Below are 72,089 nucleotides of genomic sequence, written 5' to 3'. Positions count from 1 at the left end.
GTTGTAGCACTGGAAATCAAGCATAGCTTTGAAATTCCATGAACTGTTTTAGAAGATGGGTTTGAGGCCCATGGTTGTAAAACATTGGGGTTGAACATTTATCATATATGAAATGTATTTTCATATTCCATTTAATCTTGGTTTAGTATTAAATGATGAGTCCCTTCAATTTGACAAAATATTCAAGATAGACTGTCAGGACCAGTCCTGTGACTAAGAAATGTCTATCAAGTGAACTTGAATGTCAAAAGTTGAAAATGGTCCCTAGTCGGAGTTTTCTATAAAATTGGACGCATAGAAAACGTTAGACGATTAGAATGCAAGATGACTAGTAGTTCTGTTTCTTGAACTATGTGGACATGGCAATGTCATAATCATTTGCATAGATACTTACTTTGGGAAGACTAGTATCGGACAAGACCTATGAAACTTTACTGTAAGAGATGAAAATCTGTCATAAGTAAATTTCATTAAAATTATTAGACACTAAATCCTCAATACCTGAGTGATTTGAGATTACTTGTTTGAGAACTGGTTCCTTTGACGTTGACCAACCGTCGCACCGTAAAAGGAGGCTATAAAGGCAACGCTCAGGTAATCACCTATCAAACGAAGTCTAATCTCAAGATCGCAAGATTGGGATTGTCCTCCCATAAATCGGGATGAGATGCTTAAAAGTTGTACAAGGCCACTCGGAGAGCTAGAAACTGTGAAATGCATGGCCGTGCTCGGATGAATCATAGGCTATGATTATCTGTTTATTTGATCAGTTGAACTCTGAAACCGAGGAACACCTCTGGACATAATAAGGATGACAACTCTTACCTTATGTTCAAGAGCAAGCATCAAGCGACAAAGGAATTAGGAAATGCACACTTGTCCCTAAGGACAAGTGGGAGACTGAAGGAAATAATGCCCTTGGTCCAAGTATGCATTCTATGTTAAGTCTAATAAATGCGGTTCAGTATTAATTAACAAGTTAATAATTCAGTGAGATCAAGTGAGCTGAATGCCTAGCTAGAGGCCGCTTCAGTTCAAGTGGAATTAATGATATTAATCCACAGCTTACTCTTGACTGAACCCGTAGGGTCACACAAATAGTACGTAAACGGATCAAGTATTTAATGGCATTAGATACTCCATCTATGGATATTCGGAATCGACGGATCTTGGTTTCAGTGGGAGCTGAGATCGTCACAGGCAAGAAATGAATACTCCGGAAACGATGATATTGCCGGAAACGGAAATATGGATCGTATCGGAAATATAAATATTATCCAAGTCGTAGATGTTGCCGGAAACGGAAACATGGTACGTATCGGAAAATATTATCGGAAATAGAAATATTGCCAGAATCGGAAATATTACCGGAAACGGAAATATTGTCAGAATCGGAAATATTATCGGAATCGGAAAATAATTCCGGAAACGGAAATATTAAATATTTGTTCGAAACGGAAATTAATTCCGGACACTACTAGAATTTGCAGTTTTAACGACAAACTATTAACGACGAAATGAAAATTTTGTCGTTAATAGTCTATTTTCACTACATTATTACGACAAGCCCAATTGTTGGTAGTAATTGATTAAAACTAAGGATACTTGATCTAGTAAAACCGTCGTTACTGTGAACAAGTAAATAATTAATAAGGAAAAAAAAACAAAGTCGTCGTTAATTGCATTTAGTCACAGCGCAACAGCGGGATTATTTTTGTAAAGCCCGGACAAATTAAGTTTTCACAACTTTCTCAGAACCAATATCGTGATTCATCCGCTTAAACCCTAGATATTCTTCCTCAATTTCTTTAATATTCCATCTCCTTCCTAAACTCTAATCGATCACAAATCTCACGATTCACACAAGAACAAAAGGCGAGACAGAAGAGGAACGAAATCAGAGGATTGAAGCTTCTATTGTTGGAGTTTGCTACGAAATCTACGACATTGAAGGTTTAATCATCCGAACTGGTATGTTTTTTACATTAGTTTTGGGCGTTTTTTATGGCTTGTTGATGTTTCGAACTGGTATGCTCCGAATTCGTATGTTCCTATGTTGATTGATTTTTGTATAATTTTGTGTTTATTAATACCAAAATAATCAGATATTGGGTATAGTTTATGGTTTTGTTTGGATTATTTAATTTTAATTAATTTATTTTGTTCTCATAATCTTGTTTGCGGGAGAAATTTGGGTTTCTTGCGGCAGAATTAAGTATGGGTTTTGTTATTATAAGTTCTGAAAGTTTGGTTTGTGTATTTGATTTGTGGGTTTCGGAGCATAAACAGGCAGTAACTTTGAGTCCACATATTTTTTTCTTAGATAGAAAACATGAATACTGAGTGTTGCTGTTCTTTGTGGTTTTTTGTTTTTGTTTCAGCTATCTAATTGAGCTATTGGCAAAGGAAGGATATCTTGTTGTGTTGGTTCCTTATAATGTGACATTCAATCATGAAGATGCAGCTAGGCAAGTTTATGAGAGATTTAATGCCTGCTTGGATATCCTTCTCACCTGTGGACTTTCTGATGCAAAAATGTATTGTATTCCTATTTGGCAATAATCTCAATATCTTATGTCATTTGTTCAATAAGGTATTAAGGTTTCTAAAATTTACTAGATATCAGCTGACTTTGACTAAGTTTTTCCTATACAAACTACTGATTGTATCAACTAGTAAAATCAACAATTAATGATAAACTAAGCCTAGGAATACAATACATTTTTTAGTGTTGTCAATACATTTTTTGCTGATTTTCTTTTCTCTGCTAGTAGCAACAGACAGTTCTGTTCTGATGATGTTCTGTTGTTCAGATGTTGTTCTGTTCTGTTGCACTGGCCGGAGTGTTGTTCTACTACTAAAAATGGGCCTTTTAACGACCATAGTATAACGACGAAGCGCAAGTAATTGTCGTTAAATTGGAAAATGAAACCCAAATCGCCGCGCGTCTTTCTAATTAATTTTAAAGACAAAAGTAGAGCGGCTATTCCCATATCATGCTCGTCGTTAATGCTCAAATGAAGAAAACGATTTTATAAATTTAACCCTATACTCCTGTATTATATATTTATAAGGCGGATTGAACCTCTTCCGTTGGTGTCTTTAACCTCTCGAATTTGAGTTTGGATGAAGGTTTACAAAAGAAATACAAACATCACAAGGTGAAAAAAATAATCTGAATAAGGTAATTTTTTTCTCTATTTTTTTTTTAAAAAAAAAAAAATTAGGGAGAGATTTGCAATTTCTAGGGTTCTAATTGATAATTTTAATTAATTACGAAAAGCGATTTTGGTTTTCTTTAATTTAGTTCTACATCAACAGGGTTTTCCTTGATCGGTTTTTAATGAAGTTGGAGTAATTGCAATCGAAACCCTTAGAATTGGCTGATTTTGGCGATTTCTTCCTGCTTCTGAAATTTATCTTTCTCTTGTATTATTCAAGCTTCCCAAAGCTTCCCAAAATTTATCTTTATCTTTCTCTTTCTCTTGGCAAACGTTTCCTGCCTTTCCTGTCCTATTATTCTTCTGCTTTGATTTATCTGTTTGCATAACTCAAGTTTCTGTATGATTGAATGCTTTTGTTTCCCTTTTTCGTATACTTTTTCACAAAAGGTTGTTGGTGAGATCAGAAGAGGTGTTTTTGAAGAAACTGGTTTGACATGTAGTGCTGGTGTGGCTCCTAATCGATTACTGGCTAAGGTGCTTATATATTTTCATTTACTTCGTATTGCATTTAAATCTGGTGAATATAAGGTCCATGTTAGGATATATGTGTAATATCTTTTCTATAATATACGTCATAATTTCAAGAATCTGACGACATCTTTATGTTTTTTTCCCATCATTTGACCTGGCTATCCATTGATGGTGTCTTAGCTGCAAGATTATCCCATATTCCCATGAGAGTGAGACTGAATAACTGATAAAATCTCATCGATGATAACTCTTGGCATACATATGAAATTAATTCAACTTTGGCGTGATAAGCATTTCTTCAAGGCCATAGTATTAGGCAATTGATAGTGTAATAGATTTTTCAGAAGATTAGAAGCAGAGAAGGGCTTTGAATAGAAAACAACTTTATCAAATCGTGGACAGACAATAAAACTTGTATGGGTAGGGTTTGCAGTAGGATAAATCCTTGTTTGGGACTAGGATAAATCTCTTGTCTGATAAAAATGCAACTAATGCAATGCTCTAGTGGGGCATAGGTCTATGAGAGAAATCAAATTTGTCATTGTGTGAACAATGCTTATTTTTCCTCTTGACATTCTTATCCATGATACTCCTTCCATCCTTATTTGATAGCCATTGATGTGTTTAAAGATACAGGAATTTATTGCCCATCAGGAAATAACCTGATTCTAGTAGATAGCACACTTACAAACTTTAAATTCTTGGTATTATATTGATTGTATGAATTAGGTTTGGTCAGATATAAACAAGCCAAATGGACAATTTATTTTGCCAAATGATCGATTGGCTGTGATGACATTCATATCCTCCCTCCCGATAAGAAAGGTACCTATGTTATGAGTCTTGTCTTTGTTCTTTGCTTTTGTATAGAAGGCTAAGAAGGGGTTCCTCAAGTTTGGTAGTAATTGAGAAATGTAAAACCAATTAAATAGTCTGGTGTATGCTAACTTGTGTTCATCAATTAATTTCTTTATGATTTATGAACAGATTGGAGGCATTGGCAAGGTTACCGAGCATATCCTAAGGAATACTTTTGAAATAAATACATGCAAGGATTTGCTTGAGAAAGGCAGTTTTCTCTGTGCCTTGTTTTCTCCTTCATCTGCAGATCACTGATTACCTTGTGGTTTTTCTTATCTTTGAATCTTTAAAGTCGTATCATTAATTCTCTTATGAATGATTTAGCTGTGTGGTAGCCAAGATTTTCCAGAGGTCTCTTCTGCATTCTTCTTGTGCCATTGTATAATACAAGAGTGTGCTTCTTGAGCTTACTAGTGTCCAGGCTCGAAGGAGAGGGAAGCGAGCTATAGAGGTCAGTAAATTTTACATTATATGAAGTTTTCTTTAGCACTTACTGAGAATCAAAGTTGCTAATTGTGTGAGTTGTTAATTTACTAATTTTTATACTGTATATAATCAGTTGGAAAAAAGGTGGAAGATGTCCTGGCTGATCAAGATAAGAATGGACAGAATACTCTGCTGAACTTTGTGGAGGTATCATTTCTCCTTGATATTCTAACTGTTCATTTTCGAATTTCTGATTAACTTTGTTCTAAAACGTGCTTTGTGGATCATGTAGGAACCCATATATCTAATTTAAGAGAAGCCAAGGCATTTGCTCTTTTATCTTAGCAGGGGATTGCCAAAGGAATTCGTAGAGTGACTGTTGTTACGTCTGAGGTTGCGTTGAATGCAATTAATTTGGCATGCTCCCTCGAGCAACAATTGATTGATGCATCAAACATAGATGCAAGCGTGCTGGAGAATGTTAGTTTGGGATATTGTTCTTTTTTTTCTTCAACACTAGCAATTTTAGAGATTACAGCTTGTAGATGACTGACTTATTAGTTTGGTTGTTTTGACTCACATTGAATTTGTTTATTATAAATTTTTTGTGATTGATTACGTTTAATTAATATAAATTTAGTGTATTATTCTATATACTTTTTATGGTTTTGAATGAATTGTAGTTTATATATATTTTTCATATTTACGACAAACTATATTTATTTTATAGTCACATTAACGTTGAAATATTTTGTCGTTGGACGATAATTAAAATTATTGTGTCCATTTGATTCTCTTTTTACGTCAAGTTTGTTGGTCGCGATTTTGCTGTTTGTTCAACGTCATTGAACACATAATAACGACGAACAACCTTTTTGTCGTTAATAAATAACGACGAACAATAAATTCGTCGTGTAAAATTCACGACGAACGTTGACGTTACTACTAATAACGTCGGAAGCTATTACGACAAAACTCACGACGAACTTTGTTCCTCGTTAAAGGTTTTAACGACGACTTTTGAGACTTATAACGACGAAAAAGTTTGTCGTTATAAACCCTTTTTCTAGTAGTGGGAATCGAAAATATTAAATATTGTTCGTATCGGAAATATATTCCGGAATCCGGAATTTAATCGGAAGCGTATCGTACGAATAAGCATCGGACGAGGCCTGCCGGACGAGGGCCCAGCACGAAGCCAGGCCATCGCCCAGCAAGCCAAGCGCGCCACACGAACAGCCAAGGCCACGCCAGGCCCAGCGCAAGGCCAGGCCCAGCAGGCCGTGACAGCGCGCGCAGCTACGAGCAGTGGGCTGCGAGCATTGCTGCAGCTCGCGTGGGCTTGTAGCTCGCGTGGGCCGTGCGGCCGTGTGGGCTGTGCGCGGGCATGGCCTGCACGCTTGCGGGTCATGCTCGCGTAAGTGTTTGTGTTCGCATACGAAACCTAAAACGTGCAGAGTTCGGTTAATGATTAAATTCCTAATTCTATTTGATAAATTAATTAAATAAGAGTTTTAATATAATTCTAATTTAATTAATTCGTATCCTAATAGGATTCCAATTCTCTTTCCATACCCCTATAAAAAAGTGGCCTGGGTTCACAATTTATAACGAGTTTTCAAGTATTCAAAGTGAGTTTTTGAGAGAAAAATTCAGCCACACATCTTGCTCAAAAGTGCCGAAAATTCTAGTACCTTAAGGGCGATTCTAGTTGGTCAATCTTAAGGCGGATCCGGACGTACTGTGGACTATCTACGGAGGGACGACACTTGGAGTCCTAAAGACTTGTTCTTGTTCGGTTCGGGCGCAGCTAGGGAAGGCACGCAACAAAGAGTATGCATCTAAATTATGCTATATGATTATGTGTAAATAATATGTATTCCTGGGTTAATGGTTGTTTCCGCATGATTTATGTAATATCATATGTATCATAACCTAACATAAATCAATAAGCACCCATATGTAAATGTCATCCCTTGCTAAGAATCTACGGCCTCAATACTCTCTCTCACCAATAAAAAGAATATATTATAGTATTTGCAAAATGGAAACGGTCACATTCTGAAAATCATTCCCCCATAGTCGCACAACCCCCAAAGTGAACCTAAGGTGTCAATACCATTAGCAAAAAATTAATGGCCTCAAGGCTTATGATCACATTGGGTCACGACTATCATAGTCCTCTCGAGCCACTCGCTCCTTGAAATACTCCTAAGTACGGACTAAAAGATTTTCCATAAATGCAACATGACGAACCATGAAAATACCCAAATCGGCATACCATAAGGCTACCATCGGGGTAAAGCAATACACACTAAGAGGGAAGCCGCACTAATGATTCTAGTCTTGCAAAAACGAAAATTCGATCTCCCCAACTAACTACCTTGCCAACATTAAGCAAAATGGCGCATGACAAGTGAACACCCAAGGGTTAAAATCTAAAGTGTCAACCAACGAAAGTTATGGTCCAATTACCCTAAGTCTGAAAGTTGCTTGGTCAAGTATTATAGGTTTACGCCACGTCATTATTTTGAGTCTAGGCTACCTCCTTGTATTCATACACGGGTTATAATCAGAAAGATTAATGAAAGTTCGAGTCTAAATCACAACTTCCAATTAAATCCCAGAAACTGGAGTCTGAAAAGAAACAAAAAAAATCATTTTCGATGTGATTCTTTCGTTAAATTTCAATAAAGTAAAAACAACACTTTGAATCTACGCTATTTGCACATTTTAAGAAACGACTAAATACGCTTGCAAAGTAAGACAATTTAAAGGTCCACCCTAGGCCTGCTAAAATTAAAGGTCCACCCTAGGCCCGCTAAAATTAAAGGTCCACTATAGGCCTACCAAACGAGGCTCACTCAGTCTCGCCTCGTGACTCAAAGACCACAACCATCTACCTCTTAGCCCAAATAAAAAAAAAAATTGAAGGATTTATGTTGGGGAGAAATCCCAAGAAAAAGAAAAAAATAGAAAGAGAAAAGGGAGAGCGAAAAGAGCGAGCCATGAAATACTTAGCCCGTACCTCCCAAAGTGCGAAATTTACCCAAGTAAACGAAGGGAAAGAATTGAGTCAACCAATCCAAATTATAAAATTCTACGATGTCTACCCTTTCCAATCCTTATGTTCTTAGACGCCTTCGCTTTGGGGCCCCTGTTCAGCTCATTTAACCCATACATGTTCTCATTGCCATAACCCAAGAAACCATTACCTCGACTCTTGTTCTTGAACTTGTTATCAATTGCAAACCACGTACGGTCATTGACACGTGCGTCATGCCCATTATTTCCAAAACCTGCTCTTACACCACCATTAGCATAATGACCATATAACTTGTGTGGATACATCCTGTTGATATACCCTTGAGCCGTCCCCATGCTACTCATTGGCCTTGGTTGATGTAAACTCATGATACTAGCTTGAGGCTGCAAATTGTGAGTCCTAGCAAATATAATCCTCATGCTTGACCAATATCTATACAAATTATCCTATCTCATTCAACCCATCTTTCAAACCGTCTTGAGTCACGAATAAAAAAGAAGACAAATGAAAAGTACAAAAAATGTAAATAATAAAAAAGAAACTTTGCAAAGCGCCTCTAAAGTTAGTCTAAAAAGAAAAAGAAGCATTTAGCGCACCAAAAAAAAAAGATCCGCCCAGAAATCATTTTTAGCGCCCAGAGCTGGGCGCCGGAATCTTTAGCGCCCCAGCCTGGGCGCTAAATCTCTCTGCTTGCTAAAATTTGTCCAGAAGTGCTCGTCATTTTATCCGCACATACACGGAAAAATAACGAACACTTGAAGGGGTACAGCACGTATTCAGATATACGTACCACCAAAAAATACATGTACTCAAAAAAAAAATATAAAACAAATTTTTGGCTTACGGCAAGGCAGCGGATTAAAATAATAATAAACTTCACTTATTATACCGTTTCAAATAATATGTTTCCACCTCAGAACGTACTTGTTTAAAATCGGCATTCTAAGAAACCATTTTCTAGGCTAAGAACTACGCAAGACCTGATTCCAAATTAAATCTATTTAAGGCGGATACGTAGGCAATCCATGATTCGGTCCAACCCATTTGCAAAAATATTAAAGCCTATAGAATAACAAGAATAAGAAATAGAGTCCTTTATTGACATTTAATTACTTGCAACCCAAGTCGAAAGAAAAAATTTAAGTCAAAGAAAGAATCCAAGTCATCAAGATGGCCAAAATGAGCGCACATCGAAAAAATAATAAGGGCACGTACCCTTGCCAGAAGGAGCACTCACACTCCTGGGCACTTAGCCAAGACTCAAAAGATCGCTTTGCCTCAATTGAATGGGGGCTAGCGCAAGCGTCTATGACCTCTAAAGTACTCGACTTGACCCTCCCTAAAGCGAACTAACTCACTTAAAGACTTTCTTTCACCACTAGACATAGTCGTTCGCTTAAAGACCTTCTTTCACCATTAGACACAGTCATAATCGCCAACAAGTAGTAAAGGTAGTAAGCTTGCAATAAAGAGGATTGTTCTACGGCATCGCCCCATCGTTCCTTCGAACTCAGGGCACCCGTTCATGGTAATTCAAATGTTTGCGAATCCCCTTTGAAAAAAAAAACAGACATCGTCAATAGGACTTGGCACTTAACCAAGGCTCACCCTACTCAGACATATGACACAGGCATCTAAAATCGAAATCAGAAAGCATCATTATTGAGAAGACATAACAGCAACTGGGGGCTAAAAATTGAAATGAAAGAGCTAGGGAAAGAACTAAATATACCTTGACCTTTTGTACGGACATACACCAAGTAAATCTAAGTCAATTTGAAAACGGTTTATATTCCCGCCATTCTGGAAAAGATGGCCCTAAAAGCCCAAAGCATGTGCCACACGGGCACAAGTAATATCTTAACGCCTGCACCCTGGCTTCCAGCAAATCCTTAGACAGCATTCCAAAAATCGTAACAGTATTTTGATTCACTCATCCTGTACGAACCCTTCTATAAGTCAACCTACTTAGGACACCTCGGATTGTACACAGTAGGACTCGGATTTCAAATAATTTTCAAAGACTTCTTCGAACATAATAAAGAGTCGTTGGTTTAATCTAAGTATGCGTTTATCTCGACGTTGCAAGTGAGTTAAAAAGATTTCTAAATATGATTATGGGTAAAGAAAGGCACCTAGCTTTTGGTCAAGGCACACTTCAACATGTGACTACCTTGACCATGGCAATGTCGCACAATACGACATTTACAAGAGAAGTAGCAAATCACTACTCGAACGTACCTCGCACTAAACGAGTCTGGTTCAAACTATTCATGATCCATGTCACCATGAATGCATAAAAACGTATGCAAAGCATTATAGCACCAAGCCAATCCCGTAGCTACAATTGGGGGCTTGAGAAAAACACTCTAAAAATGCTCGAAATGATGATTTTATCGCAAATTCTCGACGCTAATGCTATACACACGTCATAGGGGCACAATCCTAAACTTTAATCGTGTAAAACGAGCCTTAGAATGGCTACAACCCCTCTCAAATTCTAAGCACTACTCAGAATATATAAAGTCACCCCACTAACAAGGGTAACTGAAAATCGCGAGTCGCCAAAACTCCAATCAAACTACTGCACATAACGCTCGCCCTACAAGCACCCGTTACACAGTCTACGCCGTTCCAAAGAAAAAGCGAAATCGAGGATAACAACTGTCAAAATATACCCAGAAATCATTTTCAACGCCCCGAGCTGGGCGCCGACATCTTTAACGCCCCAGCCTGGGCGCTGAATCTTTTTGCTAGCCAAGTTTTGCCCAGATATAAAAAAAGGAACATTTATGAATCCTCGCATCGAACAAAGTAGTAAGCCGTGCACACCCACGCAGAAGATGCTACACTTGTTCGAGCACCTGAACGAGGCATGATGAAGTACTCCAATGCAAAAAAATATCCCAACACCTGGAGAAATGTTCTAAGACACGTTGTTAGGCCACACAAGCCTACGTCGCACCATAAGTTCAACCATCCCACGGTACAAGTCTAAAAAAAGAGAGTAAGGCATATTGCACTGATGCGGGTACGACCAAAGAGCACGTGTAAAAGAGGCAAAGACTACTTATCGCCCAAATTCAAAATGCAAGCCACACGACTCCTACATTAAGGATTAAAGGTAGCAAAACATTACCTACCACGGAAGGGATAGCTCGCACCTACACGAGCGGAACCCCAAGGCATCTTTCTCGAAAGAACCTACAAAAATCGTACGCCAAAAGGAAGCATCCCAACATGCATACTTGGGGGCTCCAAGCTACGAAACAACCATAGCAAAATAAAAAAAATAAAAAAAAAATCTCGAAGCAAATGTTTGAACAATCGAAAGGGCACGATGTTTGAGCCCACTTCATGAATGGGCCTGACCCCTATCAAGCTTCTAAGCAAACTATTCAAAATCAGTCATTGCTCAAAAAAAAATGATTCAAGCAAACTGATTAATGGACCGCACACAACGGCCATTCTATGAACGCTCGTTCGCACATACATATCATCATTCTAAGTATCGAACGTTTACGATCGCGTTCAAAAAAAAAAAAAAAAAAGGAAAACGAACGAACAAGAGGCCAACTGTGTCATCAAGAAACCTCGCCATAAATTATTTTCAGCGCCCAGCGCTGGGCGCCGAAAATGATCCCAGGCCCAAAAAACAGCTCTAACTTCTATAGGGCCCTGCCATATTCATTTGACTTGAAAATTGCCGATTTCTTTACTAAAAGTCGCACCTCACGGCTTTGCTAAGAGTAGCACACCACTACAAAGATCGCTCGCACTTACGAGCACAATCCCAAACATAATCAAGGACATCGCAAAATGCGTATCCCCAAGGAATCTCTTTGACAAGAAATGACCATCAAGCACGAATGCTTGGGGGCTCGAAAGAAAATATACATTTCAAAAGAGAGTATGCAAAATTAAAACAATATTCCCAGACTACGTTGTACGAAATCCCGTGTTTGGATAATCTCGAAAGATACCAGATTACGACCTCAAGACAAAGGTCGTCGTTGATACTTATACATAGTCCCCTAATCAAGGACCCAGGTAGTGGCAAAATTGAGCCGTAAAGACTAGCTCAAAACCATGAAAGATGATGACCACGAGACAATGGTCCGTCTAAGCACGTTGTCAACCCACATTCAGGTTGCAACTAAATCCGAGCATCCCTAGAAAGAAAATAAATTCTTCAAAAAAAACAAAAACAGGCTCATCCACCTTTAGCGGGCAGGATCTGCGTCACTAACCAAAATAAAATCTTCAAATTCAAAATAGGCTCGCCATCTTTAGCCGGCGGGGTCTACGTCACAAACCGCGTAGGTCCTTATTTTCAAAAAAAAAACCAAACAAACTTCAAAACAGATTCGTCCACTACTATCGGACGGGGTGTCCACCCTTAGCGGACAGGCTCGCCATCTTTAGCCGGTGGGGTCTGCGTCATTAACCACGCAGGTCCTTAGTCGCTGCAGCGATAACTTTTTCTGGTTTTCCCTTTTTCCAAAAATTAAAGGATCGGTTTTCCCTTTTTCCAAAAATTAAAGGATCGGTTTTCCCTTTTTCCAAAAATTAAAGGATCGGTTTTCCCTTTTTCCAGAAATTAAAGGATCGGTTTTCCCTTTTTCCAGAAATTAAAGGATCGGTTTCCCCTTTTTCCAGAAATTAAAGGATCGGTTTTCCCTTTTTCCAAAAATTAAAGGATTGGTTTTCCGTTTTTCCCAAAAAGAACGATGTGCTGGATTTTCCTTCGTTTTACGTCCCATAAAAACAAGGGGGTTTTCTCGTTTAGCTAGCCCTGAAAATGAGAATCTTTAAAAACATTTTTACCTCGTGGTTGGGCTTGGCCAGGCCCAATTACACTTTATAGCTTTAATTTCAAAAACATCTGTAGCTACTCCCAATGACAAAGTGAGGGAGTTTCTACGCCTCTTTAGATACTTCCAATGACAAAGTGAGGGAGTTTCTATACTATCCTATGATAAATCCAAATGACACAAGAGGGATATGTCGACGCTTCAAGTGATGACCCTTAAGTCAAATGTTATCACTCGGGGGCTTGTGAGACCCTCGCAAAAGCAGGTCACCATGGCTTGTGTGACGCACTCCGTCTAATACTTTGACCATTGTCTTACTCCAAGACTCAGTCAAAGTGGGGGCTAACTGTAGACACCTACTTTTGTCCCCATTCCTGAAAGGGAAGGTTCGATGATGAGAACATAAATCTCCACTTGACAACGCATCTCCTATAAAATAACGAATCTCAATTCCCCTTTTCATTTCACCCGAAACCTGCCATTTATAGAAACCTGTTATTTATGGAAACCTGCTAAAAATAGTAACTGCCGTAATGGGTAGTTGTTAAAAGTAGCAAGTCATAAAAGATAGAAACCTGTCAGAATTAGGTGTTGCACTCCAACATAAATCCAAAATGAGATAGAAATTGCGAGAGAATCCTATTCCTAATACGATTCGAAAAAAGAGTTACGTATTAATTAAAATCCTAACGAGCCTAGAGTTCGTAACGGGCCCAGATGCATTCCATCATAAAATTAATACGCACTAAAAGACTCAATTAAGTCTCATACACTCCGGGTTCTAAGAGTCCGAATCTGACAAAGAAACGGCCCAGGCCCTATTTTCAACGCCTAGATTTCGGCGCCCAGCCCTGGGCGCTGAAATTACCTGGGACGTGTTCTTTCCTAATTCCTCGTGGATTAGAGTTCTACAATTCTATCTTTTCACGAACTCTTTTCTATAAATAGGGCCCTAAGTTCGACGTGAAAGACAACACACAATTATTATTCTGAGTATTGACTCTAAACCCCTAAGCCTAAGCCTCACGCTGAGAAATTGATCACGCGTTCTGTCGCAATCGATCCAGAAATCGAACAGAACGTATCCTGTCCCGTAATTTAAGATTTGTTAAATAAAAGGAGAAATAGCAAAGTCAAAGTGGTTAGTTTTCTGAGAACCGTGACGCACCTATCAAGGGTGCGTCGTAATGTGTCCCTTTTCCATGGTTTAATTGCTTTCCTCGCCCTTTTTATGAACTGTTAAACTAATTCAATCTAATTGTTCTATCACGCCTAATAAAGATAATATGTTGGGAAATTGGATTATCATGCTAATACAATCTAAATCAGATAATCGCGCTCGATCTAGTATTATATGTTGCATATTGCTAAAATCAACTCAGATTAGTTTAATAGTTAATGCATGTCCCTTCAATTATTTATGCTGAGCTAGTAAGGATATCCTGCCTCTGGAGTTATCGACGAGCGAGTACTCCTCTCGGTAGTTACAGTCCCCCGAACCCTCAATCTCTACCTTGCGGGTGTATGTTGAGAGATCCCCATACCAGGGATCACAAGGGAACCTACGGCCGTCATGGTCAAACATAATTGCACTCCTTTTATGTCACGATAACCGGGTTTTGTCAGTTTTTCTCATTGTCGTTAAAAACTGAATGGCGACTCCTATATTACTAGTCAATTGGGTGTAAACTCACAGGAAGTCCAATTACACTTGATTTGACAAAAAGAAACGTCACACCCACGAGGGACAAGGTCACGCATTAGCCTCGTGCTTTTTCGACCCCCTCACAGGCCCCCGTCCCGTAAAACCGGAATTCAAAAACCCGAGAAAGGTTTGTTTTTAGACGCAAATTCAAGCCTTAACCTCCAAGCAAACACTACAAGCCAAACATCATACTATTCGTACGAAGGTACACCCATACAAGACAAATCAAGGACGGCATCTTTCCGTCCTTTTTGGCGGCATTCAGCCCACGTCAGCAGCGCCCAGCGCTGGCCTGGCGCCAGGCGCTGGCGTTTTGCACCATTTCCCTCCTATAAATACCCCTCATTTCCTTCGAAAAAAGGGGAGAGCACAACAAACATAACGTCGTAATTTCGACATTATTCCTCACAATACAAACTTCAAAACTCTTCAAAACACATACAAAAAGTCCTAAATTCAAGAGCAATTGGGAGCTCGAGCCTAAGCTTAACTAGGTAAATCCGAATCCCATTTCAATTAATCATGCTATTTTGATTTCAAATGATTAGCAAGTTGGTGTTCTTTTTGTCATAAAAAAACACCACTTGCAACAATCACACATGCTTTTTCAAAAATACAAACTTTTTCAAAATACAAAATACAAACTTTCAAGATTCAAAGATGTTCAAAGTTGCTTGCATTCATCCCTTTGAACTAGAATCACCTTCAAGTAGGGAGTAATCAAAGATGACACCTTTTAGCATTTAAAGGTTTAATCTTTTGAGATTCAAAACTCCATTTTTTAATATACAAGTTCAAGTCTTCAAATTTCAACATACAAGTTCAAGTTTTCAAAATTCAATCATTTCAAGTTCAAAGTTTCAATCTTTTCGAGTTCAAACCTTTCAATATTCAAGCTTTCAATTTCGAGTCCAATATACAAAATCTAGGACATTTGGGTTGAGCAACCTCTCCCAAGTTGAGATTTTTGGCTTTGAATTCGTGTCGGGCGCACTTATTTTTAAGGAGTCGCTTGGCGTTCGAATCTCATGTGCCCAAGTACAAATTTTAATATCGCACTTTCAATATCGCACTTTCAATATCGCACTTTCAATACCGCAATTTCAATACCGCAATTTCAATACCGCAATTTCCATTTCGCACTTTCAATTCCGCACCTTTACTTGCCTAGTCCATTTCTAGGCAATGTGGACCTACTCCGTAGTCCTTTTCTAGGGGGTCTTGTATTTACTAATTCCGCACTTTATTTAGTATTGTGATGTTGCTTTATGTGCTTTTTTGCTTTCATCACCAACATGCTAAATACAACAAAATACAAAGGTTACATCACGCTTAACGAAGATATTTTTGGACAAACTGGCCTTAGGTTCCTTAAATCAATCTTTAAAGCAAAGTGACCACCGTACAATTAGAAATTCTATTTTGTTCTAATTTGCAAACCCACATAGTCTAATCTTAGGGTTTATTTTCGAAACAATGTTGTGCCAACGTACTTGAATGTTTCTAAAGCCCGCCGAATAAGCATTTTCGTTCCCGAGCCCGGATCTCACCCATCCGTTTCAAGGATTCAAGGCCTTATCCAAAAATAGAGTCATTGTGCGGTCTTCCCAAACCAGACCTAAAATAAGTTTGTTGGCGACTCCTTCGAGGTGCAAAAACAATTCAACGGTTCTCTAAACAAACCGCCGCGTGTCAAACCCCCCCACTCGTAGGGAACCGGAAAAAAAAAAAAAAAAAACCCCTACACTTGGTAAAATTTAGGGCCAAAACAATCCGACCCTGGCGCCTTAATTGGGTTCATGCTAAAAAAGCTTTCTTTGATTTCTTCATCTGAGACTTTAATTGGCAATGAGACTTTTTGCTTCAAAATCGGTTACTAGATGGGAAATAAAATCTAAATTGAGAGGTCTTCCTCCCTGTACAAAAGATTTGAACCTGTCCTTGAAGGAGTTACAAAGAACTTTTTGGACATTATCTTGTCCCTCCTCCCACTGGTTTACGTTATTTCTTAGTCTGTATATATATGTGATTCCTGGCTTCTCTATGTTTCATGATTTGGTGGAAAAATCTAGTGTTTCTATCACCTTGGTTTAACCATGTTTTCTTTGTTGAGTTCTTCCAGGTATGTTGTCTATGCAGCAGAATTTTTTCTTGTTGCTTGAGCATTCTGTTGAGGTGGTTTTGCCATATCGGATTGAAAGGTTGGGTTACCAGCTTAGACTCAAGTTCTTGGATCTTGTTTATATTCGCTTTTAACTGCGTAGTTTTGAAGGTGTACTTGTGTTTAGCCCACATTTTAAGGTCGGTTTTAATGTCCACCAACTTAGACTTGATTCGAAAAAATTTAGATCCTTTGGATATTTGTATTCCATTTAGATTTTACGATTTTTCTTGGTTCTTCCTCTAAAGTCCATGAGTTTTGAAATCTAAACATTCTATTTGTAGGCAGAGCCCCTGAGTTTGTATCGAAGAAAATCGGGGCGTGATCCGAACTTGTGAATGTACCGTATTTTACTGTCGAGTGTGGAAATTTGTCAAAAAGTCATTACTAGCAATAGCCCTATCTAGGCGATGGTAGATCCCGGGGTGTGATTGCAATTTCCAGGAAAAGGATTGTTGGAGGCAAGCAATGTCTGAGGAAAATGTAAGCGTGAGAAACCTTGGTAGCCTCTGGCACTGGTTGTGAGAGACTGGGTTTCCCCCAATTTTATCCATAGGGTGCAGCAGTTCATTGAAATCTCCTACGAGGACCCATGGGATGTTTATATTCTCATAAAAAGTGGCCATTGCTTCCCATAAGGGATCTTTATCAAGGTTTTGTGCTGGAAAATAAGCACATGTAACTAAAAGTTGTTCGTTGGTTGGTTTATATAGTACGTTAAGGTGAGCATATCTATTAGCTAGGGTATAATTCTTAACTAGAATAGAATCGTTGTTCCAACAAATCCAAATGCCACCACTATGATTAATATGGTCAATAATTAAAGTTTTTTGAAAACTTAAGCCTTTAATGACATTTTTGCTAGTAGCATTAGAATTCATCATCTCTAAAACAATTAAGATGTCAGGATTAAAGGTGGTAACATAGTGTTTAATATCCCCTATGGCCTGGAGTTTCTTGCCTCCTTGAATATTCCATGTAAGGATTTTCATAGATAAAGGTCACTTAAAAATAGGCCATTAGCCCATAAGATTCGTTGCGGGTCAAAGTCCCGTTCCATTGGTTTAAAACAAAACCCAAAAAAATATAGATAAAAAATTATAGTCACTAGGGCCATTTAGCCCAATAAAAATTAGCAATCAAGAAACTATTTACAAGGCTTGGAATAGGAGCAACGCAGATATTAACATTCCAGATGAAGGGAAACAAGAGCATCTTTGCTTAAGCTGCATCTCAGTAGAGCTGGCATCCTTGTAACTGAGAGAAGTAGACAGAAAGTGGTGGATTAAAGAGCAGTATAAATAACAGTGATCTATATATGCAGTAATAAAACAAGTAGAAGTCCTTTGTACGAATTGAAAAGGAACAATATAAGTCACAACCCAGGCACTGATAGGCAGATTAAAGAAATCCTCAGGTAGGAAGCAAAAATTGCTTCTTACAGCATCATAGGAAAAGGACCACGGGTCCCCTTTGTACACTGCTAGCAAGCACCAACCAAAGAGCATCCCAATACTTAGGTACCTCCATTTGGGGGGGGGGGGGGGGAAGCAAGTGAACCAAAGGAACACCATAACTCGGAACAAGGCACAAAGTCTGTTCAACAGTTGATAATAAAAGATACCATGGACCAAATTCACACAACACCAAAGCAAGTTAAAAGTTGGAACATCAGTAAAAAGCTAGAACCAGAGATCATTACTAATCGAAGAATAAAAAGTTACAGTTGTATACTTCATCAGAAGCAAATAAACTACAGTAATTACATGCCAAACCACATTCATAACTACAGGTTTACAAAAGAGGAAAGTAAACAGCCTGTAGATATACATGAGCCAGAACATGCAGAAAAGCATATAACTACTAAACCCTAAAGGCATAAACAACCAGTAAAAACTGATTAAGAAGATTTCCAAAAAAGACCACCATCCCAAAAGCAAGTGTAACTTAGCAAATATAATCATCCAGTAGAAGGTGAGGGAGAGAGATCACCATCATCTCTCTTCCTCCTTTTGGTATTCTCAGCATCCATGGGGGGTGTAACATCTGAGAAGATAGGATCATTCTCATCAAACCCATCTCCATCATAAATTTCCAGATCCATATCCAGGTCATGATCACCCTGAGCATCTTCAACACCTTGAGGAGCTTAGTCAAGAGGGTCAAAATCAGGAAGAATATCCTCAAAAGGTTGCACAACTGGAGGATTTAGAGTGATAGTATCACCAGTAGACACATGGAAATCCTGAAGACCCTGGAAGCTATTAGCTAAAGGGATGACAGGTAAACCAGGTCCAAAGACCTGGTTGGGAGAAGGCACTGGTCTAGCTTGAGTGAAATTGGTTTGATGGTAGGGTTTTGATTGGTTTTTTCTCATAGTGGTTCTAGGTTTAGCTCTCCTTCTTGGCACCATAGCCAACCAATCAGAAGGATCAACCTTACCTTCAGAATCTCCAGACATATTCATAAAGAGCTTTGCATCATCAAGCTGAGCAACTACCAGCTCAAGACAAGGTGGAGGTCTTTTTGGACAGGCATTGAGGAAGTGTTTAGGATCACCACAAAGAGGGAAAACCTCCCAGACTCCCTCATAAGACAGAAAGAACTCCTGAATATCATACCCAAAGTTTAAGGTGATTGATCTAGGGACAGGTTTAGTGATATTAATGTTTAGACAGACCCTAGCAAACTGACCCTTGTCAGCATTTTCAGAGGTAAATTTATCAAGTTTGATAAGCTGCCTAACACAACTAGCAATTTGGTTATGGTAGTTCCACGTCCAATATTCTGTGGGAAGGAAAGGGATCTTCACCCATTAGTCAACATGAGTGATAGAGTTATACAGAGCTTTAAAGGAAGTTCTCCAAGGAACCAAGATAAAATTCAGCCCTTGAACAAACCAAGGTCGATTTTCCCAGACTTCATCCTTATCTAACGGATTAGAGAACTTGATGAGAAACCACCCATTACCTATGAACCTAAAAGAGACCTCCCCTCTCAAGAAACTCCAATCTCTCTTCATTCTAGCTATGACAGCAGCTTGAGGAACAAACTCCCCCACAGACTTTCCCAAACAGACAGGTAGCTTCCATAAGTTGGATTTGATCATGGTCTAACTTAGGGCCGGGCATCTAGAGTGATGGTGGCATTATTCGAACTAGGAACCTGTGGTGGAGAATCGTGTGAACTGTCCTTAGGTGGGGGATTGGCACCATTATCAGCACTGCTACTTCCCATGAGAAAGGTGCTAGAGGTGGAGTGGTTGAAGAAGCTGGAAGAACCTGAATTACCAGGTAAGCTGGTAAGTCCAGGTTCATTGGAAAATGGAGTTGGGTTCTTCTTAAGAAGTGAGGCATAGATGGTACCTTCAGGATTGATTGCCATTAAAAGAAAACCACAACTGAGACTAGGAAGAATGTAGACTAGAGAAGAGAACCTAAAGATGGAGTGCGTAAAGGAGAGAAATAAGACTTGGTAATTAAAAGAGCTGATGTTTGAAGTGAAAGTGCAAAAACTGAGAAAGACAAGGCAGTATTTATAGCAGTGCTGGGAGAGCTTAAGAAGATCAAAGGTTGAACATAAAACACACACAAGACAGAGCCTAAATTGAGAAGGATCTAGAAAACCACAACAAAATTGAAACAAGGCAAGAGTAATCATCACCCAGAAAAATGCTAAACACAAACAAACAATTTGCATCCATTGAAAAATCGCGAAAACATACAATAAATGACAGGACACGATTGATAAGGCATTAAAAAGCTTAAGGAGAGACTTCCCTGAGGTAATCCTTGTAGAAACAGGAGATCTTTCAGCTTTTGACTGGGATAAGCCACACTCATTGGCCCAATTAAGACGGTGGCTATGTGTTAGTGGAGTAAAACCATTAATTAACTCCCCTAAATCATCATTACCATTGCAACCCCCAAGATCTGGTGACTCATCAGCTCTCACCACCCTTGGATCATCGCTGGCTTGCTGATGAAGGCAAGATGTAAATCGGAAAAGGAGAAGCTTGCCTCGATACAACCGAGGCACCAATCTTGTCTCAGAGAAGCCATAATTATAGCTTGGTCTAGAGATTTTTTGGGGAATCTCATTCAGATCTAAGGACAAAGAGGAAGACGAAGCAATTTGCAGAGCAAAACCATCATCAGAAGGCAAAGGGATCTTGGGTAAGGGGCTAGAATTTTTTAGGTTTTTCCATCTCTCTCTAGAAAACTTGGGCCTCTCATCTTTCTCTCTCATCTTGTTTATATCGATATTAAATATGTTGGTGGACGTATTTAGATAAGTTATACTTACTCTAAATTTTAATACTCGCAATGTTTGAGATTTTTACACTATTTACATATTCTACTTTGACAATTGTTGGTGATTTATACGTAAGATAAAACATAATCATGTGGATCTTGTTAGATTTGTTTTAATGTTTATTTTCAAAATATAAATTTTTTATATTTGTTTGCTTAAAGAGAATTAAATATAATAATGATCAAAATTATGGATTGATATACGTGAACGTGACCAACGTTACGAGTAAAGATGAACGGAGTAATAAAATAAAATTAATTGAATTAAGTTAGAAAATATCACACCCTAAAACTAATAGGTCCCGTACTTCACAAGACGTCGGTACTACAAAGATTGTTTTTCTTTTCCTTTTATAAAATTTCTAATAAATTTCTAATCTAACAAACAGTCAAACACTCAAACACTCAAACACCACCCATTTGTATAAAACCCCACACAATTTTAGGAGGTATCAAAGGCTCGTGTTTATTACCACTCCAATTACAAAAGTACGGAAATTTTTAAAGAAAGGAAGAAAAAAAAGTAAAACAAAGCAGTTATTGCCTAGTAAATGCTTTATGCAGCAAACAAAATGTACGTCCTAATGTTATACATAATCCAATTATTTCAAAATGATAAGTTAGGATACAAATTAGAGTAACGTCATAATACAGATGTAACGTCCTTATTTATTTTAGTCCGTCGTCGAAAGCAACTCCAATGATTAGTTACAACATGTTTTATGGTGCGAATGAGCCATAAGGGCGGGGATGAGAATCGATCCTAGGATCACCTGCAATCGGGATGAAAGCTCTAACCAACTGAACTATCCATCACTCTCTTAGTTACAACATGTTGATGTATCTTGATTTACCACATTAAATTTCAAGTTACAAAATCTTCTATTAGTTGGCTTCAATGCTTTGTAGTATCCTATAATATTTTATGTAATAAACATTTTATACAAAAACTTATTCAATCTAACCTAAATATATTTTTATCACAATTTTTTCTTAAGTATCTGCTCAACAAAGCTACAACATCTTGAGAGCGGATCACGAAATTTTCTTCGCCAATAGTTGGACAGTTGTCTACCTACTCAAAACTTATAATTTTTTTGCAAAAAGATCCTTTTAAATTTTTATTCATCATTGGAGTTACTCTGATCGTCCTGACAAAAAAAAAAAATTATCGGCTCCTTTTTTACTGCAAACACATGTGTGTTTGGAAGTTTTGTTACTATTAGGCTAGTTCTATTTTAAAAACGTGTTTATAATCATTTGCATTTTTCTTTTTCAGGAGTGTTCTCTTTCTTAATTAGAATGGTAAAAATTCCTCATTTAGTTTTTTTTTTCTTAAACTTTGTGTGAGACTATCATACAACTTGCAAATAATAGACCAACAACAGAAAGAAACACAGACGCGTGTTCTAAGTTGTGTCGAATTGATATCTAACTTGGTTGATCGATCGTGTTCAATTTCAATTTTGAATGGACAATGACTCTCTTGTCCGACCGCTAGCTACTCACTATTCAATCGCTAACCGTTACTAACTATCGTTATCCGCTACCGTTACTTTTGTCAACAAAGCTTATAAATGAGTTTAGAATTTAGAAGGTATACGAAGAAGATAACGAGTAGAGATGGCAACGGGTCCAGGACCCTACCCTGACCCTGTCAGACCCTACCCTAAAATTAGGGTATGGGTCTTAATTTTCTAGACCCTATAGGGTAAGGGTAGGGTATGGGTATATGATGTATCAAATAGGGTAGGGTAAGGGTCTAACTTTTTCAGACCCTTACCCTACCCAGACCCAACCCGTAGACCCTTAAGATCCATACCCTACCCAGACCCTAAACTAAACCCGCTCAAATTTCATTAAAGAAATATAAAAATAACACAAAACCTTAAGGCAATCCACAAAATCACATTTACTCCTCTAACAACCATCCAACACTACCACTCACTAGTCAAAAAAACCTCTAACATTGACATTGTGTACTTGAGAACCTGAGATTTTTTGTAATTCGTGACCTTAGTACATTAAATTGTAATATGTTTAAGGAAATACAAGGATGATTTGGGGCACTAGGATTTATTTGTTTTAAAATGTCAAATTAATCGTTTGTCTTGTATTTTTTTTGTGCAATACATTTGGTTGGATATAAAAAAAATTGAAAAAAGTTATAGAAAAAATAGGCAATACGGACGCGCTCCGGACCCTAGACCCTACCCATACCCTACTGGACCCATAGGGTCCGGGTAAGAGTCTTGCAATTCTAGACCCTATAGGGTAAGGGTAGGGTATGGGTATAGGTCAAAAAATTAGGGTCCGGGTCCGGGTATTACTAGACTCTACCCATTTCCATTCCTAATAACGAGTGGTCCTTTGAAGGCAATAGAGGAGAAGGGCCAAGAACAACTCAGACTAAGCCCAATTTGGCTATTTATATGACCCATTCCTTCTTCCTTCTCGATTGTGCCAGGCTGCCAGCGAAGCCTCGATGAGTCAATGGCTCAATGCCATATACGACAGAATAATATGTTTCGTTAAGTATAAATCTCAAAAGATATTCAAAAGTATTATCTTAATTATATGATAAGGAACAAGAATAAATTGGTGGGGAACTCACATTGTGAGTTGGAAGTCACAAAATCGTGTCCAATCAACTGTAAAATATTTGGGAGTGATTCAAGCAAAGACCTTTGTAGCTGGGTTGGATAACCTGTGATAGGTAATGATTCAGTAGACTTCCTTCTTACCATTACCAAAAAAAAACTTATATGACAGGTTGGATGATATTACAATTAATTTCAAACAAAAGAAGTACATACAAATAGACCTGACAAAACTGACTTGGACCCGAAAATTGAACCGTTTGATCCGATATGTAACCCGAATTTGACCTGAAATAACGACCCGAAATTAACCAGAAAATCAAATAGATCCGATCAGAAATTGAAACTGACCAGGAAATGATTTGACCTAAAATAACCTGACACCCGAACGACCCCAAATGAAGTAACCTGAATTGCTCTTCACCTGGAACCGGAATTAGCCAGAACTGAAAATATTGTATTTTGAAAAGAGATACACTTTAACCGGCACATAGTTTTAGGAGAGAGTTGAATTTATTAAAATAAGATTAAAGTGGGATAGTGAGTGAATTATTTATTATAATAAAAAGATGATGTGAGTAAGTGTAGGGACCACAAGAAAGAGAAAAATCTCTATTATATAAGCCAATGGGAGAGGGTTATTTTCGTAATCACGCTTTTGGTTTCCCTTACGAATTTTATTAAACTACCCTCTATGTTATTTAAGTATAACTATTAATGAAAATACCCCATAAATATGTGATGATTTGTAATCCTTCCGTATCTCATGTAATTAGATAGGTGATTAGCCGTTACCTAAGTTATAGCACAACTACATAGATATATATGGCTAAATATGATATCGAGAATAAGTATACAAAATATACATATAATATATCAGTCAAATTAAAATTGAAAAGAGACGGAAGACAAATATTCGAAAAATTAAAGCTTCATGCATGATTTTACACAATTTTATTTTGCAATCCCCATTTGATATTGTGAGAGCTTCTAAGTTCTAATATTGTACTTCGTATTCGGTTGTCAAACAAAAAGAACGTAAAAATTCTATATGGTTCATTTTTTATATATTGGTTGATCACATTTAATCTCGCTGTTAATTTTTCTTTCTATTCGATGGTAGCCGTCCCTCAAGTCGTTCATAATCAAGAAGAAGCTCGCGAAGAAGATGAGGCAGAATCGTCCATCCCGTACCAGATGCGTATGCTCACCGACCACACTATCATATATAATTTTTCCGTTAATTAGTCTTTATCTAATTCTTATTAGTTGATTTGTGTGAATATTTACTCATTTGTTGATTTTTTTTTTTTTTTGAAATTTGAAGGTACTATACGAAGGACAAACATTTGCACCGTACCAAGCTCGGGTTCTGAGGTGTTTTTCAATTTCTAGAGTATTTTGTTTTTCAATTTCAGTAGTAGAATTTTTTTTTTTCTGGCTCGAACTTTTCTTGCTAATTTGTTAAACATATTCTTTAGTTTTCAAAATTTTCTTGATAATTTGCTAAACCCCAAAAGAATCATTATAATTCAAATGGTTAATATAAAGGTTGAATATTTTCTTGATTTTAATTCAAATAATTTTTTTTTTAGGGGAATTTCCGACGAAGAAGGAAGAAGATGGTGGTGGGAAGAACTCATTCATGGAGGTAGTATAATTAGAGATAGATATGGAGAAGAAGAAGATTAGGCAAGAGATCATTGCTTCGCAGATCATTCGACGTCGATAACTCGAAGCCGGGGTTAGAATAGAGATTATGATGGAGGAACAAATCATGGGTATGAGGCGTTTTTATAGGGATTCTAATTATGTTGATCCTTGGAAGTACATTTTTCAATATTTTTGCATTTTCATAAAGTCCACAAATATCTGAACCACCAGAGATAACGTTTACCACTTTGTTAAATTTGGGCGGGGCCGGTCGGTCGCTGCTCAACGCTGGGTTGGGCTGGGTAGTTTTCTCCTTGTTGTACGTCTCCTTCCCTTTGTCGCTCATCATCTCCTTCAGGTGCCCTCGTTTCAGAAGATATGCGACCTCCTTTTTAAGGGAGATGCACTCCTCTGTTTTGTGGTCGTTGTCGCAGTGGAACTCGCACCATTTGCTCATGTCTTTCATGGAATCCGGTATGTCGCTCTTCCTAGGCCACCTGACTGTTCCACCTACATTTTGAAGGGTGTTGACGACGCCTCCTATGTCGACGTTGAAGCCATATTCGGAGATGTCGGAGTGATCGGCCCATTCATTCATGTAAACATTGTTAGTATCATTATATTGATTGACATTCTGTACCTGGTTTTGGCGATTGTATGGTTGGTGTCTCCAACTGTTGTTCCTCGTGGTGTATGATCGCCTGTCGCTGCTGCCCCCTGCTGATCGTGGTGTTGTCGACCATGCAACTTCGTCGTCCTCGATCCGCATCTAGGCAGTGGCTCTCGATCTGACCTCTTCGAAGGTTGCGCAGGGATATTTGGTAATCTCCCGGTACAACTCCGAGTTGGGGACGAGACCTCTCTTGAATGCTTCGATATTTATCTTGACATCACAGTTTTTTATACTAATTTTTTCACAATTAAAACGGTAAAAATAATCGTATACCGACTCGGTAGGTCCTTGGGCCAACCGATAGAGATCGCTCGTTTGCTTTTCCAGTTGACGACTTCTAGCGAACTGTTGATAGAAGGCGTTGATGAGATCAGACATGTAGGATATGGATCCGGGGGTGATATTCATGAGCCATTCCAGAGCTGCTCCGTCGAGGGTACCTCCAAAAGATTTGCACATGACAGGTTCAACCAAGTCGTATGGGATGCCAATCTGCCACATTCGCTGCTTGTAGACGTTGACATGCCTGTAGGGGTCAGACGTTCCGTCATAGAGGGTGATCCGAATAGGAAGTTGTAGCTGGTGCGGGACTGTTACCCTGGCGATCGCCTCGCAAAATGGTGAAGCTGCGTATCCGTCGATCGACTCAGTCTCCACTGGTGTAGGTGCTCCTGGTAGCTTGGTCATCAGTTTCAACATCAACGAACACTGCTTCTTTATATGTGATTCCATCTTGTTCAGGAGGTGGGTCACTGGGTCAGGTGTCTCTCCTTCTTCTTCTTCATCGGACTCCTCGTCGGACGGGATCAGATCTTTGAATTCGCCGGGCATCTCAAATGTCATCTTCTTTGGCTTTCCACCGGTTCTGGAACGCGACTGGTATTTGTTTCTCTTTGCGGACTCTAGTTCCTTCTGGAGGTTTTCAACAGATGCTTTGGAGGATAAGTTTTCGGATGCGAGCTGCTCGTTTTGGGCCAGGATGCGGGCGGTTTCAGCTTTGTCTCGAGCCAGCTATGCTTGGGCCTTGTCGTAGGCCGCTTTCATCTCTGCGAGTGTCATGTCTCCGGAAGTCATTTTGAGAGAGGTGTTTTGTGAGGGGTTTTTTCGTGTGAAACCTAGTTAATGTCCCCACAGACGGCGCCAAACTGTTTATGCCAAATTTCGTCTAGGGGCGACACTTGGCTTGGGTCGACACTAACTAAGTAAAGAATGCAAAAAACGATAAAAAGAGAGACGACACAAGGAGATGTTGACGCGGAAAACCCAGGAATAAGGTAAAAACCGCGGATAGCTATGAGGCTATCAATCCACTATGTATCCTAAGAAAATGACTAAGTAAATAAAAGTGCTTTGTAAAAGAAGTAAACGGGTACAATGATTGCTTTAATGGATAAAATATATTGCTCTAGTATTGCTTGAATGCTTGAGTTAACTTGTGTCATCTAGACTCGCCGCTCTTTGCTTATATAGGTAGAGTCCAACGGTATGATTGGTTGGAAGGATCCCTGGAAAATAAGAATTAGTTGACGGTCGTTGCCCTCACGTTCCTCGCTTGTCTTCAACAACTTCCGAAATGTTGGGAGCCTTCCTTGACCTATTCTGCTTACTTGACGGCGCTTTACATCTTGGGCCTTGGGCTTGGATCTTGACCTATCTTCTCCTCGTCGGTTATCTGTTGTCGTGAGTCGCTTGTCGCCTATCCTTTGTCGCTGGTCATTAGTCGTCTATGCCTCGTCACTTGGTGCTACGTCCGACCTGTTCATCCGACACGACGCTACCTGTGACACGACAGTACCTAGAGCTGGCAATGGGTCGGGTTGGGTCGAAATCAGGTCAACCTGTTTATAAACGGGTTGAGATTTCCCCAACCCGAACCCAACCTGTTTAGTTAAACGGGTTGCAATTTTCGACCCAACCCAACCTGAAATTAAACGGGTCAACCTGATTTCAACCTGCTGACCCATTTACTTAAATTTTTTTTGTAGACAACCTGCTAATAACCTGTTCTTTCCAATCTGCTAATTAAAAAGTCTCAAACTTACAATTTTTTCCATTAATCAATGCGCTATCACAAGTCATAAAGCTTAATACACCACCAAATCTGAAATTAAAGTTTAAGAATACATAACCAAATTCTGACATAAAGGTAAAATTTAAATATGTTACAATGCGTTAATAGTTGTTCAAAGCTCGTTTTAATAGGGGCTATCCCTATTTAAACATCAAACTTTGTTGGAATTTTGAGTTCTTGGTGAATCAGCTATGGGTGAGGGTGTCGTATCATCCACATTCACGAGCATTCTTACTTTTGAAAGCCTTCCATTACTGTAAAATAAACCAATAAAAGAAACTCTTATTAAATGTAGTTTAATTCAAAATTGCATCAGATCAGTAATTCATATTGGCAATTACTTTCACTCATTTAGATTAGGTTCTCTAGCTTTTTCTTTGCAAATTAACAAATAATTTAGAACATAGAACTATAGAACTATCTGTACAAATGACTGAAATCCTGAAATGAACCTTCGAACAACCCAAACACATTACTAGTCATTGGATCTCGTTAACAAATAAACAAAAAACTTACAAATTAAAAGGAAAAAGTGCACAAATAATTAAAATACATGAGCATATTCTAGAAAGGCACAAATGCACCATCATTAATTTCAATAGATATGAGCCAAATAAAAAGAAACTGTTAGGATTTGATTAGCACAAATACACCATCATTAATTTCAAAATTAAACCAGGAAGTCAGGAATCATATCACAAACTCAATAACCCAAAAAATTACTCCAGATTTCGAATTGAAGTTTCAAAATATTACTCTAAATTTCAACTTAAAATTTCAAAAAAACATACTTGAATTAGAGTGAGTGAGCGGCGCTGTGAGAGGAGACCACCGAGTAACACGGTGAACCGGTGAGACTGTGAGAGGAGAGTAGTAGACCGGCGAGGCGACAAGCGGAGCGGCTGCGCGGCGTGAGAGTCTCAGACTAGGGTTTCAGTTCTAATGTGAGAGAGGAGATAGACCGAGAGAAATCAGAGAATGAGGGTGAATAATGAATGCTAGGGTTTTCAATCTTTCATATATAAATGATTAAAGAAAAAGGACCTTAAGCCCAAACAAATAAAGCCCAATACTGATTTCAGATTTTCATTAATTTGTTTTTTAACTTTTAAACGGGTTAATGGGTTAGGTTGAACGGGTTGACCTATGACCCAATAATTAAACGGGTTAGGCAGGTTGCTTTCGGGTTGCAATTTTCAACCTGACCCAACCCATTTAATAAACGGGTTGGGTTGGGTCAACCTGTTTAACTAAACGGGTTGAAAAATCTTGACCCAACCCTTTATTAACGGGTTGGGTTCGGGTCGGGTTGGTGGGTTGGGTCAGCTTTTGCCAGCTCTAACAGTACCTGATCGACACGACATGATGAAACGTCAAAACAGTTATATCGTCAATCCAAAAAGTGGGATAACATAAATCCAAATGAATGAAGTATTCCGTAATAATTAACCCGTTGGCTTTGATAGTCACAAATTTGGACTATGTCATTAAATCAAAATGGATCGAGTTTTTTAAACCATAATCAATATCCAAATGAATGAAGTAATAATTAACCCGTTGGCATTCATAGTCACAAAATTGGACTATTAATGTCATTAAATCAAATGGATCGATTTTTTACACTATAATCAATCCGTTAAGGTTCGTTCGACATTATTGTTTTTTGGGGTTTTTTTATAAAACTGGAACATGTTTTAATTTTGATTAATGTTTTTCTCAAAATAGGTACAAAACTGTCATATTTGGTGCTTCGTAAAGCACAAAATTTCCTAATAAAATAAAATATGTAAACGCTATTCAATTACGCATCAGTCATCACCTCCAATGAAGCAGACAAGGATTTTCAATTTTATTTTATAATTTATTTTTTAATGCTAGTAAAATAAAGATACCTAATAAGTAGAGCTGGCAAACGTGTCATGTCGGGTTGTGTTCGTGTTCGTGTCTAATATAAAAGGGTGGGAAAAGTCTCAACACTAACCTTACCCATTTAATAAACGTGTCGTGCTGACCCGTTTAACTAATAGTGTCATAATCTCGTGACACTAACCCGCTTTTTTCATGTCCGGTTCGTGTCCTTGTCTTGTTCGTTCGATAAAGTTGACTTTATTATAAGGTTTGTAACCGAAGACATTAAATTATTGGTTGATTATTCTTAATCGGTTTAAGTCGTGTCTGTTTCGTGTTGAGAATCTCAACACTATCCCAACCCAAACGGGTCATAAACCTTGACACTAACCCGCTATTTTCGTGTCGTGTCAGATTTCGCGAGTTCTACCAACAAGGCGACAGATGAGTGGAATATATACAACCTACTTTCATGAAACTAACAAAAAAAGAAGAATAGAATGGAAAACAATGTCGATAATCACAGCCTCACATGGGTTTCCTCAATCATCACGACGTCGGATATTAATTGGCAGTCATCAACAGAAACCTATTAAGTCCTTATAACTTTCAAACTGGAGATAAAAGAGAAGTAGAGAGGGGGCTTTCAAACTGGTCTGCAATATGAAACATTATAAAGAAGAATAAAGGGGTATAGAGGGAAGTCTGGAACCTAAAACCAAAACCAAAACCAAAACCAAAATTTCAAAATAACTTCACTAGTTTCCTTATTTTTGTTGTGGATTTGAAAAAACAATAAAGAATTAGTTTTTGTAAATGTCATACCCAAACAGGTTTTTGTTGAATTTTTGATTGAAAAAAACCAAAAAAATGAAAACTACAATCATACCCAACAACCCCGTAATTTAGCTTTTATTCAGTCAATCATTACAAGTTAAAACTGATTACATTACTAAATCAAAATGGATAGAGTACTCTTACAACTTGTTTGGGTAGTAGGAAATGGAAAGAAAGGGATATAAGCTCTTTTATTTGGACGATAAAGGTTGGGAAGGAGGGAGAGATCTATTTTTCCTCCTTTAAACATCCCTTTAAAATTTTGGAGACTCGAAGGAAAAATGTAGCTCACCTTCTCCCTCCCTCCCTTTCTTTAACCTCCCCCGACGCACCATTAAATTGTATGTTGACAGAGAGAATCCTCATTTATAGATGTAAAAACTAGCTGTTTTATTTCTGTAACAAGAATAAGTTTGTCTATTTTATAATGACTAAGGATTGAAACAAAGCAAAACAACACAACCAACTCAAGGAAAAAGTTGGAATAAATATTGTTACAATAAAAAAAAAGTATCCTCTTTTGTTCTTGTAACCCTATTTACAGATGCACTTACTGCGGCCTGGAGAAAGTCTCATATGAAAATCACACCCCTTGCTAACTTGGAAATGAAACTAACAGATGAAATGAATTAGCTCATTAGATTGAAATATTAGTGAAAATGATACACAACACACTTCATCGCCAAAAGGCACAGAAGTGATTACTGCAACACCAAAATTGATCGCCCCAACTTGGGCCTTCTCCTGGCAAACGACAAAAAAAACTTATCACTGAGGAACTCTGCATACCCACACCTGTTTGGGTAGTAAAGCTCAAGTACCGTATATATGTCTGTGAATGGGTTGGCTATTGAAACTCTTAACCACCTCCAACCATGGTTTTTCTACGACTATAACAGAACTTTTGGAAACATGACCAACAAATAAAACAGGGTGTTTGAACTGGACGAATTCAAAATTCTTTCTACCATACAGCTTCATGTACATATCAGGCTGTTGCAATTTGCGCTTCAGCTTTCCATTTGAGTTTAACAGCTTCTTTGATACCGACTCCAAACCGTTAAGCATGTCAGTAGTGACAAAGTCATTACTATCATCTCGTTCAACAGGCTTTCCAAAGTCAATCAAGCACATAGCCCTGCAACAAATGTTAATTAATAATAATCAGACCCACAATTTGTTTCCCCAATCAAAACTAGAGGCAGACAGCCAAAATTCAGATGTCTGGATACTACAGTAAGCAGTAAGCCATGCTGCAAGTTATCAATCATGCTTGGATTGGGAGTAATGTATTAGAGGAAAAATAAATGAGAATATAAGATAGGTGTTTCTAAGAGATATTTAGCAAGCTTTGATAACACTGTGAGATGGGTGTCTCTCCGATACGAGAAAACACTAGCGAATGCTTTACTCTATAGAATAGCATATATGTTACCCTTCAGGCACTAAGGGCACTCTTTATGGTTAGATCAATGTTAATCAATGCAAGGCCAGTAATGAAGTGATGATGCAAACATTCATGCTGGAGTGCCATATCTATGTTGTCCATCCTACAGCTAGAAGCTACGGAGTAAGATGCCTACAAATCCTTGTAATGATTCCTCGAGAAAAAATAATACTTAACAAATAGATGTAGCTCACTCGTCACACCCTTTATCCCACTTAAACTGCCTAACTTCCATCAGTACCAACTATTGATTAGAGTCAGGAAGTACGGGAACTTTTTAGAAGTTCAACGAGCTTTTGTGGTGCAATCAATGCATTCAATACATTTGAGGTGCAATCTGTACCTACGCGTGCCCTCACATAGTCACATGTGCTTTTTGAAATAAGGACAACACCAACCCTAGAAAATTATCCAAATGAAAAATATTTTGGGATCACCAGCATATATTTGAAAGGAGGTATAATTTCCGACTCTGGCCATTAACACAAGAACTAAAAAAAATGGACTTTAAACAGTTCAAACTGTAAATTCAGCTCCACAACCAAATTATATTACCCATACCAAACATGAATCAGAACATAACCATCTAGAATGATGAGAATCAAACGTCACTCTTAAACAGCAAGGTAAAGAAAACATACCTTGAGCTATAGACTATAATAGAAGATAAACTCGCAGATGGTGGGAATGAGATGCCAATAACCTCGCCAGGAAATTCCTGGAACCTCTGAGGCAAAGCGAGAGAGTTTTTTCTTGACCATTCACCCAGTTGTTTGGCCTCCACATCAAATGCATATACTTGGTTTGATGATGTTGTAATGACAAGCACATTATTACTCTGGGGAGAGAATCCACCAGCAGTAACAGAAGCACCATCTAATCTTGATATAAACCAATGTTGCCTGTTGCCACACAAAAGGAATGGTTAAAACAAAGACAACAAACATACAGCATCAGAACAACACTATCAGAATTTCATATTGGGTCATACAAAAAGTCAACAAATAATCATCCAGAAAAGCAAGCTGACTGCAACCAAATTAATGAAGCTGGGAATTTATTAGATGAACATTGTCAAATAGCACTAACAACAACATTATATCCTCCTGCTATGGACAGTTGGACGAGGCTTCATATGCGAGAGAACATAATCCTCCATTAATGGAGAAATTAAAATCCATAGTGAATTGGACACCTGAAAATTACCTTCAAAAGACATATGTATCCCAGTCCAGAGTATGTAGCCCGCTATTTACTAAACAAAATTAACAGTAGACAGAGACTCTAAAACAAAAACAAGAGACATGGAGACTTTTCCCTTCTGGCATTATCTCTACTACTCCCTCCCGTCCCTTTTTGTTCTTTACGTATTCCATTTTGGTTGTCCCATTTTGTTCTTTACATTTCCTTTTACATTATCACATAAATGCCTTGATATTCTATCAAAATTTGTGTCCAAGGATTGTTTTAACCAATTAAATTCATTGGGGAATTTAATCTCTCACACTTTTCCATTGGGGCATTAAATCTTTCCCATTTTCTCATTGTCAGATTTTCGGTAAAAGTGAAAACATTATAAATAAACGTAATTTGCCTTGTTTAAATACAAAAATAGAGGAATCTCAATGCACATTAATTTAGTCGTTAAATCACATGCATAATACCAAACTTAAAGAACAAAAGGGGGCCGAGGGAGTAATTTGCAACACTTTCACCATACCTCAATTAGATCACCAGGCATAGAACCAAAGAAAACTGAGCTAGGAACTTGTGTTAAAACTTAATAACATCAGGGGAGACAATATACCGCCCTTACAAAACATCCAACAATGTATAAGCAGCAATTTTCACCATTCCATTCAAAAAGACAAAAACAAGTAACATTTTAACCAGGTGTGCACCTTTTGAACAAAAACAGGCAAAAACTAAGCTAAAAAAACAAACCCAATAATCACATGAAAAGGAGATTCAGCCCACTATTCCTTACCTCTGCAACTCCATATTGAAGACATATATATCTCCAAAGCAATTAACAGCAGCCAACCATTGTCCATCAGAACTCGTGAACAATTTTGTTATAGGAGGCTCACTCGGTGGAGAATACTCGTCTTGGGTCTTACGGTAAGGTGTGAAAACGTGCAACATTTCTGTAGATCCAAGGTCTACAACCTGAAAACAACAAGAGCACATAAGCATAAATTGTTTGACAGACTTTGACAAGTGTTTGAGCCTTATTTAGATATACAGGTCTCAAATTTATCCTTACAACAATACAACATTCTAAGGCTCCAAGATGCCACATAAATATCATACATCCCAACTGCCACAATATAACATAAATTCCAATTGCTAGTACATATTACTATACAGTCAAATGCCTCAACATATGTATATATTCCATAGTCCAAACATGCCATAATATATTACTTCTCATCACAAATGACAAAAAAAACTATAAATAGATCACATGAAACGTTCCCTGCTAAAATATAACGAATATGTTACACAGTCACAAGCATGAGTTTGTTTCAACAAAAACAGAAACCAGGAAAGGCAAACTGGAGTTACTGGACCGCAAAACTAGTTCTGCACTTCTGCTGCTATGCTATCCTCTACAGCCAATACAAGCATATGATACATCGACCCTTTAACAAAGGTCATCTCTCCAGTTTCAAAAACTTTGGAACTCTAAATATCTAGGAAACTCAGCTGGAACCAGTTTCCTTAGGATGACCAACAGATTTCTACCCCCATAGATCTTCCAAGTAACGAAATGACCAATCCTATCTAAATTTGTTTCAAATCACTTAAACTAAGTCTAATGCCATCTTTCTTTACATTTTTTGTCAAAACATGTGGAACATTGTATGGAAAATGGATTTCCATGTTTGGATTTCCACGTTTCCCAGATTCTATGTTTTTCTGAAGGTCGTGCAACTGGTGCCTTATTGTGATGGTCAAGTGTCTACTTGCTATTAGGTCACAGATTCAACCCTAAAAACAGCCTCTTTATGAAAATAAGGGTAAGGCTGCGTGAATTTGGACCTTCCGTTCTTCATTTCCAAGCAACATTTTGGTTTTTCACACTGTTCAATTACTAATTTGACCACATTTATTACTAATATGTAAAGACAATTTTTTTGTTTTTGTTTGTTACTAGGTTAATCTCAATATATATTTTCAAAATATCTAGTTTTTAAAATTGTTATTAATATGTAATTAAAGATACTGATGGTCAAATTTAGTATATAAATAGAGCAGAAAGTAAATACAATGCATCTATTATAAAAAGGAGGAAGTGCGAGAGAACTATCGGATCTTGGTAGCAGCCATTGTCCATTGGCAAAATACTTGACACCATCATAACTAGCTTGACAGAACTACTTCGTAGATCATTACTCTAAACTTTTTACTCTTTCCGTACATATTAATTGGTGCATTTTCCATAATCAGCCATATTTTATTAATTGACGCAATGTAACATTTGTGGAAATTTCTGCCTTACTTTACAATTTCTTTCTTACCCCAAGGACCCCACTAGTAATATTTATCATTTATTCCTTGTCTTTTCTTTCCTTTGAATACTTTAACTAGCTTCTGAGCCCGTTCAAAGAACAGGAGGTTATATAGTGGTTATTTAATCGCCTCTCTAAGTTTAAATTTGATTAAGCTTGTGATTTTAGTAAGAATATATGATTTAAATGGAGTAAAATTTGAAGGTTAAAATAATACATAAATTAAATAGTAAATTAATATTGAGTGTTAAAGGGGGAGGTGAAGGGTAAGATGTTGAATGAATAAATTGGTGAATTGATTGTTGTATGAGGAAGATGAAGTGGAAGAGCCGGTTGGAGTTAAAAAATAAAACAAAAAACAAAAAAAATTGGAAAAAAAAATCAAATTGATGGAGGAAAGAAGAAATGACATGGGTCATCTAATCAAATGTGGTTTCGCTTTTTAAATACTAGGTACAGCCATACATATATCCCCAATATCTTTTATCTTTTATTATACTCCAATTGTTTATTCTCCATTCACTCCACTTACATCTTATTTTAATAAAATCAACAACCTTCATTAAACTCCGTGCCGGTCAAAGTGCACCAATTAATTATATATGGAGAGAGTACGTCAGATGTTTAAAGTGGTATCTAGCTTCACCAATGATCTAGCTGACAGAAAAATTTCCAATGGAACCAAAATTTTCCTAAAAAGGTTTATGGACCCGAGACAATTCTAAATCAGGACAAACAATCCACATGACAGACGTAGAGCTTAACTTTAACAGTTCATAAAATATTCACGAAGTATTACAGTAAAGGAACTAAAGCTACACTATTCTCACATTGATAAATAGTGGACCATAGTTTTCCCTGCCAATTGAAATTGTTGCTAACGACTAATTCTACTAAATAAAGTATTTTGTAATCGACGAATATAACAACACTCCATCCTTGTGTTTTTCCCACAAACCTAAATGATCAGAACTTTAGAAGATAGATGAGATGAAATTCAGTAGCTCATTAGTAACTCACAAAACTTTTTATAAATGGAATAACAAGCATAAAATAAAGTACAATAACCGTAATAGATTATACGAGAATACAATGAAAGAGGAAGGAATTACTTACGTATATTCTTCTATCACTTCCTGCAACAATTAAACGGGACGAATCTGAAGTAAAAACCATGGCATGAGCATAAGGCAGTTTGCCAGGAAGTTGTCTTTTACCAATAACCCATGCACTTTTGCAACCTTCGCCTTTCCTTAATATAAACAATCTAGGTTTGACATGATTAGAAAAACAAAATTGTGACCCAGAAGGAGATATAGCACTACATGTAATCTTTCCAGATCCCTTGCTATTGACACGAGCCAATAAATTAGTTGCTGCCTTTCCACCTTGAGCCTTATCAGGGCCAGTGCCATTACCCAACTTAAGAGACAGGATATCAACTCCATTAGAGGCTTGAACTAGAAGCAAAGGCATCTTGTTAAAAACAGAGTTCTGGACCAAATGCACAGGCACTCTTTGAGGAGCAGGGCAGACATCATGAGGAGAGAACTTTGTAAACTCATTGGCAGAGTATGCAAACATTCGAGTGTCATCTCCAGCTGATAAAAGCATTGGAACCCCCAAATTGGCCCACTTGTGATAGCTGAAGTCGACAGGTTTATCTTTTGTGCGAACTCTTTTAACCTTTCCATCCGGGAGCATATCTGGCAATGGAAAACAGCATATTTTATTAGGAAAAACACACCTAAAAGGCTTCAGCGTATCAGAAACTCAGGAGATACTGGGGATTACAACATGCTCTACCAATCATGAACAAGGATGCAAAGAAGTGAAGCACAAAAACAGACCTTGCTGGCTAATAGGCACAGCCACCGTCAGAGCCCTAACATCATGCGTATGAGCGCTTCTGCTATCAACATAAACCCAACTCTTCCTGACTTCAGATGATACTTTGCTACTTTGACTAGAGCCAAGAGAATCATCAGAGAGCTCATATAAAATCACCTGTCAAATAGTTTTAAACTATCCATCAGCTCAAGGTTAGCAACTCCAAAATAGGACATGACGAGAACTCCCAATACTAAAGTGCTAGTAAGTAATACCTTTCACAAACCAACAATTTACAAGCACAACGTATGCACTTATTTACTAGGAGTTGAATGAAATATAATAGACTTACGGTCTGTATCTCCTGCTATTTATTATTGATTTTAAAAGTACCCAAGGAATGCATTTAACCAGTAAACTAATTTGTTATGTCCACAACCTCAAGGACTCTAAATTTAAGCAGCAAACTTCCTAATGCCAACTCATATGTTCCTCACATCTCTTCCTTGGTATTCCACAAGTTCCCAAAATTACAACAAGCATAGATGTCCACAACATCCACAAGTTCCCAAAATTACAACAAGCATAGATGTCCACAACATCCATGTATTGTTTTCAGCAGAAAAGCATCAATAAAAATTGTTCACAGCCAATTCATGGACCATACTTTTATTCTTTTGTTAAATCAAGTAAACCACCAACCAACTTCCTCAGGAATATGAAAATAGTAGCAACTAAATTCTTGTGATCCTTAGCAGGATACAACCCAATTATCATACACTTAATTTTTCATGACAGGACCGACTCTAGGGGGTAATGAAACAAATATCTTAACCACTGCAATAAATATGAATTAGTTTAATAAGTGCACCGCTGTTCGCAAAGCGGATCAGGAGAAGATCCTCATACAGTATAAACAAATAAAAAGAACCAACACTATAAACTTAGAAGTCAAGCAGCACCAACTTTAGGCTAGAAAATATGAACGGTTAACCTAAGAAACTATCAACAAGTACAGACTACAAGACAGAAAACCCAAGTACATAAAACAACGCAACCACAAAAGAAGAGCTAGTTTCTGTGAACACTCCATGAAGTTGGTAAATGACATTATGATCAAGGTCTAACCCACATAACATCAGTAGAATGACTTTTATTTGATTGATCAACATGGCAGTTAAGAGTTTGTATACCTTGCCATCAGAACCGGCAGAAAACACCCTATCGTGCGAAGGGGCAGCAGCCAAAGCGTACGAATCGCCTTTGTGAAGGGAATGAGCCTGCAACAATGTTCCATGCTTAATATCCCAGAACTGAACACTGCCAGTACTATCAGCACTCACAAGAACCCCACACCTAAACAAAACAACTTTGAGTAAGATTCAAGGTACATATGCCGCTTGAAAACATCACAACAACGAAATAACAATGATCAGTGTATGCAGAAGTGTGTGTACATAACCTGCTAGTCAACCTATACTAGATATGCTACTATAAGGAGCAAAATATCTTCGTTCAAAAATTACCTTAGTGCAAGTAGTGACCACACACAAAGTTCTGACCCTGTTCCCAAACCTCCAAGACCAACGGTTATCCTATATATTTCCTGCACGCGTTTTGCATCCCAGCATCTAATATACCTGCAGATTACAAAAGAAAAAAATTAGACAGCTCATTGAATTTGCACATACAACATTGCAACATCTTCACTCCAATTACAGATTCTTTTGGCGTGATGAAATAGCATACCCATCACTACTTCCTGAATAGATGAAATTCCCATCAGCACTCCAAGTCACACTAAGAGCTCGGCCTGTGACAAAACAGAACTAGATTACCAATAACAACAAATTTCTAATCATCAAAACAAAAGTAAAAAGGAATCGTAAAGCACTCACCGCTGACCCTAGGCAAGGATTTATGGTATGTCAACTCATTTGTATCAGGGATGGTATACAATCTCACACAACCATCATCACAAGCAAGAGCTAACCGACGATTCTCCACTAATGGAAGTTCATTAAGCTCAACCGCATCATCATCATCGCTACTTTCACTGTGCTCACTAATATTATCTATCACAACCCCATTTCCATTGCTATGTGCTTCGTGTTCGATATATCCCCTACCGCTCCTTAGCGGCTCCACTGCCATCTGCCATATCGATACTCCTACTGATTCTAGCACAGTCTGCCATAACACAAGATAATAAAATCAAAAATCATACACATGAAATATCATTGTTCTACATTTAGAAAAAATCTTGAAATTTAAAGTATAAAATAATACAATATAATTGGAAAGCAACCTTTTGATTCAATTGATAAAGATCCCACTCCGACACCGACCCATCGATACAAGACGAAAACAGTCTCCCAGACGTAGAACCCTTGGAACTCGTACGGCACCAAACAAGTGACGAAATTCTCGAATTCGGATCACCATGAATCGTCTAAACCATTCAAAAACAAACCCCAACAAATACCAACAAAAATGGCAATAATTATCAGAATTTCTACATTTGCAAATTGAAAAATCAAAAAAATTGCAAACGGAAATTCAAAACACAGAAAAGTTATACCAATTGGCAGTGCCAGCCGACGGAGCCAGGAGATACGAGCCAAATCTCGAGAGAGCCATCTTCACGAGCGGCGGCGACCTGAGAGTCGTCCGCGCTGGTGGCTAGGGCTATTACCGGCGACGGCTTCCAATCGATAGAACTGATTGTGTGTTGTTGGAGCATTTCTAGGGTTTATCGAGAAATTTAGGAGAGAAATTTATGCGTTCCCGAATTCAAAGTGGGGGGAGGATGAAAAGTGAAATGGAGGATGAAACAAGACGGGAAGGGAGCCTAGGCGACGCCCAAAATTTTAGGTTTTTGAGGGTTTAAGAATTTGAATCACGCCCGCCTACCTGTGGATCGTCCAGATCCTTGAGTATGACCCGGTTATCTTCTCTTCCTTCGCACTTTTATACAAGTACACAATATCTAATCTAATCTAATCTAATCTAATCTAATCTAATCTAATACGTACATAAGAGTATACTTCTCCTGTTCTTAACCATTGCATCATGGTTGACTTGAGCTTTTCAAAATGCACCTTGACTTTTAATATCTAAAATTATTATAAGTAAAAGTTACAAATTTTTTATATAGAGAAAATATATATCGATACGGGAAATCTAACACGAAATCACATGACTAAAAAATTTCTTACGTATGAATCATAAAAGATGATCAAATGTTTAATATGAATAGTGTGAAGAGTAAAATAGTGATATATATAAGGATCAAAGGAAGTATATAATTAAAGCGGACATATTTCATAAGATATTAGAGTGTCACATACGCATTCATTAAAATTCGACGAATCAAAAAAGAGATTTGCAATTTCTTTTAGAATTAAAATATTCAAGTGCCACATGAATAAAACTAAAGAATCGTATACGGAGTATGTAGTAATTCTCAAAAAATATTCTTAAAAGTTAAGTGCGAGTCTTACAATTCATTATCACTAAATCCTTAAAAGAGACTGTTGGAGACTTCAATGAATAGTTTCTCCACATAAGCACTTCACTTAGACAATCCACATGTGCACCCAACTTCACTTGTACATTCCCTTGTACAAAGTATCCACTTGGACATTCTACATGTACAAACTATCCATTTGGTGCACAAAATGGGCTGTTTTAATTTCGTTTCCTCTTTTTCAAGCCTTTTTGGCATTGGTTTTGCTCTCAAATTCAGCTTATTGGTTTCAATTTAGGGTTTCTCTTTATGTGTTCTTCCTTGGTTTCTCTTTCTCTTTTCATTTCCATCATTTCTTTGTGCTTTGCTCCACCCCACACATTTTTTGACGTTTTCTGTATTTCTTATATCATGGAATTAACTCATGCTTCGTCTTCAGTTGGATTGACGGCCTTCGAAAAGGAGGTTGTGTGGTCAGTCGTCTTGTCGTCCCACCTCTTCAGACAAAGTGAGTTTTTATCTCTGTCGTTTACAAGATTATGTCAACGTCGGTATTCGAAATAAATTTAATGGTTTGTCTGGAAGCCTCACGTACGATTGCTTTGAATACTTGTTTGAATTAGTTTCTATTGTTTCTTGCATGTGACTTACATGAATATATTCCCGAACAACAGGTTTGTTTGCTTACTTTACACAGACTGTTGTATATCGTTCCATTTCTATGTTGGAGGTTGTGGTTCTGATTATTGAGAAATCTTGGATTAGAAACTGAATAGGTATTTTTTCTTTGGATTAATAACCGAATCAGTAATATGTGTGATTAGTGCTGCTGAAATTGGTTTTATACTTGGAAAATCTTTGATTAGTAAGAGATTAGGCATTTAGAGATATTAATTAGGTCGTTCATGTTGATTGAGTAGGTGGAATTGTTAGTTAAGTATGATTGATTTTCTTAGACTGTTAGTTTGTACAAGTATAATATAATGTTGATTAACATCTCTTGCTTTTCCGGTAACACATCACTGATGTTGGTGGTTGGAAATGGTGAGGGGAGCACATGGGTGACTGTAGACGCCTAGGCCCGATACGGTGTGTTTGATGATGAAACCAAACACCGCTTGACTAAGCTTTCCTAAATATGCTACGAATGATCCATGACTGACTGATAATCCCGTAAACCATATTTCCATTTTTAGAAACTACTATTTATAGTAACTACTATGCCTGAACGCTGCCCAGAATAGCAGATGTATAAGATAAAATATCCAAGAGTTTAAGTCTCAATACGATTTATCATCGGATAAAGGGTAAGAGTTTCATCCCAACTCGTATTCCTAAGGATAGAAACCGTGAGTGAGAACACCGATAAGGCAGGAAAAATGAAGTAAAACACCAGCGCTAGAAAATTCTAGCTCTGGCATTCTAAGGGCCATTAATTTCCAGCGCACCAAACCTAAGCGCCATTTTATTCTGGCGCTGCAGTTTATCTCTCACACAATCACGCAAAGATAGAGTTAATTCAGCTATCACCAGGGCATATCTGGCGCTGAGATTTCAAGCGCAAGAAATAACCAGTGCTCTTGATCCAAGCGCTGGAATTTTCTAGCGCTGAACAGATCTCAAGTGAAAAGCTCTCATTTCGAAGATTTATCTTATTTTGGCCTATTTTACTATAAATAGGGCCTCTGAAATCCGGAAAATAACAGACATTCCTAACCCTAAACCCTAAGCTTGAGTATTGACCGAAGCTTTTCTCTGTCCCGAATTCGTGTGTTTGCCGCATTTAACACTCTGTTAAGCAGACCCTGCCCGCACGATCACCCGAATTAGTTCGAATACTGTCGAGAGCTGCTGAAACCCCAACTCAATTCCTAAGCCTAAAACACACAAAAACTCTGGAAGAATCTCGTCCCGCAGTCAGTGAGTCATCAGAAAGTTCTAAAGCCAAACGGAAAGCTAGTAAAGTCAAGTGGTAGGTGTTCCTGGGAACCGCAGTAAAGCCTACGCTTTGTTGTAACCTGAATCTATATTTTATTGCTTTCCTCACCATATAAATCTGCTAACTTTAATCTGTTAGATTGCTCACGCCTAAATCAGATAATACTTGGACAAACCGGTTCATTGCTAAGCACCTTAAATCAATCTAAATCAGCATTTTGACATCTGTTTAGTAATATCTATGCATTAAAATCAATCCAGAGTAGTAATGTAGCATAACACATGTTCCATCGTCGTCACAATTGAACTAGTAAGGAACGCGCCGCGTGGGCTAATGCTGGGCACTCCCCGTATTAGTAAACCTCCCCCGAATTCTCAATCTTTGATCCGCTTGATGTACGTTAAGGGATCTTCACACCATGGATCACAAGGGAACCTATGTCCTTTGTGAGTCAAATATGTTTGCACTCGAGGCATATCACGATAACCGGGTTTTGTCAGTTTTCTTAAACTGAATGACGACTCCTACATACTAGTAAAAAGAGGCTAACGCCCACAGTTAGTTCCTATTTACTTAATATGCTCGCCACATCCAGAGGGGAAAAGTCGTGCGGGCCATACACTCTTTCTAGAGGCTCCCCGTCGTATTTTTCGACCCCCTCGCAGGGGCGACTCCACTGGGGACAATATTAAAATAATTTGTGCAAGTAGTGCGTCGGTGAGAAAGCCGTATAGTAGAAATCGAACGCTACGCCAGAATTATTTCCTTATCAAGTTGGGATGACCTGAATATTCAATGTGACGAATGATCGCGACAGAACCGCATAACTGAATCTCGGCTTCCTTGCCATGTTTCATCTCGGAAGTCCAGACTAAGGACACCTATCAGCCCTGGGGTGCACGCGCTTTGGATGTTATCCACTCGATGCATTCGCAATGTAGCACATCCACCAAAACCGAACCGCTTATCTCCTAGGTCCATTCACGGTATATGTCATTCCAGCACGTACCGGATAGGCCTTGATAAAATTCGTCATGAACCTGGCTACTCTGACGAGGGCCTGTTGGGGGATTGGTGATAGGTTTGTTACCCTTTGACACCCTAGATTATTGAACTTTAGAGACTAGCATAAACTAAATGTGCATCGTACTTGAAATCATGCTCGTTGATAGTTTGATGTAGATTTTTATGTGCTATGTGAAATTAATCAACCAGACGCTTAGTTTAAGGTCAACAATGCTCTCAAAATTCCAAAAATAAGCTCTAAACGTTGAAATAATACTAAAGCTGCGAATCAGAATCAAAATTCCGCAAGCAGGAGCCCAGTACCAGAATAAAACAGCGCTGCCCTAGCCTGCGCTAGAAAATTCCAGGGCTCAAAATCAAAGCGCCTGAAAATTCTAGCGCTTGCGACGAGGGAAAGAAAAAGTCACAATGGTCAGCGCCTAAAATTCTCACGCTGGCCAGGCAAGCGCTGGAAAATTCCAGCGCTGCCATCCTACGCGTCATTATTTTTCAGCGCATGACTATTTTTTCCTCGCATATTAAGCTGCAAATCAGAACTTGAAAATATAAGATCCAGTCCATCGCGCAACCAATTCGGAAGACCAAAATACGCATTTGCCCTAAGCATTACGTAGGTCTGGCTGAAAATACCCATCCTGGAACGCATATTCAAAATTGCGCCGAAGGTATTCTCAGAGAATTAAAGCCTCATTAAGTCAAAACTAACGAAAATCCGCATTAGCTTCTACCAATCAAACCCAAAAGCTAGTACGCGCAAATTACTTGTCATTTGCGTCGGAATGCTGAATGTTTGAGCGCACGAACGCTCAAACGAGGGGTGCAGTTTGGTAAAATTCAAAGCCACGAAATAGGACTGACTAAAAGAGGAAAGCTGCACAAATTCCTCCAGGCGCTGGAAAATTCCAGGGCATAACAGCTGAAATTCCAGCGCTGAATTAGGGTAATTAGACAAGTATGGATTAATAGAGTTAATTAGGGTAAAGTTGACGGAAATCTAACGGAATTGACAGAAACTGCTCATTAATGGTATCTAGTGTATTTGTTAAAAAGTGTAGGGCATTTGTTAAATTTCTGAAAGTCGAGGGGCATTTGGTGAATTTTGCAAAAAGTTGGGAGTATTTCATTAAAAATCCGTATAATAAAATGTTCCACTTGTACACGTACATTGAAATCATTCTCCATGTTCATCAGGCATTCAATAAATGTTCATTGGGATGCACAATTAATATTGTGCACCCGGGGGTATAATCTTAATTACGGGAAGGAAGTGAGGAAAAATAAAATAAATGATTTAATTGCTTTTATTATCTCTTTCATCCCAAATTCTGTCACCTTTGGAGAAAAGAAAAGTGCGATTTATTAACAACTAGTTTAGGGCCCGTGCAACGCACGGCTACTACTAAAAAATATATATTTTTTTTAATAGTAACTAAAAGACTTGTGATATTAGGAAAACATGAAAGTAAAAAGGATATATGAAAAAGTTTAAATTCAAAGTTGTGTAAAAAAAATATTCAAATAAACTAAATTTGCATATTACTATACAAAGTTGAAAATTATAGGTCGTTTACTTGTATGTGGAACGATCTAACAACGTTAACCAAACACGAATGACTCAAGACTAATTTCGAAAAGACCCGAGCATAACCGAGTTAGTCAAATACAACATATTTTGAATTGAGTAAAATCTTGATAGATAAACTTATATGTTAGTGTACTTACCATATATTATTATTTTAATTAACATTCTTACTTACATGTTACCATTTATTATATTATTAATAGTAGACTAACATTACAAGTTCATTTATCAATATTTTTATACTTCCTCCGTTCCTGAATAGTTGCACCATTTTGACTTTTGACACTATTTATTTGTCTTGCTTTGACCTCAATTTTCTACTAATAAATAAAATTAAAAATTATTATACAAAGTATTATTAGGTTCGTCTTAATATATATTTTAAAAATATCTTTTTATAATTTTACTAATACATAATTATAAGTATTGATGGTCAAAGTTATGCGTTGGCAAACGTGAAAGTAAAAAAGGTGCAACTATTTAGGAACGGATGAAGTATTTCTTATCAGTTTAAAAAGCTATAATAATACATAATAAAATTATATCATAAAGGAAAAAATAATATTGATTTAGCTTTCCTCTAATAATATATTATGCAATATACATTTATGGTAATTAAAATATATTTTTATCTTAGTTTCCTAAAAAAAACATAACATAATTTATTTAAAAGTAAAAAAAATATTTTGGCGGGAAAAAATTGCACCAGGAAATGACACGTGTCATTTCTGGTGTCTCTTTTAGTATATAGTAATAGATGTTTTCCTTTCTTTATCATCAAATCCCATATGTTTTACGGAACCAAAAACAGGAAACTATATTTTTCTTTTCCTTTCTCTTCTTTGCTTTCCAATTCCTTTGTACCAAACAAATCGTTAGTAAAAGAAAATTAGGCATGCTCCATTTTCTATGGAAAGTTAAAACGATGGATCAAAACTTGAGCTTTTAGACTACAAGGAAGGGAAACAATTGCCAAGTTCGCAAGGCAGAGAGTAGAATTCAGCATTTCTAATGTCTTTAGTAAACTGTATAAACCTCTCCCACCAGCGTTTCCCGCTATCATTCCTCAAAGCCTCTTCCTCGCTTATAGTGTTATCTAGCAGAATAGCTACCATTATCGCCACTGCTGGAGATGATACGAAGATGGTCGCCAACGTGTCAAAGAACTGCAATTCATGAAAAGTAACAATTACATTGATAAAACTCAGTTCAGATAGGAATGTAACTGAGTTTTGAGGATATAAAAAAGGAGTGAAGTTTACCCATTTTGAGCGGGTGGGAAGTTGGCCTGAATTTGATGTGAGTAGATAATCTCTGAATTGTTGTGGCACGGAAATCGCCATGAATGAAGAGAAGCCTAATATAAATAATGTTCTGAAACTATTCAAGTTACAAAACTGAAGGTGATTCAGACCTGCAGAGGCTGCAAATTTGTATACATAAATATAAATTTACTTTGAAATAAACTTGCTGAATTGCTATTTGGTTTACTGTTTCGAAGTACTTACAGACATAGGCATAGAGAATGCAATAGGTAGCTGCCATGATGGAAAATGGCACAGAAGCGAAAAAAGCTGTGAATTTCCCTGTATAATACATACAATGTATGAAAAACTGTAATCATTTTACCATTTTTGAGTACTTGAATAAAGTTTACAAATGGTTGTTAGAATAGCTTACCAAATATTGAGAAAAAAAGCATAAAACCAGCAGAAATCTGGATAACTCTTCTACTTCCAATTCTAGTCAATCCAAGCAGGCCAGCACTTTCTCTGCTTAACACAAAACACGGATGGCTTATTTTTCACGAAAAAAATGCACACACACACACATACACACATGATACTTACACTGAAGCAGTAGGGCCTGCGACAGCACCAAATACAGCATTCAGCAATGTCCCGATTCCCTGGATAAGACAATTTCAAATGAAGTCCGAATAAGAACCATATATGATCAAATACTCCTACTATAAACATTCAAAACCTACCAGCCAGAAAGTCCCCCGGCTGATTACTGACGGAGGCACAGGCGTAGCACTTCCATATCTTGCAGCTGCTATAAATGTACCAGTACTCTACAATAAAACATAAGTAACGAAATCACCTTAAGAAACACGAAGCTGTTAATTTAATCACGATTATCACTTGTATTCCTATTAGCTACTATCACAAGCCAGAAAGTAGCTAACCTCAATTAGTGCCACTAGTCCAGCAAATACTATTGGTGTAGCTTCTCTCATGTTAACAGTTGGTTTTCCCCACTGAAATGGTCTTGGTAAATATACCCTATATAAGAAGAGGTAATGAAGATCCAATTTCAATTTTTGTAATCACAAATCGACATTATAAATAGTTGCCTGTTATTAATCTTTTACAAATGCAAACAACTCTTATGTATTGAAATCTGACCAATCAGCTTCAAGCATTAATCCTGCACGATCTGTCCGGCAACTTAGCTGTGTGGCTGGTGGTCTGTGGTTATGCACACCACTTGCAGTGAGGATTAAGGCATAAATCCAAATGATTGCCGTGGTAAATATGATTGCATATCGGTCAAATATAAGCCTACTTGTCTTCAAAAAACCTGACATATACTGTTTGCCCAAAAAAACAAAATGACCAATGGTTTATATCAGCAAGTTAACTGTAAATGTTATATACAATACAGGTTATATAACTTTTGGACGGACCGATCAAAGAGATACTCTGTATATACGAGCATAAAAATAAGTGAGTTACCTGAGAAAATATAAGCAATAAAATTAAATGGGGAAGCCCAATTTCTACACAATCTGCCAGCTGCAATAGAAGGTATTTCATTCAGACAAGATATTCTAGTCTAGTTGAGAGCAGATTTCTGAAAATTCTATATTCAATTCGAGCATGATTATATAGGTACTCCAATCCATGTTATCATTGAGTGAAGGAAAAAGCATTACCATGGGAAAGCCGAGAGAATAAAGTCCGAGGCCAGTAAATGTTATGAGTGGAACCATGGACAGGGGGCTTAGATACCTACCAATATAAATCAACAAATTATAGTTGTTTCACTAACAATAATTCAGCATTAAAATTTGAACGCATACCTTACAAAGATTCTCCATATTCCAGAGAAACCAAGGATAATTTGGACAACAGATGAAACGAGCAAAGCGCCTTGCATTTCTGCCATTGTTTTCTCAAATGTCTAACCCAAAATAAAAACAAAAATTACTGAGAAATAAAGACCTTTGATGAGACAATCTAGTAAAGTAGTATAGATTAAGCAGAGCATACCTGGTCAAGGAATTGAGGTTGATTTATACACGACAGTCTCGTAGTGAGTACTATTGTTGTCATTGGGATGACGAAGGCATGAGAAGCGCCAATAGCAACAGGAAGACGAGTACCTACTAATGTTTGCAGCAATGTGCTGGTTCCTGATACAAACATCATGCTTTGGATCACCTTTGCCTTGTCATGCTTTACCAGAAACAGGATTACAAGATATAAAGGTCATTAACGCCAAACCGATTTAATCAAGTAGATGGAAATATGGAAAGGGTTAATAATACTCACATTGGAGCCACCCATTTGAGGGACTGTCAAAGATGAGATTACAGTAATAATCCCAAGTGTCAAGAAAGAATGTTGAAACCCAAGTATAATGGATTCAACTGCAATTAACAGTACACCAGAAGTTAGTAGTCTTTTACCTTTTTAACAGATTTAAAACGACTGTAACAAATGGATGAAGAAAAGGATAGAAAGAGAACAAACATAAAGGAGGATTGGTGTTGATGCAGTATTGAATGCCAGAGAGAGTCTCCATAACTGGATGTGGCTTCACTTCTTGGACCGCAACTGTGTTATTTCCGCCACCGGCATTTCCACAACCAACATTTCCACCTCCAGACATCTTTTTTCCCAATCTCTATCTTTACCTGTTTTCTTATGCAATGTTGTTAAACACTAATTTTAGTTTCAAAGAAATAAATACACATTCCTAGAGTGAAGCCTAAACTTTAGTTCGAAATAATTGATATGATTTGTGTTTGGCAACTAGGTTAATATCAGCATTTATTTGTGTTAGTAATGATTTTGATTTTCTTCTTAATGTTACCATTTTTAGTTTTTTTACTCATCTGAATTGCTGAATCCATGCCTTGACTGAAGCTGTAACTTATTCCCAACTGGGGTATGTATGCGAAACATTAAATAAGATAGTATTCTTAGTAAATTCATGCATTTTTCATAATCACAGATTCCGAACTTGACCTAGAGTCACCTTCAAAAAAAAAAACAAAAACTTCACCTAGAGTCAAGGTCAAACTTAACAAAAACCATGTTGCAAGAGATTAAACCACCATCTTCTGTTCTCTTCCTACCTATTCCCCAGTGACCACCTCCTCTGTAACCTCCCATACTCCTATTCCACTGATTTCCCATTCTTTCACCACCATCAATTGCATTATCTTATCCACATTCATCCCTCCTTCACCTTCACCTTCACCTTCACCTTCACCTTCACCTTCACCTTCACCTTCACCTTCACCTTCACCTTCACCTTTATTATTGGTCTCCTCCACAGATACGCTTTGCTTCCCATTTCATCTTACCAAATTCACAACGCTCAACTCTACTGTAACCCCAATGCGCCCTTCTCAGTCCTTCCTTCACAACCGTTGATCTCCCATTCTTCCACTCCCTTTTCTTCACATAAATCTCCTTCAACTTGGCCTTAATCTCTTCTATCTCATCATCCTGTCTATCCTCTTGGTTGTCTTTCACCTCCGTCACCTCATCACCCATACCCATACCCATTTCCCCCTTTCCTTGTTTGCCTTTCCGCTTTGCTGCCTCATCACTTGCACCCATTTCCTTGTCGATTGACTCATTACTTGCACCAATTTCCCTATTCCAATGCTTTTCTTTCTCCTCCACAGCGTCATCATCCGCAGCTATTCCCTCTTTCCAATGCTTTTCTTTCTCCTCTATTCCCCCTTTCCCTTGCTTGTATTTTACCTTACCCCCTTCTCCCTGCTTTTGTCTCTCCTCCCATTCACCCTTTCTTGCTGAATTTTGCTTCTCTCCCTTGCCTTTCTTATTCTTCATCTTCTTCCACTTCTTTCTCTCCTTCTTCACTTCCTTCTTATCTTCCAACTTCCGATCACCCATCTCTTTATCCCCACAGTCAATTTCAACCACCTTTACACCACCATTGTTTTCCGACACTTCCGGCATTGGACTGCTCATCTTTTCAACCGCCAAAAACTCCTCCGATCGCTTCTTCCCGTAAAATTTTTGATGAAAAGGCCTTCCAATTTCCAAATTAGGGTTTCCGTCGGATTTCCGACATTGCGACCCTCTTTTCACATCTTCACCATTGCTGAGGTTGTTGCGATTGGATTCATCTTTTTCACTCTTAATTAAAGGCGTTGTCTTCTCATCCACCTTCGCATCATTGATTTTCGACGCCTTTGTTCTTGAATCGCTCACCTTCACTACCTCACGGAACACCTTCAACTCCCTTTCACCGTAAAAATTCCCACCAACCGGCCTTCGAGTCGCAAAATTAGGGTTTCCAACAAATTTTGAGCGATTAAATTCCTGCAATTTCCAGCTTCGTTTAACATATTCGGTACCACCATCTTTGCTGATGACTTTTTCATTCGACTCCTCTTTCTTCTGTTGCTGTTGCTGCTGTTGTTGCTGTAGCTGCTGTTGTTGCCATCGCTTTTGAAGGTCGACAATGGAGACGTAGTTTGGTGGCAATGATGGAAAAAGTTTTGGGTTGTCCTTCATTGGAGCTACTAGCTAGCTAAAGCCAAGTTTGTCCTCTACCAGTTCTAATTGCTAAGTGGAGAAACCATTGAGATTTTTGAAATTTGTAATTGGAATGCCGGATGGGGAAAAGGCTAGGGATACACATTTGCACACCACCTATTAAATTATGCCACCTCACAAATCCCACTAAAAAAAGAGGGAAAAGCTTTGTGAAAAAAAAAAATTGGGCGGCAATTAGTTTCAGTGAATTGCGCCATTCTGTTCTCTTGAGCGGAAGGTATTTGCGCCAAATTACACATTTTCATTTTTGCGCCAAAACACTTCTTCACCTCAACTTTCATCTTTCACCTCAACTTTTATTTTTCACCTCTGGTTTTCATTTGAAGAGGAACTTGGCGATGTTTCATTTGAAGAGGAACTGCAAAGCAAAGAAAATATTTCTGGTTTTTATTTCTAAAGTGAATGCAAATTATGTGATTATTCTTCCCACTATAAATTTCTATTTATCTTTATATTTTCCGCCATTTTCGAAGCTTGTAACTATGTCAATGAGGTGAAACTTCCATGTGTTTAATAATGCATATAACATGTTTGATGAAATTACCAAGAGAGTTTCATTTTGTTTTATTAAGATTTAATTAGTTTCAATTGTGATATACTGGGTGTAAGAAGGTGTAGAAGAGAAATAGATATGTAATGTGTTATTATTCGACTTTTCGAAACTGGAAATGATGAATTGTTAGTGACAATGGTTGCTTTGTTTAGTTAAGTGACAATGGGATGTTGAAGCTACATGAAATCGTATGAGTTATGTTTATGATTCTATAAATCGAATAAAAGATACTCACAAATGTATTTTGATTTTAGAGTTTGAATAAAATATACTCTCTCACATAAAACCAGAAGTAAAAAAACCAGATAGAAAAAAAGAGGAATTTTTTTTTAACCATTCAGTAGGATCGAACACGGGTTTACCGTAGTGAAGAGATGATTAAGTAACCAATTTAGCAGGGGGTATCAGCACAACATAGTAAGCTATGAAAATTTTTATATGACGGATTAACAAATGAAGTTAATAAGAAGTTTGTGTATAAACTTGTAATGCTCCCACAAATTCAAACATGAACTCCTCAAATATAAATTTTATTATTAACAAAATAAATCAAAATAAAAATAAAACTATTTTCTCCCAGTTCCCCTTTTTGTGCATTACGAATCGAACTTGGGTTCATAATTCAACATATCTATAACATGTGGTAAATACTCAAGTGGCGAAGTTAATTCATTTGCCAAGCCTTCACGACTTATTTTATTATTGTATTGTATTATAGGAAAAGGTGTGGTCATAATAATCCTATTGTATAAAAACGCTTATAAAATTTTCTAAAGTACTAATGCCATCGTAACAGATGATTTTGCAATGATACTTCCATAAAATACGATAACAACTTAAACCATCTACTTTAACATGAATTATGATGTCGTGGAATCACCTCCAATTTTAAGTACATCAAAAAACAAATAAAATCATAATTTTAAATAGATGAAAAGAATTTATGTTTAAACTATAGACGTGTTGATACCCATGCATGCAACATGAGCAATTTTTTATTTTTAAAATCAGTACACTAGTTTATGGGATCATCCTTTTTAAAAGAATCCGTATTTGAATGGTCAAATTAATTTGTATTGCAAACTAGACGTGCTGATACCCCTTTGTCATATTGGTTACTTGAACACTTCCTAAACTTCATAGAACACCAAGGTTCGAATACTAACAAGACCTTAGGATTTTGTTTTTTTTAATATCACATGTTTTATGGGATCAATATTTACATAAAGAAATCAAATACATTTTTTACGTTTTTTTCCCTATCTAAATATTGTTTGATCCTTTTAAAACAAATAGATTTTACGTAGAATATACCCCTCCAAAAAATTAGTGCAACTTTGATCAAAATGAAAATAGTTTCAAACGTGCATATAATTTATTCTCACTGCCCCCACTTATAAATAAAATTCATAATAAAATTTCAAATTAGGAATTTTTTTCATATAATTTTTTTTATATCACATATTTATGGGATCAATATTTACATGACGAAATCAAAATCGATAAAACCACAATCATTATGGCTTTTAATTATCCTATGTACTACAAACCCTTTCAAAGAAACTAAAATCATGTTGTATTTTGTTAACCGATTTTTTAAAAAAGTTATAAGATAAAAACTTTTAAACATCTTTTTTAAATAAAATATTTTGACTAATTCGCACTTAACCCTTTTTTTTTTAAAAAAAAGTTCATGAAGATTGAACGCTTGGAATGATACCACCTTCACGAACTATATTCTCCAACTTAATGAAATACATCGAACATGAAACCCTTCGTGTTTAATATGATATTCAATAAACTTAAAGCTACTATTCGCGTCAAGAATTAAAAAAACGCTTACTATTCAGGTTTAATATGATATTCAATAAAGTTAAAGCTACTATTCGCCTCAAGAATATAAAAAAAAAAAACGTATAGCTTTACTGTTCTTGTGCTTGTTATGTGGAACATATATATTTTTACACTATTCTGTGTGATTGGTAATTTATTGTATGATACCATATTAACAAATATGATCTTATAACATCATATAATACCTTCAACAAAAAAAAGCTACCTTAGGGAAGCTTGGAACACATGGAAATAAACTGAAAAATTAGGTAGCATTGTGGTGCCCATTGTGACAAGACTACAAGACGTATTAGTTGCAACATTTGATCACTTCTTAATAAAAGTGATCCTATTAAAACAACAATCATGATAATATAGCTAGATGATGGTGATTCCAAAACACAGTAGTCAACAAAAATATTCAGTACATCAAAACATGATAATGTAAATTATAAAAACTAACACAACAACACTTGTAAAATCAAAAGAAGGAAAATGGTATAGCTAGATAATGGTGATTCCAAAACGCAGTTGTCAACTAAAATATCCAGTACATCAAAACATGATAATGTAAATATTGTCAAAAGCCTGGACGCATAGCTGAATATTGGTTTGATCCTTGCGACATGTATGACTGTGAAAGCTGTTGCGGATTCCTCACGCTGAAGTTGGGATAACCTCTTCCAAGTGGTTGCTGGTTCAGATATATATTCGGACGATAATTACTGCTGCTGGGTGCGAAAAAGTTAGGATTGTATCCCGGATTGATAAAATTTCCGCCGTAATATTGATATCCACCGTAGTAAGAATCAGTTACACCAGCACTTCTACCAGCATCAACATGGCCTTGTTCTCCATTTGGCAATGCCTCATCATTCTCCTTTGCAAAATCGAACACAAAAGAGAAAATTCAATCAAAAAAACAGAATAATATGTTATGCAATATTATGATTTCTATACTTTGTATTAGTATTTGTACCACAATATTCTCGTCGTACTTGTATAAAATATAAAATAAACCCTATATATACATATAATAACAGAAAAAGATTCTATATATACAATAATTAATCTTTAAAAACAAGAATGAAGAACATAAACCCTTTTCTATGAAAAAATTAGCTAGCATAAATAGATTATGTATATAATATTGTAACATCGCAAAAACTAGAATGATTTATTTTGATGGACTACAATTTATTTTCTTTATTTGAGGTGTAGTCTAACGAATGGAATTAAAAGATCATACCTCGTCCATATCCTCGTCTGTGTCGTGCACAACATTTTTTCGCCTTTTCCTTGTTTTTTTCTCAGCTGGGTGCTTTTTCCTTTTCTCTTGAGCCCTACCTTTGCCTCTTTGGTCTATCGGATCTTTACTGGCCCCTTCAACTGGCACTGCGGAGCGTTCGAGGTGTTGTTTATTGTTTTCCTTTGGCCTTATCCTACGGCGGCCAAACACCCTCTTACTCGAAGGGTCCCACCAGTCCATAAAATCATCACCATCAGTCCTCTTAATACCAATTTTATCTTCGAGACTCTCACGCATTTTTTCAGTGGCTTCCATAAAAATCGAGAGTGTCTCACTGTTGTGCAGTGCCAACGTAGAAATGTAGTTGTTCCGTTTTGCTACCTCCCTACTGTTTTTCACTTGGGTTGAGTCATTTGGGTCATAATACTCAACCTTGATACTCTCGTAATCCCTAACTACGTTTTTCCTCCATCTAGTCAAAATGTACTTATCAGGTATAGAGTTGACATCCTCACAATGAATCGCACGAATGATGTGCCTGCACAAAATTCCCCGAAACTCAAAAAGCATACATGAGCAAGTAAACTCACCCATTTCTTTGTCAATGGTAACCTGAAAAGTCTTCTGCTTTGCTTTATGTACGGGGATTGGGATCTTCTCCACCGCATCATATAAGATTTTTGTGCCGTCACGGCCAGTACTCACAATATTTGTGTGCGTCAGACCCATCACCTCACCCCTCACCTCTTTAAACTTTGTATTGGTGTATGCCTTGCAGAACACTACCTCCGCAATTAGGGTGTTGTTATAAGTATATGGTTTATTTTGTGAGTCGAGATGTAACTTCTTTTCCTCTTCCACTTTTCCTCTAAGAGCTGCCTCAAATTGCTTCATGAATTGTATCAAACACGTGTTTAAGCCTACATATGTTTTGAAAAAGCGGTTCATTCCTTCACTCCTTTGTGATGATGACATTCCAGCCCAAAATGAGCTCCGCCAATAACCAGGGGCCCAACTGGCCCGAATACGAAAGTTTCATTTATCCATTTGTCGTTCTGTAACCCAAATTTCGTAACCATGGATTTCCATGCATCATCAAATTCTTCGATGGTCAGTGTGTCGTGCACGACTACTTGAAAATCTTTATCTATTTCTTTCCAGCTCGAATATTTGCCCAAGTTTCTGCTTGCATTCTGCATAATATGCCAAACACATAACCTATGCGGCACACCAGGAAATGCAGTCTGGACTGCCTTTCCAATAGCCTTACACTGATCGGTGATGATGCCCATTGGGGGTTTTCCCATACACTGCAGCCATTGTTCGAATACCCAAACAAATGATTCTGCATCCTCGTAGGTTATTAGGGCAGCACCAAGGACGATTGATGAGCCGTGATGATTGCAACCAATAAAAGGAGCAAAAGGCATTTTGTACCTGATAAATAAAGTTAAAAGATATATTATTCGCATCATTGTTGTTACTTATCCAATCAACAACGTCAATGTTTAGTAAATATAAAATGATCCGTTAAATTAACATATGATGTGTTTTAAATGACAAATAAGTTTATGAAACATAAATGATACTAACACGATTCTATAAATTGTAACTTAATCCATTTTCATTAATAAACATATCCTATAAATGATAATCTAATGTATTTTAAATACAGATGCTACGTTCAATATTTATTAAATACAAATGATCCTCTAACATAAAATATGATGTGTTTTAAATGAAAAAGAAGTTTATGAAACATAAATGATACTAATACGATCCTATAAATTATACCTTAATCCATTTTCAATAATAAACATAAATCATCCTATAAATGATAATCATTCGTATTTTAAATACAGAAGCTATGTTCAATATTTAATAAATACAAATGATCCTCTAAAATAAAATATGATGTGTTTTAAATGAAAAAGAAGTTTATGAAACATAAATGATACTAATAAGATCCTATAAATTGAAACTTAATCCATTTTAATTAATAAACATAAATCATCCTATAAATGATAATCTAATGTATTTTTAAATACAGATGCTATGTTCAAATTTTTTTCAAAAAAATAAAAATTATAACTGTTTATAAAACATTAATGATCCCGTAAATGTTAAAATGGTGTTTTTTCAAAAAATATATATCATGTAGGATACATGTATCATACCTGTTGCATAGGAAAGTTGTATCAAATGTGATAATATCTCCAAAATCTTTGTATTGTGCCCTGCACCTTGCATCAGCCCAGAAAACGTTCAAGAGCTTCCCTTCTTTATCCGTTTGGATTGCACTGTAGAAGTCTTTATTGAATTCATGCATTTTCTTAAAGTGTGCTTCAACAGCAGCTGCATCACCTCCAAAAATGGTACGCCTACGTTCCAAGTTCACTGCATTTCTCAGGTCGCGGTGATTGTATGATACATTTGCATGTCCTCCACTCCCAATCACAAGCGAGTTAAAGCTCTTATTCAAAGATATCCCAGCTGCATCATTCAGAACCATCTTTTGAAAAGATTGTTCATCAATACATCGATAGTTCGCCATTAGCCGGGTGTGATCCGGATAAAGATCATGATTGTGAGACAAATCACAATGCTTGATTACCATCATGTCATTCTCTAGCCGCGCATCTACAAACACCTTATATAATTATAAATGATTCCCTGAAATGAACCATCTAGAGATATAAACATAAATGAACATATATGTTTAAGATTCTGTTGGTTCGTAAAAATGATTATTTTTATGTTTGGGGTTTAGGTTTTTCTTTGATTATCTAATTAGAAAATGATAATGGACATGCATGTAGGAAGGAAAATATACTTGTTTTAATCTATTCAGTGTAGAAGTGAAAATTGATAAGCATCTCGGGTCGGCCGGGTCTTCTCCGTGTCGAATACTTACCAAATGTGTGCGTGGCTTACTGAATCTAAATGGGTACTTGGCCTTACAGTGATTTTAACAAGTTACTTCAGTTCCCCTTTTGATTTTCTCGTAGATCTATATCTATTTCCTTAAACTAAAAAAAACCGCCTTATGATTTTCTTAAAATTTAAATGATCCCGTAAAATTAAAGTCATAACATTGAAAAAAAAATTGGACTTACTGGGATTCGAACGCAGGTACTCATAATCGAAACTAGGGAACTTTATTCATTGTAGTGACCATTATAGCAAGGGGTGTCAGCACATCAATAACACATCATATTCGTACTTAATGTCTTTTTTAACAAGTTACTTCAGTTACCCTTTTCATTTTCTCGTATATACTATGATCCCATATAAATGTTTTTTGATCCCATAAACACTGAATTTCATACTCCGTATCTAATTCCTTAAACTAAAAATAAATAAAAAAGATGATTCTCTTAAAATTTAAATGATCCCGTAAAATTAAAGTCATAATATTGAAAAAAAACTAGACTTACTGGGATTCGAACGCAGGTACTCATAATCGAAACTAGGGAACTCTAAGCTTTCAAGTAACCATTATAGCAAGGGGTATCAGCACATCAACAATTACATCATATTTGTACTTAATCTATGTCTTTTTAATTAGTAATTTCAGTTACCCTTTTGATTATATCGTAGATACAATGATCCCATATAAAGGTTTTTTATATCTGTAAAACTGAATTTCATACTCCGTATCTATTTCCTTAAACATAAAAAAATCGCCTTAAAATTGCCTAGATCCTACATATATTAAAATCATAGAAATAATACATATATTAAAATCATAGAAATCATACATATATTAAAATCATAGAAATAATACATATTAAGCATATTGCGATCACAAACCTTAAATTACCTACTACCAATTGTAACCCCGCGTGATGAACTAAAAAGGGGTGATTAATTTTACCGGGAAAACACCCAAAATAGACACAACGCAATAAAGAAAAAGCAACATAAAATCAGCTTCATAGTTGATTCTTCGTTCTTGGACAGCTTGTGTAGTAATATGTCATTACTTGTCTTCATCTCGACAACCTTTTCATTTAGCAACCTATTTTTAACCTTTAGTTTCTCAGCCTCGAAGTTCAAAACCAAGCATTGTTCCCTTAGTTGTGCGACTTCATCCTTTAACATATGAGCTTCGAGTTGGTTAACATCATCTGCCCAACAGAAAAATCCACAATTTTCGTCCTAATCCAAGAATATTTTAGTATATGACTATATTTGAGTAAGTTAAATAAAACTCTATAACTTATTTTGTTTAGGAGTTACCTTCCAATTTGAACAACAATAGAATTTGCGTCCGGCATTGTTTGTTTTTTTGCACACTTGAAGCTTGGCTGGCAGGTTGTGATCGCATAGGATGAACCCAGCAATTCGTTTGGCACTGAGGTTAGAGGTATTTGTTGAAGATGAATCTTCCATTTGTGACAACTCTTTGATTACAGTCATGTGGACAGTGAAATCTGAAAAAAGGGAAGTGATACTTTTGAAGTCGAAAGTGTCCTGTGAAAGATTTGTATTTAAAGGATTACAAAGTTTACCGTTGGAGTGAGCTTTCAAATGGGAATTAATAAAGGATTAGTTTACCGTTGGAGATTTAATGAATGTTAAAGAAATGATCCTGTGAAATCTTACATGACATTTTTAATTATTAAACAACTGATTTCTTTTTATAAAAATGATTTTGTTAAATTCCACAGGACCTTTTATAGGACCAAACAAATGTTTTCATTTGATAAAATGATACTTTGAAATCGTAAATAATTCTTTCACTTATATAATGAGTCTATTATTAAACAAAATTCAGATTTAATCTTATAACAACATTCAATCAAAGAAACAAAAATATTTTACGGTTTTTTCATGAAATGCCCTCGAGGTTTGCAAAAATGCACCAAATACCCTCGCGTGTTTCGATTCACATAATATACCCCTATTTTTTCGTACTGTTCATGAGATGCACTTGGAGCTAACGGACGTTAGTCTACCGTTAGTTGCAATTTACCATTTTGCCCTTAATGATGTTTTTCGACATAAATTCCAAAAAAATCTCAAACTTCTTATCTTTCTCTCTCCTCTCCCCTGTTCTTCCTCTTTCTCTCTCCTCTCCCCTGTTCTCTCCTCTCCCCTGTTCTTCCTCTTGCTCTCTGGTCGGCGGTGGTCGATCTCCTTCGCGCGCCACCGCAATGTTCTTCGGTGTAGATCGAGATCCTTCACGCGCCATCAAATTTAAATGGATTGTTCTTGAATTCACTCCTCCCTCAATTCTTAATTGTGCTCTCTACCATTGTTGACCAAGGTTGGAAGCTTTAACCGTGATGACAAGTAATCTCTCTCCTCAACTCCTCCCTCGATTCTTTTTCACTATGTTCTCTTTGTGATGTTTTTGTGTTGTGAAATTGGGGGTTTCTTTATAAATTAGGGTTCTCTTATTGGGGGTTTTAAAAATTAGGGTTCTTCGATTGAAGGATTGGTTAAACTAGGGTTGTTTTATTGGGGGTTTTTCGAAAACTAGGGTTCTCGACTGGGGCTTTTTCGGTAATTGAGTGTTGGTAATTTGGGTATATCATTGTCGATTTAGGTAGTAATTAACAAAGAAAGGGTTGTTGATTGGATTAGTATATTAGTGTTGCAGGTTAAATTGTGCCCATTGAAATTTGGGGCTTTGACAAAACAAGAACTAAGATACTAAATTACTGAATTACCGGGGCTTTTTTGTGTGTTGCAGTGCCGCACCTGCTGCAAGAATGGGTTTAGATCAGAGAAGAAAGGTCGGGAATGGAGAAAAACAAGACTGCAGAAGAGAAATTAAAGGGAAATCGTATTGATAACCAACCAATGAAACCAGCTTGCATTCGAGAGGCTAGACTATCCCAACCACAAAGCTGCTAAAACATGATTTCTGAATGGATCACTTCTCTTTTATCTCCTCTTGTAATTACATTTCTCAGTGGCATACAAGCTGACTTTCCAATCCCCATAGTGATGCTACATTGCTAGCAGCAGCAATGTCTCCTCTTTTTCTTTTGTTTCTTTTCCTTGCATTCACGCCAAGTGCATCCAGGCTTCCAGGTAGGGCAATACGCAGAGTGAATAAAGATTTTCAAAGGCTCCTAACAGGGGATGTAATAAAGCACTCTTAAATGCTATATAAATCTTGTTATTCCACAATTTTATTTGATTATTACTTATATTTCTGTTTTAGGTTTAACTTTTAGGTTGATTAAATTGATTTAGGTGAACGATTTGTGGAAATCAAATTCTGCAGTTTAAAAGCAGTTTGGGTATTTGGTGCAACTTAGTTTCAAAATAGGTGTATTTTGTGAATTATAAACACAACTTAACGGAGGACTAACGGAAAGTCGGTTTAGGGGTATTTGGTGCAAACTTGGGAAAAAATAGGGGTATATTATGTGATTCAAAAGACGCGAGGGTATTTGGTGCGTTTTTGCAAACCTCAAGGGCATTTCATGAAAAAACCGAATATTTTATAATAACATAAGTTATAGTAATTTATAAACGTACTACAACATCATTTTTATAGCTACAACTACAATTTAACACATCCAATACACGTAGCACACTTTGAAACTATTAACTCTACTACATATCCAATACACATAACACACTTGAAATTTTTTACAATTTATTCTACTACATATTACATAAACAAGTGTATTCACTACTACTATCTTCTCATGCAGCTGGGTAAGGGCTCCCATAAACTACACCTTCAACAGCCTGTACAAGGAAATGAGTAAGATGAAGGTTAACACATGGGAAATATTTCATGTTTTTATACAAATTCTGAGTATATAAGAATATACCTTTGCTTTTCCATAATGACCCTTAGATTGAAGGTCTGACTTTATTGCCATATCAACATCATCCTGTTTCCAGCAGCAAATTCTGCATCCATTCGGGTTCCATTCTACTTTCCTAGCATGTGTGATCCTGTCTAAGTATATGAGCTGTAAACATAAAGATGTACATTATCTACTGTTCTAACATGTAACATACAATAATGAGTTGTATAGATACTCACCGCCAATAGCAATGTGCAAAACATCCGCCCCTCTATCTTTTTGTGAATTTTAGATAAGTCTTTGATAAGCCACTCTATTACGTACTTACCCCAATTGTAGTCGTAAGCTTTTCTAGCTTTGTCCAGTACGTAAATATGCACTGAACTTATTAGACCGCTCTTCCGTATTGGACATAACAACACACCCAGTGTGTAGAGTAGAAAGTGTTGCTTAAACATGGTCTTGTTACATTTCTCCGAACATACTTTATCGAAAAGTCTTGATTCGTCGATGGAACCATTTACTGTTTCCTCCATATAGTGCAATTTCCAATCCTTGTAGTCTTGACGGGAGGCCTTCGACACGTCAAAGAAATAATTGCCACCCGGAACGCCTAATACCTATCCAACCATTTCACCATCTATACAAACTGACAGGTTCTCCCTTATTTTAAGCATAGAGGTCACAGGATCAAACCTCGATGCAATCCAATTTGCAAAGCTCGGATCAATATTAGTAATAGACAAGTTGAGCAAATTGTTAAACCCCATTTCTTCAACCCATGTTCGCTGTGTTGGAATCAAATTTCCAATGAGTTCAACAAACCGACGTATACCATTTTCTTTAATAGCACACTGTTGCAATTATCAATTCAATTTTACAAAAAAGTCAAAACATGTATTCCATATTAAATGTAAGGGACACATATGCTAATCATAAATATCAGTACTTTATTTTGTACCTTAGGTTATTAATAAAAACCAATATTTATTGTATCAATGATATTAATAAATATCAAAATCTTATTTTGAAGAATCAATATTAAGATATAGAGCGATAAACCGTACCTGGTTTGAGACCTGCACACCAGGTGGTCGTTGTGGTTTCGTCTCTTGTTCATCACACACTAAGGGTTGCGTTACAGCCGCGTTCATAACATTCTTGACCACGATTATGTTAATATAACCTATTGAGAATGCCACTTCCTTCAATTTCTTGAAATCGTCCATATCCACTACATCAACTAATTCGGTGGGCAAACAACCCATTGAAGGGACATATCTGATTTTGAAATCATCATAACCCATCCCACGAATCATGGCTACCACACTGTCAACTGCGAACTGAGTTTCATACATTTTCACATTTATGGATTCCCCATCTTTGTATTGTAATTTTGGCCAAAATATAACCTTACCACCATGCCAAAATGTAAAATTTGCTACATTCACCTTAGCCATTTTGCAATTGCGAATCTGCAATGCATTTGGGGTTACATGAATCAACGAACACTAACCCCATAAAATTGAAAAAACTATCAAAAATAATTTAAATTACTTAGATTTACCTGATTGAGAATAGTAGTATCCGGTTGATGCTTGATTGAATTTGCAATTCTTGGGTAACATCGCCTCACTATTGTTCTGTTTGTGGAAGTGGATGTCTTGCTTTAAAAAGATTATGTTGATTTATGGAAATTACTATTATAACCTTCGAAAATATTATTAGTTTTATTTTATACCTGGAATCATTTATATTTTTATAGGATCTCTTATGTTTGTGTTTTTATAGACATAAATAAACATATATGTTTAGGGTCTAGGGTTTTTCTTTATATGTTTAAGATTCTCTAGATGGTTCATTTTTTCTTTATATAGATATAAATGATTCCCTGAAATGAACCATCTAGAGATATAAACATAAATGAACATATATGTTTAAGATTCTGTTGGTTCGTAAAAATGATTATTTTTATGTTTGGGGTTTAGGTTTTTCTTTGATTATCTAATTAGAAAATGATAATGGACATGCATGTAGGAAGGAAAATATACTTGTTTTAATCTATTCAGTGTAGAAGTGAAAATTGATAAGCATCTCGGGTCGGCCGGGTCTTCTTCGTGTCGAATACTTACCAAATGTGTGCGTGGCTTGACAGATTTTTATTAAAAAAAACGATGAAATTGTTATTTGCTCTTTCAAGATTTTGAACACGGGAGACAACACATCTTGTTGTAACCTAATACAGCAAGGGGTATCAGCACATCTAAATGGGTACTTGGCCTTACAGTGATTTTAACAAGTTACTTCAGTTCCCCTTTTGATTTTCTCGTAGATCCGTATCTATTTCCTTAAACTAAAAAAAATTGCCTTATGATTTTCTTAAAATTTAAATGATCTTGTAAAATTAAAGTCATAATATTGAAAAAAAATTGGACTTACTGGGATTCGAACTCAGGTTCTCATAATTGCGAAGAAACGTAACTATTGCATTAACCATTATAGCAAGGGGGTATCAGCACATCAACTTTTTCATCATAAATATACTTAAAATTAATTTAACATTTTCTCATATGTAAAATGATCCCATATAAAGGTTTTTGATTTTGTGAATACTGAATTTCATACTCCGTATCTATTTCCTTAAACTAAAAATAAATCGCCTTATGATTCTCTTAAAATTGAAATGATCTCGTAAAATTAGAGTCATAATATTGAAAAAAAATTGGACTTACTGGGATTCGAACGCAGGTACTCATAATCGAAACTAGGAAACTTTATTCATTGTAGTGACCATTATAGCAAGGGGTATCAGCACATCAATAAGTACATCATATTAGTACTTAACCTATGTCTTTTTGAACAATTGTCTTTTTGAACAAGTTTTTGAACAATTGATCCCATATAAAGGTATTTTAATCCCATAAACACTGAATTCATACTCCGTATTTAATTCCTTAAACTAAAAATAAATAAAAAAGATGATTCACTTAAAATTTAAATAATCCCGTAAAATTATAGTCATAATAATGAAAAAAAATTGGCTTTACAGGGATTCGAACACAGGTACGGCGTAATCAGACTAGGGAACTTTATTCTTTGTAGTGACCATTTTAGCAAGGGGTATCAGCACATCAACAATTACATCATATTTGTACTTAATATATGTCTTTTTAATAAGTAATATCAGTTACCCTTTTGATTATATCTTAGATACAATGATCCCATATAAAGGTTTTTTATTGTGTAAAAATGAATTCGTAAAATTAAAGTCAATATATTGAAAAAAAAGTTGGCCTTACTGGGAATCGAACCCAGCTACACTCATAATTACTAAGAAACTTATTCATTGCAATGACCAATATAGCAAGGGGTATCAGCACATCAACAATTACATCATAAATATTTTTAACAAGTAACATCAGTTCCTCTTTTCCTTTTCTCATAGAGAAAATGATCCTATATAAAGGTTTTTGATTTCCATAACCCTGAATTCATACTTCGTATCTATTTCTTTATGATTTTCTGAAAATTTGAAATGATCCCGTAAAAATTATAGTCATCCCCTTGAATTTTTTTTGGCTTTACAGGTATTCGATAACCCTAGAAGTCGCCATCGCTAAAAGCCATCGTTTCCGCCGCCGACAGAGGCCACCATTCATCCGGCCAAATTAATGAACAAGAACAGCAAGAGGAACAACAAGAGCAACCTAAAGTCGGAAAAACTCCTAAATCCCAATTTAACTAGAATCCCACAGTAAGTGAAATCCCAAAATAACTAAAATCAGAATAACATATTAAATTATTTCAATGAATCAAATTGAAAAGACAGAAAACCCTAAAATCCCAAATTAACTACGAAGAACACGAACAACCACAATGAAAAGCAAGATAAACCACCACCGCCGCCGCTTTTCCGCCGCCGGTAAAAGTCATCCGCCAATTAATTGAAACCAAGAACATGCATAACAACAAGAACAATTAATCTACGGTGGTGCTGCCCCTCTTCACGAGCCCGGGAAAAAACCCATTGTAAAAAATACCGTATAACATCCATAAGAACAAGACCAAATGTAAAAAATAATAAACCAGAAAAAATCTTGAATCCATTGAAAAAAAAACGAAGAACAACAAGAAGGAAGAACAAGAGATATTCCAGAGAAACGTGAAAGGGAGATTGAAAAAATGTTTTCTCTCTCCTCTTTTTTTTTTTTTGGGAATTAATTATTGTTTGTTGGAAATGTAAAAGATATTTGAATTTCAAAATTAGAATTTTAAAACTGAGTTTGAAATTCAAATTGAAAATTTCATTTGAAGGGAATCTTAGAAAAATGAGTTGGCATGATTTTATTGGTGGTGTGTAAGATGCTAGTGTACACCATGTGTATCCCTAGCATCATCCGCCGGATGGGGAGCCTTTTTATTACTCGCTCGTCAATTTAATATGTACAGCCCTTTACCAACTAGGTATTGACTTAGTGATTAGGATCGAGCGTATGTGTATAATGTTTTAGATTCAAACTAGTATATGACCCGTGCGATGCACGGTTTATATATTTTAACTTTAAGTGCAAATTTATATTAATTTAGAAAAGAAACATAGAAAAATACGTAGATATTTTTATTCTTTTTCACGCATCATACCCATAATTTCATGTTAGGTATAAAAATCCGTTATTAACCTATACTATGAGAGATGTCAATTCTCAACCTGAACCGTTGAACCCGTTGGGTTGGTCCGATCGTTTATAACCCGTACCGTCAATAATCCGCAAGCTGGAACGCAAAACCCGATCCGATTATATTCAACCTGAATCGAATGAAATATTAACCCCTAAGATCCAAAACCCGATAACAAATCGTTTCGCAGCAACCCGATATGTTACAACCAGGATCGAATGGATCTGAAACCCGTTAATGACCCAATCCGTTCAATCCAAACCGTTTCAATCGGAGAAAATTAAACCCGTTTACAACCCGAACGGTTTTAACCTATTACTTGCTTAATCTGAATCGTTTAAAATCCGTAACCTGTTTAATTCGAAGCATTTACCCGCTTCACCGATTTTATTATTTTAATTATGAATTAATATATTTTATGGAGATACTAAAGATAATAATATCATGGAGTTGGGAATACCCCGTACTCGTAAAGTCAAAGATTTTAGATATTAGTTATTTATTTGGTGATAGTTTCATAGTTTATTGATGTGTTTCCATTTAATTAATGAATAGCGGGACAACTACATACTTCTTAAAACGTTAATAATTAAAATAAAAATAACCAATAAAAAATTATGACTAATACCTAATTGTTGTAGTTGTCAAAAATCGGTTATATATTATCCATAAAAATTTAACGTCGCACTTAAAGTTAAATTTTGTAAAGCGAGCATTGTTCGGGTCTTATTTTTCAAATATGCAAAGATATTATTCATAAATCCATTGTATAAATGCGTGAGAATGTACCATGAGATTATATAAAGGATTAAAGGAGTGTGTATGTATGTTAGTAACGTTGTCAATAATATTATTGTGGATAAATATGTTGCACAAAATCGCACTCCAAATAAAATGTCCATGAGTTATTTAGGTAAAGTATACTAAGATAAGATTATGTTAGGCAGTTCTCCGTATGATTAAAATATTAGGCATGAGATTGATTGCGTAACACGTTGATGTATTTCATGGAATTTTCCATATTGTTAAGTCGTTACCATGAAATGCAGTCAGCCTAATCTGAAAATAATGTATCTATTAATTAATTTATGTGTAATGTTTACATTTTTTTATATATAATAAGATAAACAAATAAAAGAGTGACACTTATCAGCACCATGTAGTCAAATTTTTATTTTGAGTGAAATATAACATATTAATTTATTTATACATAAATATATGAATTTTTAAAAAGTGAAATCTTGATAATTTATACTTTTACGTAAATATAAGAATTGCAGTAACATTAAGCGATTGGGCTGCAACAAAACATTATGAATTGAATAGTTTTCAGCATTTTTCTAGACACTAAAAAATAGAAATAGTGTATACTTTTACCCTTCAAAAAAAATTGTATACTTTCCCTCGTCTAAAAGGTTTGAAATATTAAGAGTAAATATTATTTACGTGAGCTTGCATCCTGCCTCCCCTGATAAATACGGAGTAATAAACTAAAATATTAATTTAACATAAAAATCATAAACTAATATAAAAATATTAAGGAAAATTCAAACATGTTGGCCTAATGGTATTGAAAATGCTACATAGTAGAAATATTTTATTTTGATTTTCTATCTCATCTCGTGGTATTACATACTTAATCAATGTGTCCTTGACATATTATTGTTCTTAGTGTGTGTCTTAAGTTATGTATGAGAGTGATAAGTTCTCCACTGTATATGCCAAGTATATTAAGTTGAATAATTAAGTATCTTTAGTTTATGATATATATAGTAGTAATAGGTATATCCGTATATATGTTGAATAAGGTATATGACTTATTGAAATATTTAGTTCATATATTCCTATACGTATGGGTTATTAACAATCTCAATAAAGAATATATACATAATAAACATTCCTACACAATGAATAAATTTAATCGTATTCCTATTATCCTATAAGAAGTATAAAAGAATAAAAGTAATGTAGTTTGCTAATCAATACTTTGTACCTTCGGTTATATGGATGGTTAGTAAACTTATTGTGGATATACAATTTTTAACCGGAAGTTATACATATACTCTTGTAAAAATTATTACATCACAATAAATCATGTTCAGTAATGCATATTTGCAGAATATTTAATGTTTACTAATGCATATCAGGAGAATATTTGACATACCATAATTGAAGTTTTTGCCTTAATTATTTATTATATTATAATATTGCAAATCAAAGGGTGACACTTGTCAGCTCCACATTGATTTCCTCATTTTTGTATAATATGTAGATAGATATAGATATCTCAAAAATTTTGTGCAAATATTGTATTATATTAAAATAAGTAGGTATTACTTATTTATAATATTCACTTTTACGCTAATTAATATTCTAACAAAAATGACTATTATATTGTAATCTTAAGATTCAACTATCTATTAATACGTAATTGTCTATTTTAACTCCTCTATTTAGTTAAGTTCTTATCTTCAAGATTTGTTATACCAAATAATTTAGTTAATATGTACTTGTCATATAATATCATAATAATATTCTTTTTGGGATTGATAATCAAGATTTTTACCATAATTAAAAGAATGTTAATACATATTCACATATAGTTGTCATCTCAAAGAGGTTGTCAACCGGATTTTGAGTGTAAATAAAAGATATAGGATATTTGATAGGAATATGATAGGACAATTTTTCTTAATTGGAAATCACTTAATACGTTAAGTATTAGAATAAAAATACTCATAAAATTTAATGCACAGGGACACTTGTCAGCACTCATAATGAGTGTCTTGAATTTTAGTTGAGTATATAGATAGATAGATTAGACATATATTAACAAACACCGATTACTATAACAAAAATAAAACCAATGAAAATAAATATATTTTTATAATTAAAATTAATAATTTTAATTAAGGAGAGGCGAATTATAAAGTGACATTTATCACCATCCCATTAATTTTCTCTCTTTTAATATAGTATATAGATAGTTATATTACTCGTCGGTGGCATGCAATAATGGAATAACTATATTAATTGAATAAAAGTCAACCCTTCATTTATATGTAGCAATTAATTGAATAATTATTTTTTTGTGCAAATGAGCCATAATGACGGGGATGAGAATCGATCCCAAGATCACTTGAAACAGGGAGGAAAGCTCTAACCGACTCAGCTATCCCCCACTCTCATTTTTTTTAACCGTAACATATCTTGTCCACAATATTATGTTACGAACACTCACCTTAAATAGTACGGAATATGAAAGTATCCTCATAATCATATTAGTTTATAAGACTATACATACTATATTATTTTATGGCATTTACATAATACTGCAATGAAACACAATTAGTTATAAGTGACAAAAATGTGTCGATAATACATTTTCCCCTATATATCTCCCATAATTTATTCTCCGGCTAATTATCTTCCTTATTAAGATGTTATTCTAAGGTAAAAACAGGTATATGATTTATGTACCATATATTTTATACATTATTAGACCTTTTTAACAAAAATAAACCAAAGAAAATAATATAGTTTTATGATTAAAAATAATTATTTTAATTAAAAGAGAGGCCAATCAATGAGTGACATTTGTCATCACCACATTGATTTCCTCTCTTTTAGTATAATATATAGATTTTCTGTAATTTATTTACCCTTTTGACTTGTTTGCATAAAAAGAAGTATATGTCTACTATTTTTTTAAATTGCATCACTTGAATTGAATATAAACCAGTTTTGGGTCCGTGTAACGCACGGCTATTACTAAAATAATTTAATATTTTTAATAGTAACTAAAAGACTTGTGATATTAAAAAAACAAGAAAGTAAAAAATGATATATGAAAAAGTATAAATTTAAAGTTGTGTAAAAAAAAACTCAAATGAATTAAATTTGCATATTACTATACAAAGTTAAAATTTATAGTCGTTTACTTGTATGTAGAAAGATCTAACAACGTTAACCAAACCCGAATGACTCAAAACTAATTTTCGAAAAGACCCGAGCATAACCGAGTTAGTCAAATACAACATTTTTTGAATTGAGTAAAATCTTGATAAATATACTTATATGTTATTCTACTTACCATGCATTATTATTTTAATTAACATTCTTACTTACCAGTTACCATGTATTATATTATTAATAATAGACTAACATTAGAAGTTTATTTATCAATTTTTTTTATATTTCTTATCAGATTAAAAAGTTATAATAATACATAAATAAAATTATATCATAAAGGAAAAAATAATATTGATTTAGCTTTCCTCCAATAATATATTATTTAGTACACATTTATGGTAATTAAAATATATTTTTATCTTAGTTTCCTAAAAAAAACTATAATTTATTTATTTTAAAGTAAAAATATAAAAAGAACATTTTGGCGGGAAAAAATCGCACCAGGAAATAACACGCGTCATTCCTGGTGTCTCTTTTAGTATATAGTAATAGATATTAAAAAAATTGTAATTAAAATTATCCATATGATAACAAATAAATAGAAAAAAAATAAGCTAGTACAAAGTACTGCGTATATAACAATGGTAAATGTGAATGGTGAGTAAAGGTAAGTGGGTATTTAGTGTTGGAACATTCATAGAGTAAATGGGTTTGTGTGTTAAATGTGAAGTGTGTATTATACTAGGAGTTGAGGGGTAGTATAATGTATATACTTAGGGCACGCTTGGATTGGGTGTAATAGATTATGGGGGTAATAAAAGTCAAACCACCATAATAAAAGGACAATGAAGGTGAATTGAGGTGGTTGCAAGGAGAGTGGTGTGGTGGTATTGTGATGAGAAGTTGTGGTAGTGGTGGTGTTGTGAGGAGAAGGGAGGAAGGGGGGAAGTTATTACCCCAAATGAGGGTAATAATCACCCTAGTGGGATGGTGGGTAACTAATCCCCCCATGATGAGGGTATTTGTTCCCCCTTCCCTTGTATTTTCTTCTTGCCAACACTACCTTGTTCACTTTGCCACCACTTCATCCCCTCATCATTACCTTCAATTACCTTAGTTTGACTTTTATTACCCCTTTAATACATTACCCTCAATCCAAGCATGCCCTTAGAGTTTATTACTCCCTCTGTCCCTTAATACTCACATCGTTTTCCTTTTCGGGCCGTCCCTTAATACTTGCACCGCTTCTATAAATGGAATTCTTTACCAATATTATATCATTTCTCACACTTACCTACTACCCCACTTACACCCCTACTCCCTACAAAAAATCATTTAAAAATCCACACCTCCCACTCACCACCCCTTACACATTTCCCACTAACAATATTAAAAAAATACCCCACTATCAACTAACATCCATTAAATTAATAAGTCAATTCAAATGTCTTAAACTCCGCACCGGTCAAACCGGTGCGAGTATTAAGGGACGGAGGGAGTACAAAAGGATGCAACGACCCGTTGCATCAGGTCTAATGCAACGGTTTTTGGGCTAATGCAATGGATTTGAGCGTTGTATTAGCTCGCCGGATCGAGCGACTTCTCCCGACCGGCAAATTTCGTGAGAAAGTGTATGTTGCACACGGGCTCGATCAGGTGAAGTCCCAAATGTCAGTTTTTGAACGGTTTTATATGACTGTTACTTTTGATGTAACCGTTGGATATTATTTCCAACGGTGACTATTCA

The 72,089-nt window shown here is 36.2% G+C and overlaps 4 protein-coding genes and 1 long non-coding RNA gene across 7 annotated transcripts; 1 reads left to right on the top strand and 4 right to left on the bottom strand.

The window, feature by feature from the left end:
* Window positions 1–1,701: 1,701 nt before the first annotated feature.
* LOC110788452 (uncharacterized) lies at window positions 1,702–5,583 on the top strand. 3 transcript variants are annotated; one of them, XR_008930443.1, is made up of 7 exons: window positions 1,702–1,971; window positions 2,382–2,537; window positions 3,612–3,698; window positions 4,425–4,520; window positions 4,683–5,007; window positions 5,116–5,189; window positions 5,275–5,582. It is a non-coding gene; the product is annotated as an uncharacterized lncRNA (long non-coding RNA). The 3 variants fall into 3 exon arrangements; XR_008930442.1 differs by having other exon boundaries at window positions 2,382–2,593; XR_008930441.1 differs by having other exon boundaries at window positions 2,382–3,698; window positions 5,275–5,583.
* Window positions 5,584–31,170: 25,587 nt separating this feature from the next.
* Window positions 31,171–40,430, bottom strand: LOC110790790 (WD repeat-containing protein PCN). The gene is made up of 11 exons (XM_021995559.2): window positions 40,077–40,430; window positions 39,804–39,947; window positions 39,394–39,685; window positions 39,245–39,308; window positions 39,022–39,135; window positions 38,689–38,851; window positions 37,516–37,672; window positions 36,782–37,371; window positions 34,138–34,319; window positions 32,792–33,052; window positions 31,171–31,841 (listed from the first exon to the last, which is right to left on the bottom strand). Exons 1-11 carry the CDS (start codon window positions 40,236–40,238, stop codon window positions 31,517–31,519), a joined length of 2,454 nt encoding a protein of 817 aa, XP_021851251.2. The 5' UTR covers window positions 40,239–40,430; the 3' UTR covers window positions 31,171–31,516.
* A 5,872-nt stretch (window positions 40,431–46,302) lies between these two features.
* LOC110790789 (putative nucleobase-ascorbate transporter 10) lies at window positions 46,303–49,945 on the bottom strand. Its single transcript, XM_021995558.2, has 15 exons — window positions 49,808–49,945; window positions 49,273–49,436; window positions 49,072–49,169; window positions 48,790–48,975; window positions 48,600–48,700; window positions 48,453–48,528; window positions 48,253–48,312; window positions 47,923–48,107; window positions 47,703–47,799; window positions 47,502–47,588; window positions 47,362–47,420; window positions 47,192–47,283; window positions 47,020–47,097; window positions 46,774–46,934; window positions 46,303–46,677 (listed from the first exon to the last, which is right to left on the bottom strand). Exons 2-15 carry the CDS (start codon window positions 49,409–49,411, stop codon window positions 46,462–46,464), a joined length of 1,635 nt encoding a protein of 544 aa, XP_021851250.1. The 5' UTR covers window positions 49,412–49,436; window positions 49,808–49,945; the 3' UTR covers window positions 46,303–46,461.
* Window positions 49,881–51,297, bottom strand: LOC130469674 (uncharacterized). The gene is made up of 2 exons (XM_056839090.1): window positions 50,176–51,297; window positions 49,881–50,093 (listed from the first exon to the last, which is right to left on the bottom strand). The coding sequence occupies exons 1-2, from the start codon at window positions 51,295–51,297 to the stop codon at window positions 49,881–49,883; spliced, it is 1,335 nt and encodes a 444-aa protein (XP_056695068.1).
* A 3,008-nt stretch (window positions 51,298–54,305) lies between these two features.
* On the bottom strand, window positions 54,306–55,868 carry LOC130469673 (protein FAR-RED ELONGATED HYPOCOTYL 3-like). Its single transcript, XM_056839089.1, has 2 exons — window positions 54,975–55,868; window positions 54,306–54,605 (listed from the first exon to the last, which is right to left on the bottom strand). Exons 1-2 carry the CDS (start codon window positions 55,866–55,868, stop codon window positions 54,306–54,308), a joined length of 1,194 nt encoding a protein of 397 aa, XP_056695067.1.
* Window positions 55,869–72,089: the final 16,221 nt, after the last annotated feature.

The sequence above is a fragment of the Spinacia oleracea genome, chromosome 3 (genome assembly GCF_020520425.1).
Source record: "Spinacia oleracea cultivar Varoflay chromosome 3, BTI_SOV_V1, whole genome shotgun sequence".
NCBI lineage: Eukaryota > Viridiplantae > Streptophyta > Magnoliopsida > Caryophyllales > Amaranthaceae > Spinacia > Spinacia oleracea.
Note: the sequence above shows the minus strand (reverse complement) of the source record. Positions and strands in the feature narration are given on the sequence as shown.

Coding starts and splice junctions, on each gene's coding strand:
- LOC110790790 (XM_021995559.2), bottom strand. CDS start 40,238: ATGCTCCAACAACACACAATCAGTTCTATCGATTGGAAGCCGTCGCCG. Junction 39,136..39,244: donor TATTCAGGAAGTAGTGATGG/GTATGCTATTTC, acceptor TGTAATCTGCAG/GTATATTAGATGCTGGGATG. Junction 33,053..34,137: donor TTCAATATGGAGTTGCAGAG/GTAAGGAATAGT, acceptor GTGTGGCAACAG/GCAACATTGGTTTATATCAA.
- LOC130469673 (XM_056839089.1), bottom strand. CDS start 55,868: ATGAAGCAATTTGAGGCAGCTCTTAGAGGAAAAGTGGAAGAGGAAAAG. Junction 54,606..54,974: donor CAGACGAGGATATGGACGAG/GTATGATCTTTT, acceptor GATTTTGCAAAG/GAGAATGATGAGGCATTGCC.
- LOC110790789 (XM_021995558.2), bottom strand. CDS start 49,411: ATGTCTGGAGGTGGAAATGTTGGTTGTGGAAATGCCGGTGGCGGAAAT. Junction 48,108..48,252: donor TATTGCTTATATTTTCTCAG/GTAACTCACTTA, acceptor TTGGGCAAACAG/TATATGTCAGGTTTTTTGAA. Junction 47,284..47,361: donor GCAGGCCCTACTGCTTCAGT/GTAAGTATCATG, acceptor TGTGTTAAGCAG/AGAAAGTGCTGGCCTGCTTG.
- LOC130469674 (XM_056839090.1), bottom strand. CDS start 51,297: ATGAAGGACAACCCAAAACTTTTTCCATCATTGCCACCAAACTACGTC. Junction 50,094..50,175: donor GGAAGAATGGGAGATCAACG/GTTGTGAAGGAA, acceptor TGAAATGGGAAG/CAAAGCGTATCTGTGGAGGA.